Genomic DNA, 58222 nt, shown 5'->3' with positions numbered 1-58222 from the left:
CAAGCGGTCTGCTTTCTCGCTTTTCTTCAAAATATCATGTTCGGGTGTCGGCTTGATAGACTGGCATTCAGGCGGCTGTTGAACCTTTCTGGACAGTTTCTTTGACCTATGGTGTCATGATCAGTCTACATGGTCAATGGAAATGGGGAGTCAGCGTCCATCCAGGTCGTCACTATGACATCGTTGCATGGAACGACTCCTGGCACTCCAGGGCAGGTTTCTATAGCATCCATCCAAACGTCTTGCATGTGGGCCGACGGAATGGCGTGAATCCAGTGTCTGTAGAGAGCGTCGTGTAGGATGGAAGAGTAGCTGTAGGATCGTCTTGATCGTACTTCAGAACCTCATCCTGGTAGAGTGATGGCATCGACATGGTAGATTCTTCTCGCGCTCGTTTATGAAGGTAGCTGATGGAACCAAGTCGTGTTTCGTCTGGTTCACTAGAGTCTTTGACAAAATCTCCTGCAGCTGTGCCCTTTCCTGTACACGTCTTAACAGTGTTTCCTAGTCTTGTTCTTGTTGCAGAGATGCTACTGAAAAAGCACCTGCGTTGTTCCTCTCTGTGGTGTGAAATACTCTACATTCTGCAAACCTGCTATAGTTGTAATATTTCCAACAATTGTTAAACATACATATATATGACTATTTCATTTCAAAAATAGAAAAGTTACGTTACGACATCAGCAGTGAAATTATTGATGCTCCAAGTCCGAAGGGATTAATCCTTGGCAGATTCTGTTGTGGATTCCCCGGAACCTTTCACAGAACAGGAAGTCGACAATCTGGTCAAAACCAGCAAGCCATCCACGTGCAAGTTAGACCCAATACCAACTAAACTCTTACTCGAGTTTAGTGATGTTCTGGTACCAACAATAACAAAGCTGATAAACCTGAGCTTGACTTCCGGAAAAGTTAATTGAAAAGAAAACCTGGTTGTGATGAAAACATCCTCAAAACTATTGCCCAGTTTCGAGTGTAAACTTAATGAAAGGTTTCAGTCTACTTGAAGCACAGTACCGAGACAGTATTGATTTCTGTTGAGTGGAGAATGGGAATGTTGCCTTTCTCTCTCACCTGGACTTGTCCGCGCCGTTCGATACTATAGACCAACAATCTGTATTAATTCAGGAACTGGTAACTTTTTTTGGAGTACGTGGTATAGCTTTATCTTTTTTCAAGGCTTTTATTTGTCTGAACGCCAGCAATCGGTAATTGTCATCGGAGAATACACTACTGGAAAACACTACTGTCTACTCTCTATACGAGAAATCTTGGCGATGTCATTTGGAGGCATACTGTTAGTCATCGTGTATGCTGATGACACCCATCGGTTAGATTCTAGCAAGCTGGATGCCTCCAGTGGACTCTTTAGTAGGTTTTCTAACTGTTCCGTGGATACAAAGAAATGGATGAATTCACATATGCTGAAATTGAATGAAAGGCAAAACTGAAGCAATGCTTGTTGGTAGCTCACAACTTTGTTCTCGAGTCACAGAAACTGCAATCCCAATATGCAGCTCCATCATACGATTCTCCAATAGTGTTAAAGACCTTGGACTTCATCTGGATTCGGAACTTACTTTAACGACACACACTGACAACGTCTGCAAATCTATCTGTTTCCAGCTAAGAAATGTCAGCAACATCAGAAGTTCCTTAACAATGCCAGCTGCTCATGCACTTGTTAGATTCCTAGTCCTATCGAAGTTGGATTATTGCAACAGTGCCTACTACGGATTACCAGAAACTCTCATCTCAAAACTACAAAGAGTACAAAACTCAGCAGCTCGCATTGGTAACAAAGTGTCCAAGAGAGAACATATCTCCCAAGTTTTACGAGCCTTACACTGATTGCCCATACGAGCCAGAGTAGAGTCTAAAATCCTGAGTCTAGCCCACCAGTGCTATCATGAAACTGCTCCCGACTACATCAATGAGTTGGTGACCAAACATGTTCCTCACGATCAGCTGATCAACATTTATTGGCCATCGCAAGACGTAAACTAAAAGCCTTTGATTTCCGCTCTTTAAGTTATGAAGCACCAACACCGTGGAACCAGCTGCCACTCGAACTCAGACTAACAACATCCCTTGATTAATTCAAATGTGCCTTAAAAACATTTGTCTTCAGAAAAGACTACAGCAATTAACAAACACATACTCAAACGTTACAACCATTTTATGTCCAAATATTTCATGTCTTGTAGCACTCAAATCACTTTTATATGTAGCGCTTTGAACATACGCTTTTGTATGGAATCCAGGGCGGTATAAATGCACACATTAGTATTATTATGTTTTACAGATTAAAGATAGTATGCAGCAGAGAGGGTTCGGGTGATCCTGGCACAGTCAGGCTGGTAAGGCTCATCATCAGCTCAGGGCCCTTGTCCCCTCTACACGCAGCCCAGACAGCGAATGGGACTTCTCTCAGGAAGCACTGCCTAGTTGAAGCCACCAAGAACTTGCCGGAAACTATGAAGACTCCCCAACACTGCAGCCTTCTGCATTACCCAGAGTGTCAGAAGGACTGTGCTCCCGGTGGAGAACCCGGGCACTTTCCTGATCTGCGCCAAGAGATCAGGAGGCAGCAAACCAAGGGCACCGAGAACAATGGGCGAGGTCCGCATATTTAGCATGCTTTTCGTCAATCTTGCCAATCACGTTGCTGTCAAAAGGGCAGAAAATTCAATGATATAAATAAATTCATTTGCTTTATCAAAGAGGGCAAGATCAGGTTTGTTGGCTGGAACTCTTCTGAGGCTGTATATAGGCTTATTATGTTTGAAAGCATCATTTTCCATGACGCCCTGGACATGTTCAGGGTCGTCAAAGCCACAGGCATGGCGGAGACGGTAGTAAAAGCAACGAGCCATGCCATCATGTCGTTTAAGATATGCTGTTTGTGCCAAGGAAGGGCATCCACTGACAAGGTGTTAGACAGACTCTGTAAATTCATTACACAGTCAGCATTTCATGTTAATATTTTCTTTAAGAATCACATTAAGGCGATTGCGAGTGGGAAGTGACTGGTCTTCAGCAGCAAAAAGGAAGCCCTCAGTTTCACACTTAAGACCAGCCGACTTCATCCAGGCGAAGGAGTCGGTTGGATTGCTATTCTGTTCCACACACTGCATGTACACACGATGCAATGGTTTCTCAGAAAGCCTCTCCACAAATGACCGACTCTGTGCAGACTTGGCGAAGGCCTTTCCCTGGTTTACTTCTGGTTTACTTTCCATCCAGCAGTACAGGGGCGGTGGGGTAGCCTAGTGGTTAAAGCGTTTGCCCGTCACGCCGAAGACCCGGGTTCGAATCCCCAACTGGCTACAATGTGTGAAGCCCATTTCTGGTGCCCCCCGCCGTGATGTTGCTGGAATATTGCTAAAACTCAGTCAGTCAGTCAGTCCAACAGTACATTGCCATCAACAAAATCAACCTCAAATTTCAGATTCTGTCCAAAAGCCTTGGTCTTGACATCATGAGTCTTGACATGCATCACCAGAGGATCACCCGACAAATAAATATGCACAAAAGTACACAATAAAATTCTATCATAAAGAGTCTCCACATTAATCAAACCCCGACCTCCCGAACTGATTGGCATAAATTAACAATTTAGACAGGAACGAGGGTGGTGGCCTGTCATCAGACATGATCCTTCTGGTCAGGCGGTCAAGACTCTTGTCTTGTTTTGTCCAATCAACTACCCCACAAGAAGAGGAAAGGACGGGCACAGCAAAGGTATTGGTGGCTTTGACTTTGTTTCGAGCATTCAGCTCTGAGCTCCAGAGTTTCTTTAAGCGAGATTTATACACAGCCCAACGTTTTCTTGAATTTAGTGCATTTTGAGCTTGTACCGAACTTGCATTCCAAGATAGGTGTAGGCCGGATCTTACACAAGATACTCAATAACTCCTCCCCCTTGTAACCTGACTGATCTATCATCAATTACCTCGCCACGTTTCAAATGAAGAGTATTACATTTGTCGACTCCAAATGTCATGCCAATATCATTAGAAAAGGAGAACCTGTTCTTTCAGATTGGTATCTCCTTTGGAAAGGAGCTCGATGTCATCCATGTAAAGGAGATGAGTAAGCGGTGTTGGGGATCTGTGCTGACGAGGTCCGGGATGGTAACCCTCCTCTTTATTGAGCAGAACGCTCAAAGGATTTAAAGACAAATAAAAAAGCAAATGACTGAAGGAGTCCCCCTGGAATATTTCCCTTCTGATTGGAATAGAGTCCTGAAGTCTGCACCTGCCCTTGCGAGTACATCTCAAGTTGAGTCGACCAGCAACTCATTAAAGACTTGAGTAAATCAAGTAGTCGCTCAGGGAGGTCAATACAACGCAGAGACTTCAGAACCCATTCATGAGGGACAGAGTCGTATGCTCTTTTGTAGTCAATCCAGCACATAGAGAGGTTGGGGTGTTATGTTTTCGCCTCTTCTAAGATCATTATTTGTACAAGAAGTTGATCCTTGCACCCCCAACATCCCTTTCTTGCTCCCTTCTGCTCTCTGTAAAGTATATCATTAGCAGAGCAGTATGATGACACGAGGTTTGTCAAACACCCTGTGAATAATTTGTATTGTGTATTCAAACATGTGATAGGGCGGACGTTTGGGGGATCAGTCAAGTCTCCTTTTTTGGGAAGGGGTATTGTGCGACCTTTGCAGAACACATTGCTTTGTTCAAACATCCGCAATGTCAGTTGAGAAATCAATGAGACGAATCAATTTTACAGACTCATGGTTTACTGGATAGAAGGGGTATATCATAAAGACTCAGTACCAGTTTATGTTCGAGTAGATCAGTTAAATAGCTTATGTCCTTATTACTCCAAGCAAACACTGTGCTGTGCTATTCAGTTGATCCAAAAGAACGAGGGATTATCTAATTAGGGGAGTTTGGGGTAATTAGGACTGACCGGACTGATCTATTATTACTTGAGGGGTGAGCCTTCTCCACCCTAACGTGTCTGGGGTATTTGACAAATAGGGTATCATCACGACAAAGCAACGATAGTGAAATTTTAGACACCATAATCGCAGATCACAGGGTCGTCAGGCATCTATTTCAAGTTACCAAACATCGGCAGACAGTCACTACTTTCTTTAGGCTATTTATTCAAATTTGACAAAACAAATATCACGAGAGAGAGTCACAACTCAACCCAGCCACCTAACTTGTTTTGAGAAGCATTTATGACAAATTGCAAACAGGGACAGGTTAATGTCCGTTATGACTGCTGCTTTTAAACTAACACCAATATGAATATTGATGTTGACATCTAGTTCACGTTTCCTGTTTAAATGAAGTAATAATTCTGAAAGCAAGCTCCGTCTTGCCAGCAGGGAGGCAAAGACTCAATCTAGGGAGAAAATAACGCACCTCTAAGATACGTTGATGGATACATTGGATATGTATTATCAGTTTATTTCATCCCTAAAATAACAAGTTGCCAGTATTGTACCCTGTGTACTTGCGTATATCATCTTCAAAATGTTGATACGTAATCTGATGGATGATGATAAAGTAGATGTACTTGGACTTGTGTCTCCCACTTTGGGAGAATATTAAGTTATTTACACATTATTTAAATGGTTGAATCTAATACAATGTCGGGCTTGTTCACTCCAATATTACCAATGTACAACATGTATTACCCCTGCAGTCCACCGATTGTACTGTTACTATACATCACACAATATAACACAAACTCATTGGGAACCCGAGAAGATCCACGTTAGAATTGATCTTCTGCAACCCATGCTTGTCGTAAAGGGCGACTAACGGATCGGGTGGTCAGGCTCGCAAGCCATCGATGTTCATGCCGTTGATCACTGGATGGTCTGGTCCAGACACAATTATTTACAGGCCGCCACTATATAGCTGGAATATTGCTGAGAGTAGCGTAAAACTAAACTCACTCACTCAGAAAGTCAATCGGATATTGGGTAATATGTCCAATGTTAGAGTATTATGAAATCGATACCCTTGAAGTTTTGTCACATTCTATAGAACACACAACTACTCGTGTGTAGTGTCTGATATACAATGAACCTGCAGATGAAGCGGATCCCTATACTTCTTGTGTACAATTGTATGTAGCAGCTTAGAATGATACCAACAACATATATGCTTACTAAATGAGTTGATTTCAAAGTGGTTTAGGGTCTTGACAGTAGTTGTGATAATGTATGTCTGATTCTCCCAGTATGGTGTACCCATGATAATGACAGCGTTACTTCTTTGACAACTACAATAGAGAGATCTGAAAGTAACAAATAATTAGGTTGAAACATGTCCCTAAAACAAAACATCACTACACGTTACTTGTTCCCTTAGTTTACACTAAAATATGATATCAACATTATACCCTGGATACTCTTGCTAGTCGCGAGTTGGATTACCGTTGCGGATTATTACCCTCACCGTGTTGAATGGAAATAATGTTCCGGAAAATACAAATTTGCAGATAACATTTTCTGTGGTTAATTAATGTCAGATAAATCTTGATCAGCAACGAAACAATAATATTTAAAATATAAATCAGGAATCAGTCCATGAAAATCATTATCTCAGACTGATCTGTTCATGTTCTTCCAAGTCCCTTCCAGTCAAATGACTTCTGGTTGTGATGAAAAGTGACATTGACACCTGTTTTGTGGCGGTGATATTCATTGTGTACCAATATTCCAAGTGTAATACACTGTACATGTGATACCCAGTGCGGTTCAGTGGTGTGCTATATTTAGACAGAGTTCCGGAAGATACTGCAGAATACTACCAGCCTATCGGTTATCCTGATCGAGGATTTTGGAGAATCTTCTGGAGTCCTTGTAATAGGTACATAAGGGGAATTAATTGTTACATCTAAAATTACTTCTCAAGTTACCAAAAGACCAGTATTGTGTATGATGACCATCATAACCTGGATACTCTGCCTAGTCGCAAGTTGGATTACTGTTCCGGACTATTACCCTCACCGTCGTTATTGGAATAACAGTTCTTGTATTCTGTTACCTTTGTATTTGCATTGCCCATCTACTTTGCGTACTGCCATAGTGTCACGCTGATACTGATTTGTATCGATTGTAAACTTAGTCAGCTTAAGAATACAATTTAAATTACGTCACATATCTTTGACGTTTGTTGATTCCACACCTAGGTCTTTTATGGACTGATTCCTGGTTTCAAGTTCCAACACATATCCGTTCGAACGCAGTTGAAAATTGACAACGCTTCTTGGTTTGCGTGACTGCAGTTATAACCAAACAAACCACAATGGTTCGTTAGGGGTGGCAGTGTAAAACCAACACATGATTGAACTATTGTTTCATCCAATGATTTCAATAAAGCATTTCTCAGTTCTCCAAAAGAACTAACAAGCATAATATTATTTGTTTTGGTTTAGATTTGTCTAGTCACACTTTTGTTGCCGTTGTCAAGCAGGAATGGCGGCGGAAAAAAAATCTATCACTCTCACTAGATAAAGAAGTTGCGTATATTGTACTTCCCACCTTTTAAAATGCCAATCGAAGAAGTTAGCAAAACTAAATATGTTAGCAACAGAGAACCTTCCCCCAGAAACATCTATGACATATTGCACTCAGAACATACCACAGCCCCTTGCTGCCTGTCACAATCACAGGTCATTTGTGAGGATATGCTGCAACTATTGCCATAACAGAACCTGTCATTTATTCAGAATGGTACGTTATTTATCAGCTTACCGTTTTGGAGGATCAATCTGTAAATCCAATGGACGAATCACTGGTACAACTCTACGTTTGTTCACTCCCCGTATTGAGATTTGCTTGGCTGTCAAGTACACTGTCACTTTGTTAGCAACATCGACTCTCTTCTTCTTGTAAACAGAGAAGGATGGGAACATCATTGAAACAATGTTTCTTGTCGTCGAGTGAAACAATGTATCATTGTGTAGGTTTCAATTCAGAAAGGGTAGATTCGGGAACATGCTTAACGCACAACTCCATCTGCAATATAACAGTTGTAAATCCTAAAGGTCATTTAGGTATCAACATTTTCGAAGCTCGTTTCTTGTGTAATCCTGACCCTAACAGCATGTCAAGTGAAAACATGAGAGAATATGTGAACAAACCTGCGAATTAACATTGAAGTGGTGATGTGACGACATTTCTGTAAAACAACGCACATGTACTGCCTATCGGCGCGCTTGTATTCACTCACAGACATTAAGTTCCCTACAGTGAACGGACTCGACTCTCTTGTCCACTACCATCAGAAGTACACACAGTCTACGTACCACGTGGTCTCGAGGTTTCTTTGTCAGTGGTTAAGCACAGATTACTGAAAAACTTCGCTGTCTCCTTCACGAGGCAATCAGACTTTGTAAGGTAACGAACAGTGTTGACACCTTGCCATTTTAGGTTTCTAATAGACGAAAGCCTTTTGTGGTCAGTGTTGACGTAAGCAATATATCCACCCGTGGTCATCACAACCAGCGTCGCACCGCGTATTCGGGGCACAAGCCTTGTCGGTTTTCTTTGAACTGTCGGAAACAAAGGCATAATTTACTTTACTGTCTCTCAGTACATGAATCATAATATTTAGCCTTCTGTCTTGCCCTGTCTGTAATTATAAAAAGCCGAAAATGTAGATTCAAAAAGTCTACCACCAGTTCCCCTTGGCTTCGTTTCGATTCAAACACTAAAGAGTTATTTGGTTTGTGATCAAAATTATATGCTTTCAGAGATTAAGCGTTTGTCTCCTTTTGTGGTTGTGTGGTCTGTTGTACCAAAATAGAATAAACATTTGGGTATGACTGATTTTGTTAGCAACCAATGTAAGTATAGTAGAGTACAGTACTGGCACTGGCACTGAAGGATGAGATGTCCATGACGATAAACATTTACATGCAGTAGAGAAATGTAACATACCCGTCTTCTCTAGATTGTTGAACTTCCAGCTGGCCTTTATTAAAGGATGAGGTACATTCATGTTTTTATCAGACTTAGTGTCCACGGTTTTGGAGTGATCAGGTGTTTGTATTTTTGTGGTTCTTCCCCTCGAAATATCAGACGATCGTCGAACTTTGACAGGACGGCGCACATTGTTGTTGTTGTTGATGTTGTTGCTGTTGTTGCTTTTGTTGTGATGAGACTCACTAGTCCCGGGCTTGGACTTTTCGAAGGGTTGTTTATTCCTCTTTGGAAAGTAATCGTTAATGTCCTTATCTAGTTTCTGGTCACCAGTCTGTAAGAGAATGTCATATGCAACATATTGAATGGTAGAACTATATACATACATAGAGGATATTATATGAGTGCCCATGTCATACTATGTTTACGACACGAGTGCCTAAATATTGGTGTTTCCCGAGCGGGAGTGAGGGGTATTTAAATACGTAAACATGGTATGATATTGGCACGAATATAATATTCTGTTTATTACCGAAGTCGTCAAATTGAGGAAAATAAACCCAACTCTACTTGAAAACATAGGCTGGCTACCCGCCGTCGCCGCATGTAGAACGCAACGTCACAGACAAAACGTGACGTTATAGCATTGTTCATGACGTCACGTCACCATGACAAAGCGATATTTTGCCCTAACCCCCTGAATGCCGAGGTTTTTTCAGGCGCGCATTTTTATATGGTTTGAAAAGTGAGCATTGTGCGAGAATTGCGCTCGCGTGGTCCTGGATCTACGTACTGCTATAAAATTACACAGAAATGTAGAACATTAAATTGTTTGTTTATGATTATGTAGCTATTTCTCTTCATAAGTATGCAATGAAAGATGCAAAGAGATAGTTTTTATATATGGAACTATATATTAGAATATGGATGTAAGATTTGTCCAAATTAAGACATGACATGGTTAATACAATGTATATTTTTAAACACGTTTTGTATAAATATAGTTAGAGTTTGATATACTGTCATCACAACATTATTTATTCGAATATGAATTGATTATATTATCGAAAACAATGATAGTGAATCAAAAAACGTTTCCGACAAACGCGCACCTGGCCAATCAATATACATAACTGTTTTGTCTATAAAACGACACAAAAATATGCAATGAACAAGACAATTCCTTTAAATATGTGTGCATATATGTCAAAACATATATAAATCATTTTCATTAATATTATCAGTTTTACTTATAAGGTTGAATTAAATCGCCGTTCATTTACCTGTTCATATGAGACTGCAATATTATTCCAAATGCATTTACTATTGTACATCATAGGAACTAAAGTACATGTTGCAGTTATGGCTACGTTTGATCTTCTAACACTTGTGTGAAGGTTTAGAATATAGTGTACTGCACTAAATGTGTCAATTTCTTATGTAAATATTATTCAAACAATCAAAAACTTTCAAAGAATAAAACACCGTAAACCCTTTATCCACGTATAATATGATATTGAACAAGGCTAAAAGTAGATACTGAAGTCAGTTTCATGAAAAAATATCTAACTACACGCAACATATAAATCATAATACTAACAGTGTAATCGGAAGGATTGGGGATTCAGCACTTGAGCTTTGTCTAAAATAATAGTGGATGGTAGCAAGAAACAAGAAATCTCCCGCAGAATTCGAAACTGAAAAGTGTATCTGTGTGCGTGGGATATTTTGATTTTTATTGGACTTCAAAGTGAGGGTTGAAGGGGAAGGACATATATGTCCCTGTGGCATCAAGGGGGCTAGGGCATCGTATGACAATATGAACCCCGATACTTTGGCCCTCGTAGGTAATAAAAAGTTATTAATTATGAAGGGTCATAACCATTGACATTTTATATCATTAATGACATGGCTAGCTTGACAGTGAAACAGGGACATCTGACTGAGGGTTGCATTAGTCATGGAACCATGATGACCACAGATGATTGGACAAGTCGCCCTTCCGTCCATTGCGTCATTTACCATAGAAAGTCAAACTCAATACTACCACTTCTATTCTCAAGACTATCCCGGGCGAGGCAAGCTCATATTTCAGACGTCCAGTGTCATCTTGGTTCATTCCATCCTATTCGTCTTGCAGGTTCGTTTAGCGTGTTCGGTGGTTGTAGGCGCCGTGCATGGATAGCCCAGACGGGTGACAAGTCTTAGTGCTTACTGTGGTAGGGCTGTTATGTTCTCCTGTTGGGGTACTTAGTATACAATACGAGCCCTGTGTGCGCTGTCATCCTGAAACACAAAATATGGCGCACACATGGCACAACATGTTCTTCCAGGATTTACCAAAAAAGCATTAACGTTTTCCTCTACGACGACTGGGCCAGCCGTTGTGGCAACAAATGCAGTAATGTGACGACCTGTTAGTCGTTCGTTAAAGGTCACATGCAACGTAAAACACAACTTTGCAGATTCTGATACCTTTCGGTATGGACTGAAACAAATCGTCAAAAATGCAAATTCAACTTATAAAGTTGAGAAATAACGCGATGAAAAAAATCGGAAATCGGAGTTCAAACGTTTCACTAACTTTCCCCCGACTTTTCGGGGGAAAACTGGTTTCAACAGCTGGGCTGCGCTCATAGCACATGCGCAGTGAAATAGGTTCGCGCAGCTTGGAAGCGGGTTGTCCGGTGAATACTCGGTGAAGGCTTTGGTGTGAGCTATTTTTCTAATGTTTTGTTGATATCTCACAGGCCCGAGCTTTTTATATGTTATGACAGTAAATTAACTGTTTATATAATTTCATTTGTCTATTTCCCCACACGTTCTTCTTACCGAGTCACTTTCTCAGTTCGATACTTAAAGGCAATGTCATTATTTAGCGTTGACAGAATTTCTAACTGTGATATAGATATGTCGTTGTCACAGACAAAACTCAATGTCTTGTTTTATTGACACCTGTGTGTCCGCCTGCCTGTCTGTCTGCTAATGACAATATTCAATACACAGCTGCTATCACTGACCACATGCAATTTGAACTTAACACCAATCAGGCTATACACCATAAACAAAATGCATTGGTTTATGGCCTGAGTTCGGTCTCTATCACATTATGTAATTACACAGACAGGCAGGTGTGAAACTTGAACACATGACATGTTATGATGTCTGTTGATTGTAAAATGTTATACACAAAAAATGAGCATGTATTTACAAAACCCAACATCTCTATATATACACACACAATGAGCCGTGGAGGCGGCATCTGCAAATGAACCAGCCGTTACACTTGAGTGCACACCCACCCGCTCTGATTGGGTTCGGTATCCCGGCTGCTTCGTTTCTTGGGAAGTAAACCCAAGTACACAATATTGCACTTTTGATTTGCGATTATACGCTTATAATTTTGTTTATATGTTTTTTTCATAACAAGCAATGTATATTATATGTCATGAATAAGTGATAATTGTGTTTTAATTATGTTAGATTTTTTGGTTGCATGTGACCTTTAACATGTGCAGATAGGATTCCATCTGTATAGTCTGCACCCTCACTCAAACACTTGCCGTTGTGCGAAATTTATCTCCAATGTGAATAACACTTCGACCACTTTTTCGTGAAAAAGTCGTTGTGGTGAAGCAGTCTTGTGCGTCAGTTGTCGCCCTTCGTCTGTTATCAACGTTTTTCACTGTAAATGTGGTGATTTTAATCTGTTATTTACTGACTGTAAAACATTAAGAGCCCGTGCCACATTTAGGGGATAACTGTACTGTGTTTGACGAATTGGGGCCGATATAACGTTAAATTTGCGGCTATGTAACCACCGGTATACGTACCCAATTCGTCAAACACAGGGGGGCGGTGGGATAGTCTAGTGGTTAAAGTGTTGGCTCGTCACGCCAAAGACCCGGGTTCGAATCCCCACATGGGAACAACGTGTGAAGCCCATTTCTGGTGTTCCCCGCCGTGATGTTGCTGGAATATTGCTAAAAGAGGCGTAAAGCCAAAACTCAGTCAGTCAGTCGTCAAACACAGTACAGTTATCCCCATCCTAATTCAACTCGTTTTACGCTGTTTTTTCGTGAAAGAAATTCATTATTTAAACCAGGTCAAAGTTCCTCTAGGTCAAAGATTAATCATATCACTCCTTGAACTTACACCATCGCCAGAAAAAGTAGTTTTCTTTTCAAACTACACATGTTTATTAGGTGCACACAGACTAAATCTGACAATGATGAATAGATCATAGTATGAGAGATAAATTGACGGAATTATGATGAAACCGCCCTTTAGTTACAGAAATGAGCAGCCCGCTGATTCCTCAACTACGGGCCATTATAACTAAAATACATGGAATTATCATGAAACGGCCCTCCCATTATCAGAAATTTGCGGGCCGCTGCAAATGATATTGGACCGCTCAACCTTAACGACGGGCCACTATCAGTTCTGTTGTCAAGTGACGTAATAGTGGGTGCGTGGGCTTACAGTTCATTCGACATTGGCTTTGGGCTGGCAGATATTCTGGGTCAAACAAGTCACAGCAACCCGAATTCCCGCTTTAAATAGCGGTAATATTGGCTTTCTTGCTGGTGCGAATATCAGCAATTGCACTATTAACGTTGTTGTTGGACCAAAACCGAACACTGACATAGTTTGACATGTTGCAGGCTATGGTCTTGTCAAAGGCCAAGGTTGAATATCGTCACTTTCTGTTGTTACGTCACTTAAATTGTTCGATGACGAAATTGCATTCGGGCAGTCAACCCCGTCAGAAGTTGGTTTTGAATAAACCTACAGTCAAATTCCTTTATTGTTTCCTTTTTCTTTTCAACACAAATTCTATGTATTTTAGCAATAATAACGGTAATGCTATTTTCGAGGGCATTATCATTTGCAGAAGCCCTCGGTCTTTTTCAACTGCCCTCCTTCGTCGGGCAGTTAATGGAAGACCTCTGGCTTCTGCAAATGATAATGCCCTCAAAAATAGCATTACCCTTATATTATCAGTTCTGTTGTCAAATAACGTCACAGCAGGTGACGTCACGCTTTTAATGACGTCACAATCTTGTTTCATGATTTAACAGTGTTGGGTCAACAGCCCGTTCCGAGTAAGTAACTTAAAATTAAATTATTGACACTGTTTTGTCCAAGACTCTTTTAACACAAATTCCACCCATTTTAGCTGGATAGGGGAGTTAACTGACCAATGGCTTCTGCAAATGACAATGTCCTGCAAACCAGCGTTACCCCAATAGTGTAGGGATACATTCAAAGGTTTTGGTGACTCGGTTTTCAAATTGCAGCCGTATATGCTGATTATATCACTGACCAATCAGAACTCGTGTTACATAATAAGTTGAATTAGAATAACTGTTTTCTTCCAAGTTCCAGTTGCACGACGCCGTGACAGACTCAGCATATCACAAAATAGCTTAATTGACTTACAACAAATAACGACTTTCAGCCACTTTTTTATCACTGAAATGTACAGCAACACACTGTAAACCTTTTTACCTCGACCATGTGCACGTGCTCAACATGAAATCGCTTGCAAGCAATCGGCGTTTGCACGAAATTCACAGGACGTTGTGAATGGAATAATGATTTTCTAAATCCATATACAATCACTCAACTTGAATCCGAAATTATATCACTCAAATGGAATGTCAGCTGCTTGCTTAAAGAATATGGACAGCATTGTTGACATCACTGCTTGGGACTGATGGTCACAAGTGGCGTGTTCACCTACAAAATTCGAGATTTATGAAGGGCCTTTCGTTGATTCATTATAGGCATAAATGTTTGATGCCAGTACTCAGAAACATTCTGAAATGTATTTCTGCTAAATGTTCAAAAACATTGAAACATTCCTTTATTTCACTCTCTAATTCCTGCCAGGATTCTCTTTCTGTTACAATTCTAAAAATAGTGGGCCAGTACGTACACGAAATGTTCTAAGGTCGATATCATGCCTGTTAATGGCCATTTGGTCATCACCTTTGTACATCATATTATAAAGTTGTGCTGGTCTTATTGTTCATGAAGTTTTCTTTCCATGAACTCACCCTGAAGGAAAGAAATTTCACGTCTTTTTCATTAACTGCAATCAGTCTGATATTATGTTTACAACTACATATAGTGTTGGCTATGAAACTACTAGGTCAATATTTTTCATGTTGAAGAATTGCAAGACATATGGATATATTTCTTGTAAACTCTCCCATTAAAAAAGGGTCTACACTTTACAAAATCCTTTTCTCCGTGTCAGCAAGACATCATTCCCAAACAAACCAGTGTTGTCCATTTCGTTTTATATCTTCTAATTAGCTTATCTGGCCGTTAGAGCCGGAACTCAACTGCCTCTACGTGGCTGATTATTTAGAAAAGTAATCTTGTAGTTTATACCTGTAATGAAATATTGGTCCATTGTTGATTCACAAATGCATTTCTTACTAAACTATACTGTCAACTGACATGTTTCTATCTAGTCCCGCAGAAACAAAATACATGGAAGTCAAATGTGTCAATCAATATTATCGTAAAATGGATGCAACCCATCATATATTTTATCCAAATCATATTTTTTGGAGACTGATGACGTCACAGGAAAAGTCATTGGTCGTACAATTTGGAATATCAGAGCACGTTGTCTTATTACTTTCGCAAAGAAGATGAAACACAGGAATGAAAGCATTCACTTCAAATGCACCTCCAGTTTGAATAACGTAAATAAACAACCTCTGATGTGGGGACAGCGTGTTGTGTACACGTGTACATTATCCAGTGTTTTTTCTGAACTGTTGCTAAATGAAGACGTGAACGAAGTTTGACAAAGTTTAGTGCGAGGGTTGTAAGCAAAGAATCGCACGTTGGTCAATGCTGCCTCCACTGCACACGTCAAGCGGGAAGAAAGTTTCTTCGATGCTTCGTTGATCTGAGTTTCCTTCCTCTCTGAATTATCCTCCTGACAGAACACCTTCTGTACCGACTGCATACTTAGCTCAGCTGCGCAGAGCCTCCAGCTAACTAGAGCAATTAAGAGAGGCACCAACTTGTTATATGACCTCCACGTAACTCGATGCTCCTCGGAAAACATACCTAGTTGTACAGAGGAATAGGTATTTAGATACTTGCAATAGAACTCGGCTGTTGATGGATCACAATCCTTTTCTAAAGTGTACAGATGGGTCACAAAGTCACAAGGCTCATGCTGTGTAGCAAAGGTGATACCCACTTATTCTACTGGAATATAACTGGCAATTTCAATACATTTTTAAAACCAGATTCTCGTAAAGGGGACGATTAGTGAAAAAAAATTAAGTGAAGATAGCCGTTTATTTATATCAGCTCCTCTCACATTATCATTCTCAATATCATATTCTGGGACGGTTATCTTAGAATTAAACGTATTTTCGACGATATTAACCGCCAGATACCCGTTAGTGTGGTCTTTTGATGTGCGTACATCAGAATATTTTGTTCTTTAGCCTGAAAATATTGTTTTCAGCAGCCTGAAAGTGGAAAGAAAATAGCTGTACAAAGTATTAGGCATAAATTACGCCACAGTTTGAATGGTGTTTTTGCTGTGGAGATACAATTGTTTCACCCATGTAGAACTGTAAAGAGACACATACGATTGTAAAAAATAGCTTTTGCAGACAAAAACAATATGTTGAAATGTTTTGCTGCCAGCAGAGAAAGAGTAACAGAACCCATATTTGGTCACAGAAGAAAACAAACAAATACCATATTTTGCACAATCTCGTGTTGGACGTTGTTCGCTGGCAACACGCATACAATGATTCAGGTGTGACATTACTCAAGATTTTCCACTGCTCATGGACCCATGTGTCTCAGTCTCACGCAGAAAGAAAGACATTTGCAGGCTTTGACAGTCCTTGATCACAGGTCGGCAAGGGGCGGTAGGGTAGCCTTTTGGTTAAAGCGTTCACTCGCCACGCTGGAAAAAAACCGGGTTCGACTCCCCACTTGTGTACAATGTGTGAAGCTCATTTCTGGTGTCCCCTGCCGTGATGTTGCTGGAATATTGCTAAAAGCGGTACAAAAATAAACTCACTCACAGGTCGGCGAGGAGAGTAGTGTAGACAATGATGGTACGGGACAGGTCCCCCCGAGATCTCAATTTAAAAAATTGAGTCCTTGGGGAGGCCCTAATCCTGTACCATCATTGTATATACTACTACTGAGTTGCAAGTAGTACAAGTTCGGTTCGCCATCTTTGATGTCGACCAAGTCTACGTTGTACGTTTTCATGGACCATATCGGATCTGTGGCGCGTTTTCTGCTGTCTCCCTCCTATTCTCCCGGCTGGTACAAGTACCTAAAGCTGAACCGGGTCCGGTAATGTTTTCTCCATTTTATCGCGACGTGCCGCTGACGACGATGATTCGACAGATTTCATTTTGATGGCTTCGACAGGTCTCTTGCCCACAAGTCTGGTGACTTCGTTGTTGATGGCATCCACCACTTGAGGTAAGCATATGACCCATTCCGTGTTTCTGTTTTGGGGATCCATTAAATCCCGCGAGTACTGGTGCGAGAACAGGCGTTCGGCTAAGGTGCGATTGAATCTCTCGACTATGGCTTGGCTACGGTGAGCTCCGCTATACCTCGTCTCACTTGGACTTTGTGCTTGGCCAGCAGCTGTGACACGGCTCCCATGAACTCGCGTCCGGGATCGACTTCCAATACGGTAGACCATGTCAAACGACTGCGTTTGTATATGCGTTCAAAGGCTTTGGCGACCTCGTTCGAATCTTTTGTTGTCAACGGTTTGGCTTCCTTGTAGCGACTGGCGACGTTGACAACAGTTATAAGGATCTCATTTTCGCTAGGGCTACCCATTTTTTCAGCAACCACCAACCCCATTTTCGATCTGATACCTGTCTGGCTGGGTCAAAATCTGCCACTCGCCCATATCGAAGACGAAAGACGATCGAGAAGTCAAGTTGCTGCTTCCAAGAGCGGGAATAGCTTCTATCGAGAATAGATATTATTTTTCTCCCCTAGTGCATGTGGAAGGGGTGCACGAAGGTGTGGACCATGGAAACTGGTTTGGACGTCTTCTACTCTTCGTGGACTGGTGTGCTGTGCTTCCAGGTCTTGTGAACGACCTTCCAGAGGAATACGGCAAATAGCGAAATGTAGCCCCCTTTCGATTCCACTATCTGCCACATTTCTGGATATCGAAATTGGTCTCCATTTCCTCACGGAGGAGCTTGGAATCGTCGTCGTCGTCGATGTCCAGCCTAGACAAGACTTCGACCAACATATTCGTGGTTTGCCTCGCATGAGTCTCGATCTTCCCCAGGCGGTTGTTGAAGTCCTGGATGGTTGGCAATGTACTACCGGGTATAGCTACTTTCGATCTATCTCGAGTCACCTTTTGTGACAATGGTTTGACGACCGGCAATGATACTTGGACTTGGTCTTGTGACAGTTCATTTTTCAGGGGCATGTTGAATTTTTCCTATATTTTTATACTTCCTAAATGTCTATATGGAAATCCCAATCCTATCCCAATACTCTCCCATTTTTTCCTTGGAAGGCCGGTTTTTCCTCCATCCCACTGCAAACCCAGGAAATCCAGTGGGACAAAAAGTACCTCACAATTCCAGGAATGTGCTTTTGTTTGCTAGATTTGCTACGATTTGCTGTACAATTTGCTACGATTTGCTGTACATTTTGTTAGCAAAAACAAGCACATTAGGAAATCGTAGCAAATTGATGACGACTACATCCTACATCAAGGCAATGAAGTGATGCAGGAAAAGCGAGGATGTTGGTAATGGATGCATCCTACATATAGGTGATGATTGTATGCTAAATGATGATTGTGATTGTGATGATTGTATGCTAGATGTTGAGGTGAGTGTTAGTAGATGTCGCAGTGAGTGTAAAGTAGAGGTCGCGGTGAGTGTAAAGTGGATGTAAGAGGTGAGTGTAAAGTATATGTAAGAGGTGAGTGTAAAGTAGATGTAAGAGGTGAATGTAAAGTAGATGTAGGAAGTGAGTGTAAAGTAGATGTAAGAGGTGAGTGTAAAGTAGGTGTAAGAGGTGAGCGTAAAGTAGATGTCGAGGTGAGTGTAAAGTAGATGTAAGAGGTGAGTGTTAAGTTAGATGTCGAGATGAGTGTAAAGCAGATGTAGCAGGTGAGTGTAAAGAGGATGTAAGAGGTGTGGAAAGCATATGTAAGAGGTGGGCGTAAAGTACATGTCGAGGTGAGTGTAAAGTAGATGTAAGAGGTGAGTGTTAAGTTAGATTTCGAGATGAATGTAAAACATATGTTGGAGGTGAATGTAAAACATATGTTGGAGGTGAATGTAAAACATATGTTGGAGGTGAATGTAAAACATATGCTTGAGATGAATGTAAAACATATGTTGGAGGTAAGTGTAAAGAATATGAGGGAGGTGAATGTAAAACATATGTTGGAGGTGAATGTAAAACATATGTGGAGGTGAATGTAAAACGTGTTGGAGGTGAATGTAAAACATATGTTTGAGGTAAGTGTAAAGCATATGTGGGAGGTGAATGTAAAGCATGTGTTGGAGGTGAATGTAAAACATATGTTGGAGGTAAGTGTAAAGCATATGTGGGAGGTGAATGTAAAACATGTCTTGAAGGTGAATGTAAAACATATGTTGGAGGTAAGTGTAAAGCATATGTGGGAGGTGAATTTTAAACATGTGTTGGAGGTAAGTGTAAAGCATATGTGGGAGGTGAATGTAAAACATGTGTTGGAGGTAAGTGTAAAGCATATGTGGGAGCTGAGTGTAAATGTAGGAGCCGCGTGTGCACAAAATATGGCGCACACATTATATTTTCTTTCAGGATTCACCGGAAAGCATATACGTTTGCCCAACAACGACTCGTCCAGCTGTGTGGATACATCTTGAGGTTATTTGACACATCGTAGTAGGGTACCATCTGTGTAGCCGATTATCAACAAACTGTCTCCTCACTCTGACAGCATTAGCTCTGTGAAGTTTATCTCCAATTTGTGATAGTCATGGCGTCACGCCGTAGGGAAGCTGCAAAGGTTCTTTTAGATGTTATTTTAGATTTAGTTAACTTTAAAAAAATATATATATTATTTTTATTCCCCTTTTTTGTTGTACAGCAAATCATATTTGTCATAATATGTCATTTAACATATGTTTCATTGGAAACAAACTGATGATGGCAACTGGACCAATGTCATATATTGAGAAACAAAGTTCAATCGAAAAGGGTAACTGAATAGAATGGTTCAAACAACCAGCTTATGGCAACTGGACCAATGCTATACCTCGAGAAACAAAGTTTCATCGAGAAGGGTAATTGAAAAGAATGGTTCAAACAAACAGCTTATGGCAATTGGACCAATGTTAAACACCGATAAACGAAGTTTCATCGAAAAGGGTAATTGAATAAATTGGTTCATAAACAAACTGCTTATGGCAACTGGACCAATGTCATATGTCGAGAAACAAAGTTTCATTGAAAAGGGTAATTGAATAGAATGGTTCAAACAAACAGTTTATGGCAACTGGACCAAAATTTAACAAATTTGCTGTAATCACAGTTAAAGTAAGCTATGGCTTTTGTTATGTTATAGTAATTTGTTAACTCTCTCTGGATCGAATCAAAGGAAAGTTTTCCTCGTTTAAGATAAACTTTGAAAATTGTGTTTTTTATTACGAGACAGATTACGTTTTTAGGGGTCATTCCATTTTGAAGGAAAGCCCAACAGAATTGTTTCTTTAGTAAACTGTATATTGATTTCCGCCTTGCTGTTTATCCAGTTTTGGACTTCAATCCAGACTGAGTTCACAATTTCACAATTCCATAAAACATGACAAATATCTGCTATGAACATATCAAAAGTTGTACAAACAGGAGAGTTTAAGTATTCAATCTTAAATAAATATTTTCCAACTGGAAGGATTCGGTTAATAATTCTATTTTGAAACCACCGTAATTGAACACTATCAGCTGATCGAAATGGAATTTCGTTAATATTCCTCCATTCCATATCTATATATTGTTTTACTATATCTTTCTCCCATTGTTGATTGGCTGAAGTCTTCTGAAACTTGGATCTTAATAAAACATTATAGTAGTATTTTGAGCCCTTTGGGCTATTCAGGAGCAAACGAATATAAAAATGGCAACACTGGTTCTGTTAATGGGGTAGTATCATCAGAATCAAGCTTATTTAAATATTCATTCAATGCATTTTTTACCCCGTAAAATGTTAAATAATTACAGGAAATATTGTACTTATTGAAATCAAGGTATGAAAGAATTTGGCCATCCTGATCTATCAAATCGTTGATATATTTTCCTCCGGCTTCATCCCATTGTTTAATAAATATACATTTTTATCAATCTTAACATTATTGTTATACCATATAATATACTGTGAGTACTCATCCTTTCGTGTTTTGATATGTTTGTTCAGGAATAGAGCCCAGGACGATAAAACATCTCGCCAGAAGGGATTTATTATGTTGTTAATGATATTATCTCTTATATAGATTGCATCCATTTCTAAAATATTACTAGGAATAGTATTTGATTCGTAAAGAGATAATTTGTGTATTGTGTTCGAGAAGGTCAATCGTCTAAGACATGCAATCTTTTGAGACGCAATAACATCCCTTACAAGTGGAGTTTTGAAACCCCGTCCGGAATGTTGCATATTACCCTGTTCGTTTTAATCATATCGGGTTTTTCGTTCCAAATAAACCGAAAGCAGTTTGCTTGAACATTTTGTATTACAGTTTCGGGTGGTGTAGGAACGGTAGAAAATAAAAGATTAAGTTTTGGTAACAATAAGGATTTTAGCACTGTGTTAAGTCCAAACGGCGTTAACGTTCTACATTTCCATATTTTCATTAATATTTCAGTACCATCTAACATTAAGGAAGTATCATCTGCAAACTGCGCTAATAGATGCTCGATAGAACAAATCTTTAATCCTCTGATAGATTTATTGCTTTTAAGTAATCTGGTTAACATTTTAGTGCATACTATGAAAATATATGTTCTTGCTAACTTTCCCATTACTGGGTGAGGTGAAATTGGGTTTAACGTCGTGCTTGAGAATATTTTGCTCATATGACGACGTGCATGCGTGTGTATGTGTATGTGCGGCTGCTTGTACTAGCCCAGCCTAGCTGGTTTTATAGTGCTAGCCCACTGAGATACCATGCCGCAGTGAAGCATGAATACCCCACTCAGACACATTATACTGACTCCGAGCCGACCAGTCCTTGTTGTACCCATTAATGCCCAGCACAAGGCAGGGACCAACAAGTACCATATTTTAACGTCTTTTGGTATGACGCTGTCGGGGATCGAACCCGCGACCTTCCGCTCTCCGGGCGGACGCTCTAACCACTACACCACGGAGGCGGTCTTCCCATTACTAAATGGTCTGCACATTACAACATCTATACTTTCTCTGTCTGTCCTCTCTATCAATATATCTGACTTCTAATCAGTCGATGGTGAGGGTAAAACGTGGGACATGAGTGTATAGCATATGTTTGAGGTGAATGTAAAACATACGTGTGTATAATATGTAAAAAGTTAATGCAAAGTAGATTCTGAGGTGAGTGTAATGCAAATGTAGGAGGTGAGTGTTAAGCATATGTGGTTTTGAATGTAAAGTAGATGTGGGAGGTCAATGTAAAGCAGATTTTGATTTCTACTTGAGACTCACCTCAAATTTGCGTTACATGTACCTCCCACGTATGCTTTACATTCAGCTCCTACATCTGTTGTACAATCATCTCCACATATGCTTTACATTCAAATCCTACATATCTTGTACATTCACCTCCCACATCTACTCAACACTCATCACAAAATCTGCTTTACTTTCACCTCCCGCATATGCTTTATGTTCACCCTCATGCTGTTGATCACTGGGTTGTCTGGTCAAGACTCGATTATTTACAGACCGCCGCCATATAACTGGAATATTGCTGGGTGCGGCGTAAAACTAAACTCACTCACTCACTCACTCACTCATTATGTTCACCTCACACATCTAATTTGCTCTCACCTCCTGCGTACGCTTTACACTCACCACTACATATGCTTTGCATTCAACTCCCACGTAAGCTTTACACTCATCACCACATATTAGTTACATTCACCTCCCACATATCCTTTGAATTCCTCTCCTATATACTAGTATGTTATACACTCAGCTCCCACATACACTTTACCCTCACCTGCTACATGTGCTTTACCTTCACCTCCAGTATATGCTTTACATTCACCACCCACCTCACACTAATACAACTTCTTTAGTTTGTTGAACTGAATGCTAAAACAAGCTATATCGTGTATTTTGTTATTGAGCTACAATGTTTACTTGTTGATTATGGTAAGGCACAGATATATAATATGTGTTATCACTCGCCGTTTCTCATAATCTCAGTTTTTTGCCTGGCCGAGATTATTACGGTAATTTACAGGCACCAGTGATACAGGGATATTATTGACACTGATGCTGAGGAAAATCATAGTGCACTCACTTTCTCACACGTAAACGCATAACACGAACGAAGCCAGTGACAATGTGTCGGAGGTTTGAGGGCTTCTCCTAGTTTCCCCAGTGTGTCTACACATATTTCACAGAAACACTTCCATGGTGGGCTTCAGCTTGACACATTACACCTGGCGAATATATGTAAGTAGGTTTTTCACTAAAAATAGTTTTTTTTTGTATCAAGCAGAAGTAATGACAATATCAACAATGACAATACTTTATTGCCCCAAAAGGAATTCTTTTTACGTTTGAAAGTGGTCACATGATTAAATATTAAAAATGACATAAAGGTTAAGAAAACACAAACAACACTATAGACAGACAAAGTTAAATCATTTCAAAGTCAAATACTTGCTGAAATAGAATAATTTTGAACTCTTTTTGTTTTAAAACGGAGCATTTGGTATAGGCGGCCTGAAGGTAAAAGATTATCTTAAGAAATAAAACATGGCTGGAATCAGATAAAATTCATGAAAAGTGATACCGGTAAACTCCGAAGTGCGATAATGTGAATTGTAGCTATCAGATACACAAGTTACACGATAAGGGAGTTTTTACGAGTCTTATCTTTCAAGAAGACAGCAATACTGATAAAGTTATGTATATGAATTCATAACAGATAAGCAAAGAAAATATAACCTGGTGAATTGACTGCTTTAACCAACAATACCGTGGAATGTGTTATTGACCTACAATGTCCCAAGATGGGACTGAACTAACTCAATTCAGTCTCAATTGATGTAATGTGATCGTACTAAGTACTTCCCTCGACAGCTCAGATGTCGTAACAATGGATTCAAATTTTTAAAATGTGAATTTATCTCTAAATTAGTCGACTGGTATTGGTCGTAGCTGAACTAACTTAACTAACATGTATACCATGTATTATAATCATGAACATGTATACACGTCGTTCACGTGGTTTCCTTTATTAACCACACAACCCACGAACTCAACCATAAGCTATTTTAAAGTTACAGACCCAGAATGTCAACCGACATCAAAGTACGATGACCTATATCTAGATCTCGTGACAGGACTTTGACCTACCTACCTACCTACCTACCTACCTACCTACCTACCTACCTACCTACCTACCTACCTACCTACCTACCTACCTACCTACCTAAGTAGTCTTGCTTCATATCAGTATCAAACGCATAAAAGAAATGTATAAATCTTCAGCATCCTTGATTATCGCAGCTTCATGACTGACTGATTATATTGTATTTCGTGTTGTTCATTTTGTGCACTGCTCTTCATGACAGTGGAGAGAATATAATAGATTTATCTTATAATGTGAATTACTCCGGGCTTCACTTGGCTGGCGATATGTAAAATAAAAACCCGCAAACGGTCTTCATTTAAATTTGAGTTGAGAGAATGCGTTGAACATTTCACAATATCGAGCTGGAACAATAAAATATCAAGTGTTTCTTTGTTGCATAATTAAAAATATCATTGGCATTTGACTACATGTTTCACACATTTTTGCCAGAACATGTGTCAGTTCTCGTGTTTATATGTCAGTGTGTGTCTTCGTCCACATATCTGATATCTACACATGCGTTTGAAATCCCATGTTGTCACTACCTGTGTCCTCACTTGACTCTGTGCCCAGGAGGCAGTACCTGAAAGAAACCGACTGATGGTAGGGGAACTTATACTATTTTTTTCATAAAAATCGCGTTGTAGTCAAAATACCACAAAACATATTATCTGCATAAAAACAAACATATACAACAGCTATCTGCAATGTCTTTCATTTTCGAATCATCTGTATTATATATGGTAGTTATTTTCTTTTATTGTGTAGTATTATTATGTTTTGCTTTTATCAAATGTTAGCAAAATGGGACTATTAAAATATCAAATTGTGCACGTGATCAGACGCACAGACAGACATAATGATATTCAGTATATTTAGGCAACAAGCCCATGATACATATAAAATTACCTTTGACAAAACAAACTTGAATGCTTTGTATAGAAGCAACGCATACAAAAAGACTCACGTTTTGTAATAGTTTTCACATTATCTTTGGAAATATAGACATAATAAATGGGGATAAAGGTATGTTTCGCATGTGTCTTATTTTTTGTGGTACATGATATAACAATGTCCAAGGACGAAAAATACCGACGGAGTCTTAGAATCAATTTATCACTCGATAATGATAGGTAAAACAAGTGGCTTAAGCAAATCCAATTGTGCAGTGTACTTGCAGTTGGAAGCGTAGGTATCTGCTCACCTTTATGCTAAATTTGCCGACCGGTTTTGGCAGTTTCTCCAGTCTTATATCTTGTCTCTTTCCTTCCCTCATATTTACCTGGGCGATGAACCTGTTGGACGCAAACAAACAAAGCGCTGCTTATTAATATACAGAGTGTTCTATTCAGTGTCACTGTCAATGTATGATAGGATCCTCTAGTAAAGTTACAAAACAGATCATGACCGCAGTAATGTTTACTGAATGATTATACACACGTGGTACTGAGTCTGGTCATTATGGCGAACATCATATGTCTGGACCTCGTGAAGTGTAGACATCTCCCATTAACCAGTATCGTGTCCTCCTTAGACAGTCCACGCTCCAGCATCAAGAGTCCATATGAGCCACAGAGGAATAAGCTGGACTCTAATAGACATAATTACTATTGTCAATTACGGCCAGGCAACGTTGGTGAAATATTAGACAACATAATCTCATAATCACAGGGTCGTCCAGCATCTATTTCAAGTGAATCAATCAATCAATCAGTTTATTGCATGAAGGCCAGAGGCCCATATACAATAGAAATATGTATGATATGTACAACATATACAACATGCGACACACACGTTACATTGAATCTCTTTATAAGCGCGTGATAAATAAATAGAGCTACATTATATTGTAAAAGGGATGCTTTACATGAAAGTATTGAATACAGGTTTGTAGCATTAATATTTGATTGTAGCCATTGTGGAAAATACAGTTGCCTTAAATCACTATATGCAGGACAAAGAAATAGAAAGTGTAATTCATTCTCTACAGTATTACAAAATGGACAGAACCTTTGTGATTTTATAATAGATGAATATCTTCCACAGATCAAGCGCATTCCTGTGGTACTTGTGTACAATCGTATGCTAGAGCTTGGAATGATATCAACAACATATGCTTACTAAATGGGTGGATTTCAAAGTGGTTTAAGCTCTTGACAGGAGTCGGGATAATGTCTGTCCGATTCTCCCAGTATGGTGTACTCAGGATAATGACAGCGTTACTTCTTTGACAGCTACAATAGACATATCTGAAAGTAACAAATAATTAGGTTGAAACATCTCCCTAAACATAACATCACCACAGGTTTCTTGTTTCAAAATTATGACATCAACGGTTGCGTTATTTTACTAAAAGTGACAACTTAAACAATGATTATATTCCACGATTCAAAATACTGTATATTCTAGAACATTAAGAACCAATGTTACACTAATTATAACGATGGAAATGATGACCATACATAAAGTTTAAAGAACATACAAGCTTTCCTTGTATTTATAGAAGACAGTATGCAAAGTCAGGGTTCCGGGTCGTTTCACCCGGGTCGATCCATCCGGGTTGTTTCATCCCAAATCCAAACTAGGTCAGTACATCCTACATCAGGGGTCGTTTCACCCCTTATCAAGAGCTGTTTCACCCCAACTAACTGAGTATACATGGAGAATGGTATTAGTGCTGTTAATCCTAATTGGGCAAGGTTTATATAACAATCAGGTAAATACTACTGTGCCTGTGTTGAGATGGCCAATAACATTGCCATTTTATGTTCTTGTGCCACTCTCGGGAAGTGAGGCTGATCAAGTGAAAACCCAAGTGCGCCTGGTTCAGAATGGTCTTATATCAAGAGACAATAAACAGAATTTCAAGGAGATCCACGAGAAGCTTCTTCACCTCTTGACACAGTATACAGACAAGGAACTCTCCACAAATTCATTCCTGTCCCCCAGTTACTTGCCTTTGTTACTGAAGGACTTCACCCGTTCCAACACAGCCAATATGAACTGATATAATTATTCAAACAATCTGAATATGCTGTTTCGACGCTATACATAGATTAATATAATACTGAAACCATTTTATAGTTGATAATGATGATATATTTGCTGGGTTTAAACAACCTCTCAATGGGGTGAAAATGTATGCGGTGAAACAACCCGGGTGAGACGACTAGGGGTGAAACTGCTGGGGTGAAAGTGTTTGGGGTGAAATGACCCGTTACCCAAAATCAGCACTGTAAATGTACCAGTGTTCGTCAGCTTCCTACCAGAGAGAGAGAGAGAGAGAGAGAGAGAGAGAGAGAGAGAGAGAGAGAGAGAGAGAGAGAGAGAGAGAGAGAGAGAGAGAGAGAGAGAGAGAGAGAGAGAGAGAGAGAGAGAGAGAGAGAGAGAGAGAGAGAGAGAGAGAGAGAGAGAGAGATTTTTTGTGAGGATATATATGCTGCTACTATTTCATAGCTGATCCTGTCATACAGAATCATGCTTTATTCATCAACTTACCCTTTTGCAGGAATAATCTGTAAATCCAATGGACGAATCACTGGTACAACTCTACGTTTGTTGCCTCGATGTATTGAAATTTGCTTGGCTGTCAAGTACACTTTCACTCCGTTAACACTATCGGATATCATCCTCAGGACACGGGGATCTGGGAAACAGAAATGGATAGGAGAAGTCATTGAAACAATGTTTGATGAACGTGTTTACAGTTCATGCCGTAACGTGAAAACTGTATCATAGTATATATTTCACTCTAAGAAGGCCAGATTCAGGACCATGCTTAATGCAGAGCTCCATCTTCAATGTCACTGAGGTAATGGCTGAAGGAAATTTAGTCAATAGAGCAGCGGCTTTTGGTGTCAAAAATGGAAACACGTCCACCAGAGGTAAAGCAAGATGTGTTTGGTACCGCTTGAAAGCTTGGATTCTCTATCCAAAACCAGTATTGCCAGACTTGAAACTGTCATTTGGGGCGTTTCCATGATAACCATGCTGTTTTTCAGAGAACATTACTGCATTTGAGAATGGAATTTATCTTCACTATGAATAGTGATTTTATCAAGTTTGAGGATACATGTGCTGATCCATGCACAGCTCCACCGAACCGAGTTAAACAGCAAGGTCAAAGTCAAAGGTCAAGGTCACAATAATCTATTTGTTGTTGAACTTGTTAACTGGTGAGGATGATATAAATACAGCACCATGTCTTTACTATCATAAGACACCTCACAGACTCAACTTTCTGACAAAATACATTTCAGACTAGTAATTGTTAGGACACACTGGGGTTACCAAATAAAATTATAATTGTGGTGCCACCTTCAAGGTTACTAGCTGCCTAGGCCCCCCCGCCCTCCCCCCAAATCACTCTATATGGTAACATTTCGTTTTATAAAATAGTGGCTATAAGCTCTGAACCAATGTAGTTCGTCTTCTATGTGTTGACATACCAACAACATATTAGGAAATATTCAACTTTAGACCCAATTTGATACAGAATTGATGTCTGTGATCTTGACCTTTAACGTTGCAGGTGTTTATTCAAGCGTATTTTTCATCCAGGGGAGCAGGATATCATAAACAGCCGTAAACATTCTTGAAAAACATTTTTTAGTTACATAAAGTCATGATATTTAATAATGCATTCTTGATACAATTTAAAATGCATCGTAACCATGGAAACGCCCTGAATCCCGCTTGCCTTAACAATTACTGGTCTGAAATGTACTTTGTCAGAAAACCGGGTCTGTGAGGTGTCTTTTGGTACCAAATACATGGTGCTGTACTTATACCATACTTGGCAGTTAAGAAAGATGCGAGGTAAAACATAGAATTTCAAGAAAGAATGGAAGGACACAGAATTATTGTGACCTTGACCTTGACCTTTGACCTTGACCTTAACGCTTTACAAAGTCCGGTGCTTGGATCAGCACATGCATTCGCTATTGATAGTGAAGACATTTTCTGTTTTATATAGCAGTAATGTTTTCTGAAAAATAGCATGGTTCCTATGGAAATGCCCCAAAATGACATATTGCCTGACACTTTCAAGTCTGGCAATATTGGTTTTGGAAAACTAGAGATTCCAAGCCTTCCAACCATACCAAATACATCCTGTATTCCTCCGGTAGACCGATATCAATTGTTTTGCTTGCGAACTGGAGAAAAAGCCACAGTCTACGTACCACGTGGGCTTGAGTGTTCTTTGCCAGTGGATAAGCACAGTGTAGTTATCAACTTCGCTGTCGCCTTCATCAGACAATCAGTCTTTGTAAAGTAATGAACAGTGAGGACACCTTGCCATCTTAGGTTTCTAACAAACGAAAGCCTTTTGCGGTCAGTGTTCACGTAACCGATATATCCAACTGTGGACATCACAACCAGCGTCGCACCGCGTATTCGGGGCACAAGCCTTGACGGTTTTCTTCTAACTGTCGGAAACAAAGACACGATTTACTTTACTGTCTCGCAGTACATGAATCATAGTATTTGGCCTTCTGTCATGCCCTGTCTGTAATATAAAGCCGTAAATGTAGATTCTGAGTGTCTTCAACCAGTTCCCCGTGGCTTTGTTTCACACGCAACAGTGAAGAGTTATTTGTTTCAGAATCGAAATAATAATTTTTCACAGATTAAACGTTAGCCTCTTTTCGTAGTTACATACCATTGTACCAAAATATAATGACGATTTGGGTATGACTGAGTTTGTTATCAATCAATGTAAGTATAGTAGATTACATTAGCGATCAATTCCCATTGGCACTGAAGGATGAGATGTCCATTACGATAAGCATTTACATGCAGTACACAAGGAATATAACATACCCTTCTTCTTTAGATTGTGGGGCTTCGAACTGGCCTGTTTTAAAGGATGAGGTACATTCCTGTTTTTATCAGGCTTGGTATCCACGTTTTTGGAGTGATCACTGGTTTGTATTTTTGTGGTTCTTTCCTTCGAAACATCAGATGGTCGTCGAACTTTGACAGGACGGCGCACGTTGTTGTTGTTGTCATGAGACTCTGTAATCCCGGGTTTGGACTTTTCGAAGTTTTTTTTGTTCCTCTTTGGAAAGAAATGGTTAACATCCTTAGCTAGTTCCCGGTCACCAGTCTGTAAGAGAATGTCATATGCAGCATATTGAATGGTAGAAATATACACATATAAAGTTAGTGATTCTTCCATAAAGCTGGACTCCAAGCTTAAATAAATTGAGTCCAAAATCACAGTAGTGAAGTTATACAGGAACCAACAATACGAATCAGTAATCCCAAATATAACATATGTTACATATAAAGTTATTCAATATGAGGTGGTCACAACCATTGACATTTTATATCATCAATGAGTTAACTAGCTTGACTGTGAAACTGGGACATTTGACTGAGGGTTTCATTAGTCGTGGAACGTCTGATGACCACAGATGATTGGACAGATCGCCCTTCTGTTCATTACGTCATTTACCATGGAAAGTCGAACCCATTACTTCCAATCCTGATCTAAACACAATCCTCAAAGGCATACTCCCCTTTCAAACGTCCAATGTCAGCTTGGTTCATTCCATCCTATTCTTCCTGCAGGTTGGTTTAGCGTGTTCGGTGGTTTAAGCGCCGTCCACGGATAGCCCAGACGGGTGACAAGTCTTAGTGCTTACTGTGGTAGGGTGGGTATGTTCTCCTGTTGGGGTATACAGTATGCAATACGAGCCCTGTGTGCATTGTCAAAATATGGCGCACACATGGCACCACGTGTGCTTCCAGTATTTACCAAAAAGCATTAACGTTTCCTCAACGACGACTGGGCCAGCTGCTCTGACAACAAAATGCAGTAATGTGACGGCCTGTCAGTCGTTCGTTGACATAGGATTTCATACGTGTAGCCGATTACCAATAGTCTGTCCCCTCACTCAAACACTTGTCGCTGCGCGAAGTATATCTCCGATTTGAGAAAACTTCGACCACTTTTTCGTGAAAACGTCGTTCTGGTGAAGGAGTCTTGTGCATCAGTTGTCGCCCTTCGTCTGTTATCAACGTTTTTCACTGTAAATGTGGTGATTTTAATCTGCTATTTACTGACTGTAAAACGTTGCAGTTCCGTGACAGACTCAGCATATCATAAAACCGTTTAATTGACTTTAAAAAATTAACAACTTTCAGCCAGTTTGTAATCACTGAAATCTAAATCAACACACTGTAAACCTTTTACTTCGACCATGTGCACGTGCTCAACATGAAATCGTCTGCAAGTTATTGGCCTTTGCTCGAAATCCATATGACGTTGTGAATGGAATAATGAGTTTCTTAATCCATTACTCTCAACTTGATTCCGAAATAATATCACTCAAATGGAATGTGTAAGATATTCGTTTCGGTTAAACTCCTACATTTGATAACAGTTCGTTAGAATTTGCCTGTATAAGTTTCTGGAACCACGCATGCGCAGTGTGTGTGTACGCCATGTGGTTATGCCGCCGAAGTTGAATACAGTTGAGAGGAGTTCACTATCGTGTCATGTTGTTAATCCACGCCAGCGCAATACAAAACATGGTGTCAGAAGTGAAGGCTCACGACTACTAGACATCGTTTCACGACCTGTGGAATAGTAGTTCAGTCAAAAAATGTCGGCGAAGATCGAAATTCCCCCGATGGACTTCGTTGAATGTCGGCGAGGCATGGCGGCGATGGCAGCAGACGATGAAGTTGTTGTTGACGGGACCACTGTCAGGCAAGAATGACAAGCAGAAGTGTGCGTATTTTCTATTGTATATTGGACAAACAGGAAGAAATATATTCAATACGTGGACTTTGACCGCGGACGAAACTGACAAAATTGATGTGTTGTTTGCCAAGTTTGAGTAACATTGCGTACCGCAACAAAACACAACAGTTATGAGATTCCGTTTTCATTCAAGAAATCAACAACAGAGCGAAGGTGTAGATCAGTATGTGACCGAACTGAAGAATTTAGCAAGACATTGTGCTTTTGGTGAAATTGAGAATGAGATGATTCGAGATCAGATAGTATGCGGAACGAAGGATAAACAGATTCAAGAACGACTGCTGCAAGAGGCAGATTTAACACTGCAAAAGGCAAGAGACTTAGCAAGAAGTTTGGAAATGAGTAAAGAACAGATGAAGAAGATGCAGTGCGATGTACATGGTGTTCAGAGATTTAACAAACACAGTTTTGGTAACCTTGGCAAGCACAAACATGATAAAGGTAAAGTGTATCAGAATCAGACTTGTCAAATGTGTGGAAAATTTCATTCATGTCAGGAATCATGTCCAGCAGTTGGGAGGGCATGTTTGAAATGTCACAAAATAGGACATTTTGCATCTGTCTGTAAAAGTGACATTAGACATTCTCTAAAGGGGGGAAATTTTCACTCCAGACATAGTCGTGGAAGATTCTAAGGTCACAGGAATAGTGGAAATGCTCCAACAAACAGAGTTCATGGAATTGAACAGTCTGCTGAGGATTTTCTTTATTGGGTCTGTCGAGAAAGGTCAAGAAGTAAATAAAGATGAGATTTATGTGCCAATGACTGTAAATGGCAGTGCGGAAATAAACATGAAGCTTGATTCAGGTGCCCAAGTGAATGTCTTACCAGATGATGAGTTTCACGGAGTTCGTAGCAGAGCAGGTCCGCTGCGTCCAACTCAGACCAGACTATTTGGTTATGGTGGTGTTCCAATGAGGATCTTAGGACTGACAACATTACAATGTCAATACAAAGAAGTGTCGAAGAGCTTTGATTTCATCGTGGTTGATCATGATGATGTACACTCATCTCCAGTATTGGGACTCAAAGCTTGTAGAGAGATGGGCTTGATACAGGTTGTGTTGACAATCACAAACTCTCCAGATTGTGAATCAGCTTCAAGGGAGATTCTTAAGGAATTCAAGGATGTATTCCAAGGGATTGGATGTATCGAAGATGAATATTGCATACAGATTGAGGAAAATGCAGTACCAGTTGTACATGCTGTACGAAGGGGCCCTTTAGCTTTGGATACAAAAATTCAGAAAGAATTACAAAGAATGGAGGATTTAGGTGTGATATGTAAGGTAGATGAACCAACCAGTTGGGTAAACTCAATGGTGGTTGCACCTAAGTCAAAGGGTAAAATTAGACTTTGCTTGGATATTACTGACTTGAATAAAGTGGTGAAGCGTGAACATTATAGAATGCCAACTCTGCAAGACATAACACCAAAGTTGGTCGGACAGAAGTATTTTACAGTGTTGGATGCCAAGTCATCTTTCTGGCAAGTACCACTAGACTCCCAGTCGTCCCTACTGACAACATTGAATACTCCATTCGGACGATATCGATTTATGAGATTACCTTTTGGCATCCAAAGTGCAAGCAAGATCTTTCAAAAGAGAATGGATAGTGCTTTTGAGGGTTTGGAGCATACTCACCCTATTTTTGATGACATTTTGATCTCAGGTAGCACGACAGCTGAACATGATAGTCGTCTCAGACAAACACTCCAGAGAGCCAGGGAGACGGGTATTAAGCTGAATCCAGATAAAACTCAGCTTTGTCAACAATAGGTGAAATTCTTTGGTGAAATTCTTACATCTGACGGGATGAAACCAGATCCTGATAAAGTTCAGGCTGTGAGAGACATGAACACTCCAACTTGCAAGAAGGAATTGGAAGGGTACTTAGGCATGTTTACCTTTCTGGCACAATACGCTCCAAGTTTGTCAGAGAAGACACGCATAACAAAGCAAGATACTTTGTTCTGTTGGACACCGGAACATGAAGCAACATTTCAAGAAATCAAGAATATGATCACTAAGTCACTAGGGCCTATTTTACAGTACTTTGACCCAAAGAAGTCAGTGACTCTTGAGACTGACGCATCACAGAATGGTCTAGGGGCAGTCATATTTCAGGATAAGGGACCAGTTGTTTTCGCATCGAAGGCAATGACTAACTCGCAGAGGAACTATGCCCAAATAGAAAAGGAGATGCTTGCCATTCTGTCTGGTTGTGAAAAATTTCACTACTATCTGTTTGGGAGAAATTTCAAAGTCAGAACCGATCATAAACCACTAGAAGTTGTTTTCAAGAAGCCATTCCATGCTATTCCCCTGAGACTTCAACGCGTGAGAATGAGACTTCAGATCTATGATGCAGGTGTAGAGTTCACACCTGGAAAGAATGTTCCTGTAGCAGACATGCTGTCTCGGCATTTCATAGAGTCTTCGTCAAACAAAGAAGACCTGTCTCTTGATGAAGATATCCAGTCATATGTACACATAGTGATAAGCAACTTACCAGTATCTGACAAGAAGATGGAAGAGATCAGAAAGGAAAGTAGTGAGGATAGTCAACATTTGATGCTTATGAAGATAATCATGAACGGATGGCCTCAGAATTTGCATGATTGTCCAAGCAGTATCAAAGAATTTTGGAATTTCCGTGATGAATTGACAGTTATAGATGGAATTGTCTACAAGGGTGACAAAATTGTTATTCCAATTTCCATGAGAAAGGAGATGTTAGAGAGGATACATACAGACTATATGGGAATTGTCAAGTGCAAAGAAAGAGCTCGTGATGTCATATTCTGGCCGCGTATGACAGTTGACATTGAGAGAACTGTTGAGAATTGTGGCACTTGTCAGCAGAACAGGATGAAACAGTGCAAGGAACCGATGATACCCAGTGAAGTTCCTAAGTTACCATGGCAGTTCGTAGCAACTGATCTGTTCCAATTGAATGGACTTGACTATCTGCTTGTAGTTGATTACTACAGTCGATATATAGAGATTGCTTTGCTGTCAAACACGAAGTCGAAGACTGTGATTACTCACATGAAGTCGATGTTTGCACGGCATGGTGTACCGAGCAGAATTGTCTCTGATAATGGGCCACAGTATGCATCAGAGGAATTCAGAGAATTTGTTCAAAAGTGGAACATTGAACATATTACCTCCTCACCCTTGTATCCACAAGCAAATGGTCTAGCTGAAAAGTCTGCACAGACTGTGAAACGACTACTGCTTAAAGCTAAGCAGAGTGGTGATGATCCTTATTGGTCTCTACTTGCTTATCGCAACACTCCATTAAGTGAGATGGGATCTTCTCCTGCCCAGCTACTTATGTCAAGACGTCTCAGAACTGACTTACCCAGTCATCCAGATTTACTGAAGCCAAAAGTCACCAGCTGTGAAAGTGTGCATGAGGCAATGGTGGATTCTAAAATGCGTCAAAAGCATTACTATGACAGACCTTCACATCCGAGGCCTGCATTAAGTACACATGACAGTGTGAGAGTGAGGCAAGGCAAGGATTGGATACCAGGTGTCGTGACGGGTTACGCCAATACACCTCGTTCATACCATGTCAAGACTGATGATGGTGCAGAGTACCGTCGCAACAAGAGAGACTTGCATTCCACCAATGAGATTATCTCCAGTGTACCAGGAGATCATCTGGCTGTTAAAAGCAACGATAGTCCAACCGAGTCAACACATGTGGACAGTACACCACAGTCAGGAGTTCAGCCTATGGTCCCAGTGGACCTTCGACAACCAATTGCCTATTCATCCAGAGGAAGGGCAATCTTTAAGCCATCAAGATTTGAATGACTTTAAAAAAAACTGTGGCAGTATACCTGCAAGAACTTTGTTTCATTGAAGTGACTTTTTATTTGTAGTTAAGACAATGTTTAACAGTCAGCTGCTTTGAGCCATAACAGAATGGACTTCTATTATTTGTTCTTTGGTTAGTGGCTGAGCTTATAAAAAAGAGGGGATGTAAGATATTCGTTTCGGTTAACCTCCTACATTTGATAACAGTTCGTAAGAATTTGCCTGTATAAGTTTTTGGAACCACGCATGCGCAGTGTGTGTGTATCTCGCCATGTGGTTATGCCGCCGAAGTTGAATAGAGTTGAGAGGAGTTCACTATCGTGTCATGTTGTTAATCCACGCCAGCGCAATACAAAACAGAATGTCCGCTGCTTGCTTAACAGTATACGTACAGCATTGTTGACATCACTGCTGGGGACTGATGGTCACAGGATGGCTTGTTCACCTGTGAGATGCGATATTTATGAAGGGCCTTTGGTTGATTCAGTATAGGCATAAATATGTGATGCCAGTACTCAGAAATATTCTGATATGTATTTCTGCTGAATTTTCAAAAACATTGAAACATTCCATTATGTCTTTCTCTTATTCCTGTCAGGATACTCTTTCTGTTACAATTCTAAAAATAGTGGGCCAGTACGTACACGAAATGTTCTAAGGTCGACATCATGCCTGTCAATGGCTATTTAGTCATCACCTTTGGTACATCATATTATGAGATTATGCTGGTGTTATTGTTCGTGAAGTTTTCTTTCCATGAACTCACCCTGAAGGAAAGAAATTTCACATCTTAGAAATATATTCTCCTTGCTAAAGAAATATTTTTCACTCAGTCACCTGCGCCATGCCTTAAAAATGAAAGTCTCATTAACTGCAATCATTCTAGATCTGATGTCATAATTACAACTTAATATAGTGTTGGCTATGAATCTACTAGATAAGAATATTTCATGTTGGAAAATGCAAGACATATGGATATATTTCTTGTTAACTTTTCCATTAATAAAGGATATACACTTTACGAAATCCCTTTCTCCATGTCAGCAAGACATCATTTCCAAACAATCCAGTGTTGTCCATTTCTTTTTATAGCTTCTGATCAGCTTATCTGGCCGTTATAGCCGGAAGTCAACTGCCTCCACGTGGCTGATTATTTAGAAAAGTAATCTTGTAGGTTATCTATAACGTTGAACCTATAGTGAAATATTGGTCTAATGTTGAGTCACGAATGCATGTTTTACCGAATTAAACTGTCAACTGACATGTTTCTATGTAATCCCACATAGTCAAGTAGCTAATGGGATTCCGTGAAAGTTTTTTGATGAAAGCAAATCATATATTCTTTTGTGTTTATATGCTAAAGGAATTTAAAAACATGTTTGGTTCCAATCTGAATATTGATGCAAACGCTATTTTTAGCTCAAAATCCAAGATGGCCGCCCAAATTTAACCGGGAACTGAAAAAGTTGCAAAAAGTCGGAACAAAACAATGGTTTTAATATCAAATACCATGCATATTTGGTTACGGAATATATATCTCATATGCTGTAAGTCTCCAGATCTTTTTAGTTTGATTTTAGTCTTAAATTTATATAAAAGAGTTATTTTTAGCTCTAAAAGTTATAATGATGAATAAGACCACCATTTCTTCACAAGGCATATATTTCGTATAGAACTAGTACAATATGAAAAGGAATATACTTTTAAACCTGTTTATCAACTATAGAAGAGGTCTTTACATGTAACTGCACCCGGAAATATACTCTTAAAAAAACAAGCCATTTTTTTAGAAGAATTTCTTGCATAAGTTTAAGAGCAATTATTCCATGTTATCCCAATGGTAAAAAGGTGAAAATTCAAACGTCTATAGACAAAGCTTTTACTGTTGTGTTTCTGTTTACTTGAGTCCACAAGAGGTGGACACACTCTGGACTGGATAGTTACCCGTGCTTCAGACGCGTGTGTCAGTTGTGTATCTGTATAGGATCTACAGCTCTCTGACCATTTCCATATCTTTGTGAGCTTGGACCTCTCAATACCCACTCCAAATGTGAAGATTACTCGCTGTAGGAACAAGCGATCCTTGGATATGGATACATTTAAAGACAATTTGCTAAACTCAGACCTTATGCTTGAGCCACCATCTGATGCTGAGAGTCTCGTTCTGCTATACAATAGAGTTGTATCTGAGCTGCTATATAGACAAACATGTACCAGTGAAGGATAGAGTCATACCAGTCCCTAAAACATCTGCTTGGGACACCTGAAGTTCGACAAGCGAAATAAGACATGGGGAAAGCAGAAAGCAGATGGAAAACAATCTTTCCTGGAGATTCATCGCCAAATGTATATTTCAGCCACAATCCACTCAACAACGGTCATGAGACAAATCAACATCCCAATTCTATGATTGAAGCCAACGAGTCAAGTCCAAAGTTGCTGTTCAAACTTTTGTTCAGTATCTTGGGTAAACACTTTGAATCGACACTTTCGACATCTGATGACAATAAAGTCACAGCACAGACATTTTCGGATTATTTCTACAAAAAGATCCAAGAACATTCATGACAAGATTTCGTCTTCTGCGGCTGCGGATGCAGCAAATATTCCTCCAAAAATGTTTGATGGCACGCCTCTTACTCATATTGATAGTTTCACTGATATTTACAAACAATAGTGATTATTGTTAACTCTTCTACTTCATCTGGTTATGTCCCAAGTGTACTCAAGTCAGCTCTAGTTAGGCCACATCTGAAGAAATCAAGCCTTGATTAGGAGGATCCAAAAAACTACAGGCCTGTTTCAAACTTAGCATTTATATCCAAACTCATTGAACGTGCAGTCTCCAGTCATCTCATGGGCCACCTTTCCTGGCATAACCTCTATGAGGTTTTCCTATCAGGCTGCAGAGCACACCACAGCACAGAGACGGCTCTGCTGAAGATCCTGAATGACCTACGATGTGGTATTGACCCATGACAAGTGGCCCTGCTCACATTACTTGACCAAAGCAGTGTCTTTGACACGATTGATCACCAGAGACTCCTCAAAAGACTTGATACAGAACTTGGATTCAGCTTTATCCTGGCTGGCATCTTATCTACAGGACAGGATTCAAACCGTTGTTGTTGGTGAGTCTGTGTCAACTGCATTTAGGCTTGAGTGCAGAGTCCCTCAAGGATCCGTGCTTGGTCCGATCCTCTTCACCCTCTACACTGTTCCACTTGGCTCTGTTGTAGCAAACCTTAATCTTGACCACTTCTACGCAAATGCCTTGAAATTAAATTAAGAGAAAACAGAGTCCATTCTTCTGGGACAGGCTGGAAAACGCAATCAGTGTGACAATACTAGTGTGTGTGTCTGTGGAGCAATCGTTCCTCTTTCTTCCACTGTCAACGATCTGGATGTTGTCATCGATCAAGATCTAAGTATGACAGAACATGTCAAGTATGTTACTAAAACTTGCTACTCCCATCTCCACAATATCATAGGCAAGACCATTCTTACCAAAGATGCCTAAAAATCTCTCTGCCTCAGCCTAGTCACATCTCGTATGGACTACTGTAACAGCCTTTTGGTCGGATCTCCATCTTGTGTCACTGACAACTCCAATGCATACAGAATTTAGCTGCTCGCATTACGTCCCAGATCACCAGAAAAAAGCACATCACACCAACTCTAAAGGACCTTCATTGGCTGCTCGTGAAACACAGAATCTCCTTCAAACTGTTCTGTTTCGCACACCAGTGCATGACTAACACGGCTCCAGTCTACCTCTCCGATCTTCTTCAGGCTTATGCACCATCTAGATCTCTCAGATCAGGGAATAAACACTTTCTTGTTATCCCCAAAGTCAAACAAGCTAAATATGGACACCATGTCTTCTCTTGTCCTGCTGATAAAAACATTTCTCCCCACATTTATTTGTATATTACTTTTCAATGATTATAACCATTTTAGAATGATCCGATCCGATGACTTGAAAATTATTTCAAAGGGATTTAATTGAGAGAGTGTGAAGCAGAAAATAGTGTTTTCTCCCCATCATTTCATTATAATCTTATCTATATTTTCATAGCACTCTGCTTTTAGAAGAAAAACTTCAAGCGTAATAATAAGAAATTGATAAATCATAATTTGATATTGACCAACTACATTTTGAAATAAGGACTGCTCCCTTACTGACAGTCTCATCAAACAAAAATAAACATCTTTTTGTTTCCTACATAACTGTTCTTTAATAACTTGATTTACATTGAGTTGATGAAATGAAGCAATCATATACTTACAAAATGCACAAAACCTACATCTGCTTAAATTCGTCTGCTAGCTGCCATTGTGAAAGAGGGGGTTCATTATATTATTTGTAAAATTTAAAACAAATATATTTTGGGGTTTTCTTTTAATAAAATATTTCATGAAATAGAGAAACACACTTGGATAAAGTTAATAGCCTCAAATAGCCTTAAATATTCAACTCTCCCATTATGACCTTCTCACCTCTTAGCAACTTTTTCCACAACCATTTGGTACACTGCTCAAAAGAACTATTTTCACCATATTTCAACTTGGAACCAAGCTTTTTGTTTAACTAGCATGTCTGATGAATACAAAAAACACAATGTCTTGCTTTCATCACAAAACTTCCACGGGACTTCAATTCTGTACCCATCCTACCAGACTAATAAACAAAACATACTCATGGAAAGGAATAATTAAGCGAACCCATGAACCCATATTTATTCCCAGAATTTCACACACAGTGCAATACTTACCTTGTGAAGACACCTTGAGAAGAATAAGAAACACTCGTATACTATCCCATAAAAGAAACGCATAGGCCTTTTGTTGGACAAAGTATGTAACAAAAGTGTTGACAACATGATGTTACACTATTGCACAAGGGAAATATCGCCTTTACCTGAAAATGTTGATTTTGATGAGATTTCTAACAATAATTAAAAAGGCATCGCAACAACGCAACAGAAATCACCTTCCAGTTGAAATTGTGCAGCAAGAAGCATGCACTGTCAGGCTATAAAAATCCAGATTACCTTCGGAAATTAGCATTCGTTTTGACGGAGTTTCACGGTCAAATCACTACGCCACGTCTTGACGCTGCGACACGGAACATCGCCATTGAAAGAATGCACGCTGGAGATTACCAATTTTCTGTTGCCAGGCGTCTGGATGTTAGTCTGAGCACAATATCACTGCTTGCAGCTCGTTACAACCAAACAGGTATAACAAATGGCTGTCCCCGTACAGGCAGGACTCGAGTCACCACTGCAGCCCAAGATCAGTACATCCGGGTACTACATTTGCGTGATCGTACTGCCACGGGTGAGAGCACAGCAGCCAGGGTGCCCGGATATCCCGTCAAACTGTACGGAACAGGTTGAGAGAGATTGGACTGAGAGCCAGGAGACCCGACGCCGAGACCATCGTACGTGGTCACCATCGCGCTCAGCGTCTCCGTTATGTAAAATTATCCACTTGGTTGTATAGACATTACCTTCTTCTAAACTGATGCAAAAATCCATGTACTAAAGTCTATTTGTGGACGAGTTTGTAAATACAACATTTTCGCAACAGATTTCTGGGTTATGCGTTTCTTTATTGGAATAGAATACTTTTTAATATTATCGTAAAGTGGATGTAACCCATGATATATTTTATCCAAATCATATTTCTTGGAGACTGATGACGTCACGAGTTAAGTCGTAGGGCGTAAAATGTGGAACATCAGAGCACCTTGTGCTGTCTTATCACTTTCGCAAAGAAGATGAAACACAAGAATGAAGCATTCACTTCAAATGCACCTCCAGTTTGAAAAACGTAATTAAACTCACCTCTGATGTGGGGACAGTGTGTTTTGTACACGTGTACATTATCCAGTGTTTTTCTGAACTGTTGCTAAATGAAGACGTGAACGAAGTTTGACAAAGTTTAGTGCGAGGGTTGTAAGCAAAGAATCGCGCGTTGGCCAGTGCTGCCTCCACTGCACACGTCAAGCGGGAAGAAAGTTTTTTTCTGTGCTTCTTTGATCTGAGTTTCCTTCCTCTCTGAATTATCCTCCTGACAAAACACCTGCTGTGCCGACTGCATACTTAGCTCAGCGGCGCAGAGCCTCCAGCTAACTAGAGCAATTAAGAGAGGCACCAACTTGTTATATGACCTCCACGTAACTCGAGGTTCCTCAGAAAACATACCTAGTTGTACAGAGGAATAGGTATTTAGATACTTGCAATAGAACTCGGCTGTTGATGGATCACAATCCTTTTCTAAAGTGTACCGATGGGTCACAAAGTCACTAGGCTCATGCCGTGTAGCAAAGGTGATACCCACTTATTCTACTGGAATATAACTGGCAATTTCAATGCAATTTAAAAAACCAGATTCTCGTATAGTGAAGGATTACGAGAAGAAAATTAAGTGAAGATAGCCGTTTAGCTGTATCAGCTCCTCTCACATTATCATTCTCAATATCATATTCTGGGACGGTTATCTTAGAATTAAACGTATTTTCGACGATTTTAACCGCCAGATACCCTTTAGTGTGGTCTTTTTTGATGTGCGTACATGATAAGAATATCTTTTTCTTTAGCCTGACAATATGTTTGCAGCAGCTTGAAAGTGGACAGAAAATAGCTGTACAAAGTATTAGGCATAAATTCAGCGACAGTCTGAATGATGTTTTGCTGTGGAGATATCATTTTTCACCCATGTTGGACTGTAAAGAGACATATACGATTGTTGTAAAAATAGCTTTTGCAGACAAAAACAAAATGTTGAAATGCCTTGCTGCCAGCAGAGAAAGAGTTCCCACTGCCAGCTGAGTAACAGAACCCATATTTGGTCACAGAAGAAAACAAACAAATACCAAATTTTAAAAAATGTTTTCAACTCGTGTTCGAAGTTGTTCGCTGGCAACACGCCTACGATCACTCAGGTGTGACATTATTCGTGATATATATTCGCCCACTGCTCATGGACCCATGTGTCTCGGTCTCACGCAGAAAGAAGGACATTTGCAGGCTTTGACAGTCCTTGATCACAGGTCGGCGAGGGGCGGCAGGGTAGCTTTGTGGTTAATGCGTTCACTCGTCACGCTGAACGTTCGATTGAGGGTACAATGTGTGAAGCCCGTTTCTTGTGTCACCTGTCGTGATAGTGCTGGAATATTTCTAAAAGTGGTGTAAAACTAAACTCACTCACTCACAGGTCGTCGAGGAGTGTGCACTGAAAGAAATATGTACTACTACTAGATGGGATTGTTTCCTAGATGCTGTAATGCATCCTACACGAAGGTAATGTTTGCATCACGTATATAGGCAAACCTGCATCCTCCATGAAGATGGCGACTGCATTTTACATCAAGGCAATGAATGTGCCCTAAAAGTAAATGATGACTTCATCATTTATGCAGGCGGACTAAATAAAGATGTTTATTGTATCGTACGTGAGGACATGACTAAATCAAACATGTGGGTGATGGATGTATTCAACATATAGGTGATAACTGTACCCTAAATATAGCTGAGAAGTGTATCCTAAATGTAAAGCAGATGTCTAGGTAAGTGTAAAGTAGATGTCGAGGTGAGTGTAAAGTAGTTGTCGAGGTGAATGCAAGGTAGACTTACGAGGTGAGTGTTAAGTAGATGTACAAGGTAAGTGTGAAGTAGATGTAAGAGGTAAATGTATTTTAAAGTAGATGTAGGAGGTGAATGTGTTTTAAGGTAGATGTAAGATTTGAGTGTAAAGTAGATGTAAGAGTTGAGTGTAAAGTAGATGTAAGGGGTGAGTGTAAAGTAGATGTAAGGGGTGAGTGTAAAGTAGATGTAAGGGGTGAGTGTAAAGCAGATGTAAGAGGTGAGTGTAAGGTAGATGTAAGAGGTGAGTGTAAGGTACATGTAAAAGATGAGTGTAAAGTAGATGTAAGAGGTAAGTGTAAGGTAGATGTAAGAGGTGAGTGTAAAGTTGATGTAAGGGGTGAGTGTAAAGTAGATATCAGGAATGAGTGTAAAGTAGATGTACGATTTGAATGTAAAGTAAATGTAAGATGTAAGTGTAAAGAAGATGTAAGGGGTGAGTGTAAAGTAGATGTAAGATTTGAGTATAAAGTAGATGTAAGAGTTGAGTGTAAAGTAGATGTAAGGGGTGAGTGTAAGGTAGATGTAAGGGGTGGGTGTAAAGTAGATGTAAGGGGTGAGTGTAAGGAAGATGTAAGATGTGAGTGTAAAGTAGATGTAAGAAAAGAGTGTAAAGTAGATGTAAGAGGAGAGTGTAAGGTAGAGGTAAGAGGTGAGTGCAAAGTAAATGTAAGGGGTTAGTATAAGGTAGATGTAAGATTTGAATGTAAGGTAGATGTAAGAGGTGAATGTATTTTAAAGTAGGTGTAAGAGGTGAGTGTAAAGTAGACGTAAGAGGTGAGTGTAAAGTACGTGTAAGAGATTATAAATGTCGATGTGAGTGTAAAGAAAATGTCGACGTGAGTGTAAAGTAGAAGTAATAGGTGAGTGTAAAGTATATGTCGAGCTGAGTGTAAAGCAGATGTAAGAGGTGAGTGTAAAGTAGATGTAAGAGGTGAGTGTAAGGTACATGTAAAAGATGAGTGTAAAGTAGATGTAAGAGGTAAGTGTAAGGTAGCTGTAAGAGGTGAGTGTAAAGTAGATGTAAGAGTTGAGTGTAAAGTAGATGTAAGGGGTGAGTGTAAGGTAGATGTAAGAGGTGAATGTGTTTAAAGTAGGTGTAAGAGGTGAGTGTAAAGTAGATGTAAGAGGTGAGTGTAAAGTATATGTCGAGCTGAGTGTAAAGCAGATGTAAGAGGTGAGTGTAAGGTAGATGTAAGAGGTGAGTGTAAGGTACATGTAAAAGATGAGTGTAAAGTAGATGTAAGAGGTAAGTGTAAGGTAGATGTAAGAGGTGAGTGTAAAGTAAAAGTGCAGGTAGTGTAAAAGTGAATGTAAGATATCAGGAATGAATGTAAAGAGGGTGAATGTAAAGTAAATGTAAGATGTAAGAGGTGAGTGTAAAGTAGATGTAAGGATGTGAGTGTAAGGTAGATGTAAGATTTGAAGTGTAAATGTAGATGTAAGAGTTGAGTGTAAAGTAGATGTAAAGGGGTGAGTGTAAAAGTAGATGTAAAGGGGTGAGTGTAAAGTAGATGTAAGGGGGTGAGTGTAAGTAAGAAGATGTAAAAGATGTGAGTGTAAAGAGTAGAGTGTAAAGTAGATGTAAAAAAGAGTGTAAAGTAGATGTAAGAGGAGAGTGTAAGGTAGATGTAAGAGGTGAGTGCAAAGTAAATGTAAGGGGTTAGTATAAGGTAGATGTAAGATTTGAATGTAAGGTAGATGTAAGAGGTGAATGTATTTTAAAGTAGGTGTAAGAGGTGAGTGTAAAGTAGACGTAAGAGGTGAGTGTAAAGTACATGTAAGAGATTATAAATGTCGATATGAGTGTAAAGAAAATGTCGACGTGAGTGTAAAGCAGATGTAAGAGGTGAGTGTAAGGTAGATGTAAGAGGTGAGTGTAAGGTACATGTAAAAGATGAGTGTAAAGTAGATGTAAGAGGTAAGTGTAAGGTAGCTGTAAGAGGTGAGTGTAAAGTAGATGTAAGAGTTGAGTGTAAAGTAGATGTAAAAGGTGAGTGTAAGGTAGATGAAAGGGGTGAGTGTAAAGTAAATGTAAGGGATGAGTGTAAGGAAGATGTAAGATGTGAGTGTAAAGTAGATGTAAGAAAAGAGTGTAAAGTAGATGTAAGAGGAGAGTGTAAGGTAGATGTAAGAGGCGAGTGAAAAGTAAATGTAAGGGGTTAGTGTAATGTAGATGTAAGATTTGAGTGTAAAGTAGATGTAAGACATGAGTGTAAAGTAGATGTAAGGGGTTTGCGTAAAGTAGATGTAAGATGTGAGTGTAAGGTAGATGTAAAGGATGAGTGTAAGGTAAATGTAAGAGGTGGGTGTAAAATAGATGAAAGACTTGAGTGTAAAGAAGATGTAAGTGTAAAGTTGATGTAAGAGGTGAGTGTAAAGTAGATGTAAGAGGTGAGTGTAAGGTAGATGTCGAGGTAAGAATGAATTAGATGTCTAGGTGAGTGTAAAGTAGATGTCGAGGTGACTTTAAAGTAGATGTCGGGGTGAATGCAAGGTAGATGTACGAGGTGAGTGTTAAGTAGATGTACAAGGTAAGTGTAAAGTAGATATAAGTGGATAATGTATTTTAAAGAAGCTGTAAGAGGTGAGTGTAAAGTAGATGTCGGGGTGAGTGTAAAGTAGATGTAAGAGGTGAGTTTAAAGTAGAAGTAAGAGGTGAATGTAAAGTGGATGTAAGAGGTGATTGTAAAGTAGATGTAAGATTTGAGTGTTAATTAATTGTCGATGTGAGTGTAAGGTAGAGGTAAGAGGTGAGTCTAAAGTAGATGTAAGAGGTGAGCGTAACGTAGATGTAGGAGGTGAGTTTAATGCAGATGTAAGAGGTGAGCGTACAGTATCTGTAAGAGGTAAGTGTAAAGTAGATGTCGAGGTGAGTGTAAAATAGATGTTAGAGGTGAGTGTAAGGTTGATGTTAGAAATGAGTGTAAAGTTGATGTAAGAGATGAGTGTAAAGTAGATGTAAGGGGTGAGTGTTAAGTAAATGTAAGAGGTGAGTGTAAAGTAGATGTCGAGGCGAATGCAAGGTAGATGTACGAGGTGAGTGATAAGTAGATGTACAAGGTAACTGTAAAGTAGATGTAAGAGGTAAATGTATTTTAAACTAGATGCACCACACAAAATGACTGTATTACCCAAATTTACTAACGTCAGGAAATACTCGTTTCATCCGGCGGCCATATGAACAACATTTGAAATCTACGTATCATCTGGCCGTCAGATTTACACACGTTTAAAAGGGTGTTAAAATAAACGAACATTCGACTCTGCATTTACATGTATTTCACAGGTGTGTAAATCTGGCCATTGTTTCCATGTGTTTCCTAACATGTGTAACATATGTAAATGCTGTGATTGTAGGACATGCATTTCAATACCCTTGAAATCTCGTATGACCAGGGTTAGGTTTGTCATATATTTTGTACATACGTAAATGGTTGGAAATGAGTAAGTATAGTGTTACAAGATTAGCACTACTTTAACATGTATTTCAATGTTGCTGTAATGTAACTGTCACATAGGGTTCGTTAGCGCGTCCGACCACGCCATACTGAGATAATTAGTAACACATGGTGAAGTGATACCCATGACTGAGCACCACTAAAAACGTACGTGTCTTTCTTGACATACACATGGTGTCTGTTTAAAAGGTTCAAATATCGGGTCTATGGGCCAGAGCGATATGTATGTTAGGGAGTGTGTGTGTGTGCGAGGGAGAGGGTGTGGCATGGGGTAGGCCTAGGGTGGGGTGGTGGCGGTGGTCGGTGTTGGGGTACTGATAAGTCTTTCTGACCAATAGGTAATATCATTTATACTTTTTGTAATGGAAATTACATAACAGTTTAAATAACTGACCTTAGGTACACTTCTTATATATGCTATACTAGGAGACACTGCTAATTACAATAAAACACAGATCTAGACGAATGTGTTCACACAGACATGAACCGGTAGGTCCCTAATTTTAGTGCTCACTTGTATGAGTTATCCGACTGATCATAACTGAACAAATTTCATTATCTATACTTTCATAAAAGATGATTACAATGTATTAATGATTCCCGGTGTAAATTACTTTTGTAAATGTGTGAACATGCACATACTTGGTGTGACCTCTTTTTGATTATGAATACAGGTATTATTCCATACTGACGTTTTCTCAAATTTCAGTTACCCGACGGAATATACTGTAGACATATTTTGTTTCCACCTCTTGGGTAGACTAAAGAAAATTGTAGTGATTGCAATTAGCTCATAATTTTCATATTAGACCTATTTTGTTTCCATCTGTTGGGCAGACTATAGGAAATTGTAGTGATTGCAAATAGCTCATAACTAAGCAGTTTCGATAATTGTTGAAAGCTTACTACCTGACACATTATGTTGCTCATGCGTTTTCTTTTTTGCTTTTGCTTTTTGCTGTCTAATTTGTTATACATTATATAATCATGTTAATCATTTTGGTATCTCAATATCATGGAATATAATATGTACTTATTAATCTATCAAAGTACCGAAACGTATTATCTGTATGCTTTACTGTATGCTTCACGTGCAAAGTATTAGTACGCTGATATTATCCTTCAAAAACATCATATGTACAACAATCACTTATCATTATGGCATTACAAAAAGGCCATATTTCCAGACAGCATAACATCACCTTTGGTTGGAGTTCCAAATAATGTGACACCGAAAGCCTGTCAGTTAACCCAAAGGAAATAACCCTTGTGTTTTAAAGTGATAGGCAGAATGAAGTGTAGGTTGCCATGCATTTTATAGTCTGTCTCACAGTCCCTGAACCACATTATTTTCCTTACTGTTTAGTCTGTCTCACAATCCCTGAACCACATTATTTCCCCTACTGCCAAGCCCTCTGTGCAATGCTAAAGCCTTAAATGAAGCAAGTCTAGATCTCCTCAGGTCCAGGGTCTGTTAACATCTGCAAGAACCCTAACTCACTTTGGGGGTCGGGTTACAAAGTAAACATATCTATAGCTAACTGCAGCCATGGCTAGCCGGACTGAATCTCGTGTCTCCCTGGGGCTCAATTTAAATGGGCTTGTTTGTTACTATCAAAATTATATATATTCAGACACTAAGCGTTAGTTTATGTATTTTCAGATATGATGGAAATACTAATATTGACCAGATAAAATTCTAAAGGAGCCTTTCTTAAAGCAGTGACTTAACGCCATACATAGCTAGACTTGCTTAGATGATAGACTTTATATAAGGCATCACAGATATTTCACAAACATGGTACAGGACCCTTAGCCTCATTAGCTTATTGCCTCACCACTTGCGAATTAAGCGTTGGCAGATGTAAATGTTACTGGAGATGTTGGTCCCGCCAGCTGTGGGTGTTCGGTATTGCTCTCCATAACCCGAACCCTGCAGTGAGTTTTCCTAGAGACGGAAGGGGAGAAAATATCGTTCTGTGACTATGGAAAACCAAAAATGTGGACAACACACCATTGTTTTGGTCTTTTAATTGTAAATATGATTCAACTAAGCTTAACCTAGATTTCGATATCCTCCGAATGTACATTTGGTGGAAAATATACATTTATCGAGACAAGGACGAATGTTTATATATAATTAAAAAATGTAACAGCACTAGTATCCATTTTGTCTTTTTGTCTTCTACCCGTCAGAACTAGATTAACAACTAGTCTCTGATATGAACATATTTTACAGAAAAAAAGTTGATAGTAAAAAATAATATTATATAAGGAAAAGGAGCCCTGAGACTTTCTCCTGAAGCTGTGAAAATCTAGACTTGCCACATTTTGTAGACTTGCGTGGGCTTGGATATATTTGCTACAGGGTCTGTATGACAGACGACGTCCCAACAACGGACGGAAGTCTTACCACCATGGAAATTCAAGTGTGATTTCCTCATATACAAATATGTTTGGACATATTTTATACATGTCAGCTGCATTGATACAATACCATACATCGAGTATTTGGTGTTTTTTCTAAAATAATTGATAAACAAATGATAAATAAACAACTGCATTTCAGTGTTGATTCACATATAATCATGACTGTAACAAAACATCCTCATACATGTCGATGGAAAAACAATCATCACTGAAAGCTATGATATGAAGAATAACCTGTTTACTGTAATTTACTGTAAATTATTTTTGCAAAGATCATGTGAATGCTCGAGCTGTTTTATAATGGTAGCTACGCCCCTGTTTGCATGTGTTGTTGACGCGGCATGGACTGCTTGTAACATCACTATTTGATTATGATTCACAAACACATGCCCACGATATGGTCGGAATCGTGCCACGGATTAGCAGATACTCATCATGAAAACAGGTTTTTATGTAGGTGACTTGAAACTCGCTTTTACAAAGGCCTATAGGTTCGATCACAATACATTTCGTTTTACAGCTTCTCTTTTCTTAACATGCTCACGTCAAAACTGATTTAAATTCTAATCACAGATTAAAGAACAACACAATAAATAGTATGCCAAATTATCGTTACCATGACAACCCTGTGATATTTCACCTTATGTAAGAGAGTAATGCAGATGATACTGTCGGCTGTGAATTTTGATAAGTTGCTTCATCGCTATCAATAAACACTGGGTATCTATATATTAACACGGAAAAAATGGACAAAGGTTTACCAATATTTTATACCGATATGTGTTATTGAAAAGTGGGATTATTACAGACTAAATGACCACGTTCCTCAATCTTAAGCCTGTCAAGGGTCACATTGATAACGAGCATCGGACATAATCCGGGACCAGTATCTCTAAAGCTTATAGAACCACAGTGCATTACGTTGATCAGTCTTTACGGCTGTTTGCATTCCACGTTGGTCAAATCACGTGCGTGCCACATATACCTTCGTGGCATACTCGCGACTGGCCATCGATGCTTCGGTCCAACTAAATGACATAATCTCACGTTCACAATAACAACGTCATCGTAAGTTTTACCTGTAAACGATTATTTGCGATAGCTAGAATAGATATATATTACGGATGACAGTCACAAATCAGGGGGTGGCTGTCTAGTAAATTCACTCAGGTAACAAACTTTACTTTCTTCTACTTTGACATACCATTGCCTATGTTAACTTTAATCTATTGTAAATACCTTAACTATAACTTACAACCCTCGGCAGTACCTTCAGGTCTACCTGTGGCGTCGTTTAATATATCTCACAATTACTGTGTATTACTGTGTAGGATTGTTTATTTGATAATGATTAACTCTACGTTGTTTTGTGGCTATTGTAGATTGTATAGAGTGTTTTGGGTATCCTAACTATTGCGTGCAAACACGATGTTGTTTAGTGACTGTTGCAGAATGTACATTGTTTGAACGCCCACTGGGGAGGTGTCTGGATTGTATAGAGTGTGTATCCTAACTAGTACATTGCGTTATGAGCAATATGCTGTTTTGTGCGTTATGAACGCCCACTGTGTTGGTGTGTAGAGTATTGAACAATCACATTACGTTGTATACTTTTGAATGTGTATCGTGATTAATGTGATGTGTAACGAATCCAAGTGTGATGTTTATGTACTCTGATAGATGATTACAGTGTTAGCATGTTCTAATAATTGTTTATAAACCATACCATTATTGATTGATTATGTGAAATCATCCTGTGACTGCTGTGTAATAAACTCCTTGTTTATTTTACTCAGGTGTTGTGTTGTGTGTGGGTTGGTATAGTCAGACCTCTTGCCAAGCGAGCTAATTCCCCAACTCGCGTTTTAACATATACAATTATATGTGTGATCAAAGGCCATATGATAGATTATGTGTATGTGGTCTCTGGTGTAATGGAGGAGAACTTGCGTCGCTAGTATGTATGTAGCGTGTAACCGGCAGATACTTTAGAATAAAGTGTTTGCCCTACCTGTAACAACGATGTCCCGTGTCTATAAAAGTGATATAATGTGGAGATGAATGACATGTACTTTTATCTTGGCCCGTTTATGATGATACATACTGCGATCTTTCACAATAATCCCTCTGGCTATCAGATTGAAGGTGCGTTTTAAACATAACCGGTATTTCTATTATTGTATTTATAAAGTTCTTCGAACGTTCTCCATACACGTCCGTCATATACATCGCGCACTACCCTTTTCTCTTTTGATCTTCTCAAACGACTGTTACAAGTTCGAAGAATCTTGGTCAAAGTAGAAAAGTCTTAAGACTATTTCCTACAATTCTGTAACTTACACATTGTACCCTAAATGGGTAGAGCTTTCGTTCGGGGGAATATCAGAAGGACAACGATACAGTTATTTCCAATGTTGTAGAAAGATCTCCACTTACTTAGGAAAACACTGAGATATTGTATTCATGTCGGAATGATATTTTCAGCCCCTGTCAGATCAGAACCTGAACATGCGATGTCCGCGTCTGTGGACCCGTAAAGGTCCGGGGTAGAATAGCCCTTCAGCAACCCATGCTTGCTATAAAAGGCGACGATGCTTGTCGTAAAAGGCGACTAACGGGATCGGGTGGTCAGGCTCGCTGACTTGGTTGACATATGTCATCGGTTCCCAATTGCGCAGATCGATGCTCATGATGTTGATCACTGGATTGTCTGGTCCAGACTCGATTATTTACAGACCGCCGCCATATAGCTGGAATATTGCTGAGTGCGGCGTAAAACTCAACTCACTCACTCACTCCGCGTCTGTGTCAGACTAAAGGCCTATAAGATGTTTAGCAACACTGGGGCGTAATAGCCATAGATCTTCTCCAAACAAGGGAATATACATCTTGTGAGAATGACTTCTTCGACAGGGAAATTTACAGCAATGCGACATCACAATTAATTACGTGATATTTACTCGCAATCTGAGTTATGGATCGTCAATTTAAACAGGACAATATAGACGAATTTCACAAAAGGCACGGAGATCCAACATGTCTATGATATACTCAGAGAACGCACCCGCCTGTGCTATCCGGTCATAATCGCTACTCGATAAAAACAATTTTTCATGTCATGTCTCACAGAATATATAATTTTATATGGCATTGTTTCTTATTGTATACTTTTGCGTTAGTGAAACAAACTTTAAAGTTTAGGTATGGCGTTTATTACAGCAAGTGCAATAATATTCCAAGTATGTACTGCCACAATTATTGTACAGTAGTGATGCGCGAGCTGAACAGACTTAAGAAATTACGAGTTGGTTCGTGTAGCATATTTGACTGTGCTCCAAGAGAGACAAAGTGCTATTCTTTTGGGGCAGCTAGGGACACTTGCTAGGACAAAGGGGCAACGCATCGCCCTTTGTTCACCACTGAACCTTTCAATCCCTCGAAACATGCACCTCACAAGATTTGCCAACACCACAGACAAGGCGTAACTGATACTGGTAGCAAGAGCGAGTGCAGCTTAATAAGGCGTGTTAGCTTGCGTAATACCGCTTTCTTTGTCAGGCTCTTTGGTGATAAGAATATTGAGGTCATGTGAACGTTGATTTCAAACGTACTAAAATGTGTGAAAGTGAAATTACATGAGCCAAGTAATTCACATGATGGAAACATATGATCATCTTGCTTGAATACAGGTAACATGATGGTGTATGAACCGTTCATATACATACCCCTGAAATCCGGTAAGATACATAAATATCTAAGGTGTGTAAACATTTGCAAATTTGAAAATTTACTTGTGTTTCCCCACCTAAGTAAATTCACATGTTTCCAACCCGAGTAAACTTAGAACGAAATCGGAAATTTCAGCACCCACTGAAATTCAAAGGAATGCATTGGAAATACTGTATGATCATGTATTTACCGGGGTATCTGTTTTGCAATTCATATTTGGAAATCCCCGACAATCCGGTCAGGGCATACATGAACGAGGTGCTTGTGCATACGAAAATGTACGATGAGCATATGTTTCAAAGGTATAGATTCATATGAAATATATGCCCGAAGTTAGGAAATATCTGAAAACATACGTAAACCCTGTCATGGCATGTATTTCCTACTGTATTTACGTATATTTCAATGGTTTACTATCTGGTTTTTGGTGCTGTGATGTAAGAGATGAGTGTAAAGAAGATGTAAGGGGTGAGTGTAAAGTAGATGTAAGATTTGAGTGTAAAGTAAATGTAAGATGTGAGTGTAAAGAAGATGTAAGGGGTGGGTGTAAGGTAGATGTAAGAGGTGAGTATAAAGTAGATGTAGGGGGTGAGTTGTAAGGTAAATGTAAGGGGTGAGTGTAAGGAAGATGTAAGATGTGAGTGTAAAGTAGATGTTAGAAAAGAGTGTAAAGTAGATGTAAGAGGAGAGTGTAAGGTAGATGTAAGAGGCGAGTGCAAAGTAAATGTAAGGGGTTAGTGTAAGGTAGATGTAAGATTTGAGTGTAAAGTAGATGTAAGAGGTGAGTGTAAAGTAGATGTAAGGGGTGAGCGTAAAGTAGATGTAAGATGTGAGTGTAAAGTAAATGTAAGATGTGAGTGTAAAGAAGATGTAAGGGGTGGGTGTAAGGTAGATGTAAGGGATGAGTGTAAGGTAAATGTAAGAGGTGAGTGTAAAATAGATGAAAGACTTGAGTGTAAAGTAGATGTAAGTGTAAAGTTGATGTAAGAGGTGAGTGTAAAGTAGATGTAAGAGGTGAGTGTAAGGTAGATGTCGAGGTAAGAATGAATTAGATGTCTAGGTGAGTGTAAGGTTGATGTAAGAGATGAGTGTAAAGTAGATGTCGAGGTGAATGCAAGGTAGATGTACGAGGTGAGTTATAAGTAGATGTACAAGGTAACTGTAAAGTAGATGTAAGAGGCAAATGTATTTTAAACTAGATGTAAGAGATGATTGTAAAGTAGATTTAAGAGGTGAGTGTAATGTAGATATATGAGGTAAGTGTAAAGTAGATGTAAGATTTGTGTGTAAATTAGTAGTCGATGTGAGTGTAAGGTAGAGATAAGAGGTGAGTTCAAAGTAGATGTAAGAGGTGAGTGTAAAATAGATGTAAGCGGTGGTTCAAAGCAGATGTAAGAGGTGAGTGTAAAGTCGATGTAAGAGGTGAGTGTAAAGTCGATGTAAGGGGTGAGTGTAAGGTAGATGTTAAGGGTTAGTGTTATGTAGATGTACGATGTGGGTGTAAGGTAGACGTAAGTTTAAAGTAGATGTAAGATGTGAGTGTAATGTAGATGTAAGGGGTGAGTGTAAGGTAGATGTAAGGGGTGAGTGTAAGGTAGATGTAATGGTTGAGGGTAAGGTAGATGTAAGATGTGAGTGTAAGGTAGATGTAAGGGGTGAGTGTAAGGTAGATGTAAGAGGTGAGCGTAAAGTAGATGAAAGACGTGATTGTAAAGTAGATGTAAGAATAATGTAGATGTCGAGGTGAGTGTAAAGTAGATGAAAGAGGTGAGTGTAAAGTTGATGTCTAGGTGAGTGTAAAGTAGATGTCGAGGTGAATCCAAGGTATATGTAAGATGTGAGTGTTAAGTAGATGTACAAGGTAAGTGTAAAGTAGATGTAAGGGGTGAGCGTAAAGTAGATGTAAGATGTGAGTGTAAGATAGATGTAAGGGATGAGTGTAAGGTAAATGTAAGAGGTGAGTGTAAAATAGATGAAAGACTTGGGTGTAAAGTAGATGTAAGTGTAAAGTTGATGTAAGAGGTGAGTGTAAAGTAGATGTAAGAGGTGAGTGTAAGGTAGATGTCGAGGTAAGAATGAATTAGATGTCTAGGTGTGTGTAAAGTAGATGTCGAGGTGAGTGTAAAGTAGATGTAAAAGGTGAGTGTAAAGTAGATGTAAGAGGTGAGTGTAAAGTACAACATTTTCGCAACAGATTTCTGGGTTATGCGTTTCTTTATTGGAATAGAATACTTTTTAATATTATCGTAAAGTGGATGTAACCCATGATATATTTTATCCAAATCATATTTCTTGGAGACTGATGACGTCACGAGTTAAGTCGTAGGGCGTAAAATGTGGAACATCAGAGCACCTTGTGCTGTCTTATCACTTTCGCAAGAAGATGAAACACAAGAATGAAGCATTCACTTCAAATGCACCTCCAGTTTGAAAAACGTAATTAAACTCACCTCTGATGTGGGGACAGTGTGTTTTGTACACGTGTACATTATCCAGTGTTTTTCTGAACTGTTGCTAAATGAAGACGTGAACGAAGTTTGACAAAGTTTAGTGCGAGGGTTGTAAGCAAAGAATCGCGCGTTGGCCAGTGCTGCCTCCACTGCACACGTCAAGCGGGAAGAAAGTTTTTTCTGTGCTTCTTTGATCTGAGTTTCCTTCCTCTCTGAATTATCCTCCTGACAAAACACCTGCTGTGCCGACTGCATACTTAGCTCAGCGGCGCAGAGCCTCCAGCTAACTAGAGCAATTAAGAGAGGCACCAACTTGTTATATGACCTCCACGTAACTCGAGGTTCCTCAGAAAACATACCTAGTTGTACAGAGGAATAGGTATTTAGATACTTGCAATAGAACTCGGCTGTTGATGGATCACAATCCTTTTCTAAAGTGTACCGATGGGTCACAAAGTCACTAGGCTCATGCCGTGTAGCAAAGGTGATACCCACTTATTCTACTGGAATATAACTGGCAATTTCAATGCAATTTAAAAAACCAGATTCTCGTATAGTGAACGATTACGAGAAGAAAATTAAGTGAAGATAGCCGTTTAGCTGTATCAGCTCCTCTCACATTATCATTCTCAATATCATATTCTGGGACGGTTATCTTAGAATTAAACGTATTTTCGACGATTTTAACCGCCAGATACCCTTTAGTGTGGTCTTTTGATGTGCGTACATGATAAGAATATCTTTTTCTTTAGCCTGACAATATGTTTGCAGCAGCTTGAAAGTGGACAGAAAATAGCTGTACAAAGTATTAGGCATAAATTCAGCGACAGTCTGAATGATGTTTTTGCTGTGGAGATATCATTTTTTCACCCATGTTGGACTGTAAAGAGACACATACGATTGTAAAAAAATAGCTTTTGCAGACAAAAACAAAATGTTGAAATGCCTTGCTGCCAGCAGAGAAAGAGTTCCCACTGCCAGCTGAGTAACAGAACCCATATTTGGTCACAGAAGAAAACAAACAAATACCAAATTTTAAAAAATGTTTTCAACTCGTGTTCGAAGTTGTTCGCTGGCAACACGCCTACGATCACTCAGGTGTGACATTATTCGTGATATATATTCGCCCACTGCTCATGGACCCATGTGTCTCGGTCTCACGCAGAAAGAAGGACATTTGCAGGCTTTGACAGTCCTTGATCACAGGTCGGCGAGGGGCGGTAGGGTAGCTTTGTGGTTAATGCGTTCACTCGTCACGCTGAACGTTCGATTGAGGGTACAATGTGTGAAGCCCGTTTCTTGTGTCACCTGTTGTGATAGTGCTGGAATATTTCTAAAAGTGGTGTAAAACTATACTCACTCACTCACAGGTCGTCGAGGAGTGTGCACTGAAAGAAATATGTACTACTACTAGATGGGATTGTTTCCTAGATGCTGTAATGCATCCTACACGAAGGTAATGTTTGCATCACGTATATAGGCAAACCTGCATCCTCCATGAAGATGGCGACTGCATTTTACATCAAGGCAATGAATGTGCCCTAAAAGTAAATGATGACTTCATCATTTATGCAGGCGGACTAAATAAAGATGTTTATTGTATCGTACGTGAGGACATGACTAAATCAAACATGTGGGTGATGGATGTATTCAACATATAGGTGATAACTGTACCCTAAATATAGCTGAGAAGTGTATCCTAAATGTAAAGCAGATGTCTAGGTAAGTGTAAAGTAGATGTCGAGGTGAGTGTAAAGTAGTTGTCGAGGTGAATGCAAGGTAGACTTACGAGGTGAGTGTTAAGTAGATGTACAAGGTAAGTGTGAAGTAGATGTAAAGAGGTAAAATGTATTTTAAAGTAGATGTAGGAGGTGAATGTGTTTTTAAGGTAGATGTAAGATTTGAGTGTAAAGTAGATGTAAGAGTTGAGTGTAAAGTAGATGTAAGGGGTGAGTGTAAAAGTAGATGTAAGGGGTGAGTGTAAAGTAGATGTAAGGGGTGAGTGTAAAAGCAGATGTAAGAGGTGAGTGTAAGGTAGATGTAAGAGGTGAGTGTAAGGTACATGTAAAAGATGAGTGTAAAGTAGATGTAAGAGGTAAGTGTAAGGTAGATGTAAGAGGGTGAGTGTAAAGTTGATGTAAGGGGTGAGTGTAAAGTAGATATCAGGAATGAGTGTAAAGTAGATGTACGATTTGAATGTAAAGTAAATGTAAGATGTAAGTGTAAAAGAGAGATGTAAAGGGGGTGAGTGTAAAGTAGATGTAAGATTTGAGTATAAAGTAGATGTAAAGAGTTGAGTGTAAAGTAGATGTAAAGGGGTGGAGTGTAAGGTAGATGTAAGGGGTGGGTGTAAAGTAGATGTAA

The 58222-nt window shown here is 39.5% G+C and overlaps 1 long non-coding RNA gene across 1 annotated transcript; it reads right to left on the bottom strand.

Moving 5' to 3' along the window:
* Positions 1-6799: 6799 nt before the first annotated feature.
* On the bottom strand, positions 6800-27573 carry LOC124264292. Its single transcript, XR_006895090.1, has 3 exons — positions 27495-27573; positions 17993-17997; positions 6800-6811 (listed from the first exon to the last, which is right to left on the bottom strand). It is a non-coding gene; the product is annotated as an uncharacterized LOC124264292 (long non-coding RNA).
* Between the last annotated feature and the right edge of the window lie 30649 nt (positions 27574-58222).

Source organism: Haliotis rubra, unplaced genomic scaffold, assembly GCF_003918875.1.
Source record: "Haliotis rubra isolate DU_JTF1 unplaced genomic scaffold, ASM391887v1 Scf919, whole genome shotgun sequence".
Classification (NCBI taxonomy): domain Eukaryota; kingdom Metazoa; phylum Mollusca; class Gastropoda; order Lepetellida; family Haliotidae; genus Haliotis; species Haliotis rubra.
Note: the sequence above shows the minus strand (reverse complement) of the source record. Positions and strands in the feature narration are given on the sequence as shown.